We start from the raw sequence: 72,089 nt of genomic DNA on the forward strand, positions 1-72,089 counted from the left end.
CCTATCACTTTTAGTTTGGGAGGTACAACCAAGTTTCAGGGGCAGATACCACACGTTGTACATAATACATGGCAGTGTGGTGGGTGATGGATGTTCTGGCGGTGGGAAGATGATTTAAATGAGATGTTCAAATGTGTGTCCATGTTCCTGAATGCACAATGCAATGTGCCTTCTAAAGGATCTGCAGACGAGATATCGTCGGTGTCACGGAGCAACATGTGTCCATGACGTGCTGTTTTAGATCATCTGGGGATGTGGGCTCAGTGACATAAACGCGATCCTTTAGATATCCCCACAAAAAGAAGTGTAATGGTGTTAAATCGGGCGACCTTGTGGGGCATGTATGAGGACCATGGCGCCCCAACCACCTTCCTGCAAACCTATTGTCTAGTTCTTCCACAACAGCATGCACAGAATGGGCTGGGTGACCATCATGCTGCATCCACATATTGACTTTCATGAGTAGACACACATGTTCAAGGAGACCATCCAAACTGTTGACAATAAATGCGCGATATAACTCACCCATCAGTGTACCTGGGACGTACCGATGACTTCATCCCCAAGGATTCCACACCATACATTAATAGACCACCTACGTTGACAATCTAGAGGTCGTACCCACCAAGGATTGTCTGTGGCCCAGTAGTGCACATTATGGCTATTCACTGCACCATAATTTGTGGACATGGAATCATCAGAGAACATAACACCTTGTAAAGACTCCAGCATGAAATTACGCATGGCCCATTCACAGAATGTAACTCTCACACGGAAATCGTTCCCATGCAGCTCCTGGATCAGTGACAGGCGGTACTGGTGAAACCTGTGGCCGTGTACTATACACCACAGAGATGTGAAACTGACACCAGTGACTGCAGCAACAGCTCATAAGTTGACATGAGGATCGTGGTGTACTGCAGCTAAAACAAACACCTCCGTCTCCTCACTTTGTGCAGTTCTTCGTCTATTACTGTGTGGCATTACCATGCTGCCTGTTTCCTGAAGTCATTGCTCGGTACATAAGAACATAATGGCTGCTGGAGCTCTTTGCCTAGGATATCCCACGATGTACCCCATGGCTGCTTCAGTGGCATCGTGTCGGCACTCGCTGAGCATCAGCAACATGTCAACATACTCGTTGTTCATGTTTGCCATTTTCATCTGATGTCAGTAACTGTGGTATATTGAGTCCTGTTTGTTTGTGTGGCTCGAACTGTCGGGTATACCGCCGTGTGCAGCGACACTCAGCAGTCTAATAGCGCATTGAAGAAGCTTCTCGCTCCGTGACACCAGCAACGTTACAACTCGGTCGCATAAGGTTTAGAAGGCACAGTGCTCTATGCGCAGTGTGTGTGGTATCTGCCCCTGAAACTTTGAATGGTTGTAGCTCCAAAACTAAAAGTGATAGGAATGTAATTTAAATGGATATATACACAGCTGATCTTACTGATTCCAGTGCATGATATAAACAATCATTGTTCCATCTAAAAAATTGTATCTTTTTGCTGTAACTCTTTGGATAATAACACAATAAACTATGTTCACAGCTCCACAGATAGTGTAACGTTTCTTATGGAGACCTACCACAATAAATGTTTCCGTCGCCTATTACTTCGTAACTTACAGAGGAAAACACATTTAGTGAAACACCCTGTATATTTTACCAACATTGTGTGAAATCTCGGTCTTCTGTAGAATGCCTAGGTAATGTATTGACTGCCTGATGGTCTTAGGCAAGCTATGAAATATAAGTTTTTTGTGACAATGTTATATACTCTTCTTAGGCATTCTATACAATTCCTAGGTATTATACAGAATGATCAGTACCACTTATGCAAGGTGTTAAAAGGACACAAGAAGAGAAGCTTTTATTAATTAACATACGTTTGAAACTGAAACAAAACTACGAAAAAATAACAGTAGGTTATTACCGAAAAACAATGAAAACAGAACTGAGATTGAAGTAGTTTTTGCAGTAAGTACTCACTTTTCTTCTTCACAAAAAACACTTCACATTTTGGCAATTTGATCTTGTACATACATTTCCCGACTTAAAGAAGAATGTGAATAGAATATTGTTACTGGTGAAACATAATGCACAACTGGCATGACGCACTTGTTGCAACAGGGAAGGGCAAAGTGACATTTTGAATTGCGCTTAATTTTCTTTTTTACACAAAGGCACCACATTCTTTGGCATTTTGTATTGCACATACACCTGATGAATCTTTTGCTGCTTCCTGTGGACTGAGAAGTATCTGCAGGTCAGGGAGATATTTCGTGGTCAGAAACATCTTCAATTCTCGTTAAATTCTTTGGACATACAGTGATCTTCCATAGAGCTGCTTCGACACTCCTTCTGCAGTTCCAAGTCTATAAAAGCCATCTTCCGTAAAATTCATAAAAGCTGCCAACAGGTTGCGTGAGTCACCCCACCCTTTGTCAAGGTCAGGAACTGGAACTCGCACAGTGGCACCCAAAGGCAGAGGAGGATATTTTTTCCCCTGAATCTCAAGATTAAGTTTCGATTCCGTTTAACTTTGTATAACTTTCTCAATAATTAAGCTAACACTGCACAAAATGCTAACCCCATAAGCTTCTGCTTCATCACCAACATCGTCTTCAGGAAAATGTCCACAGATGGCATGAACGTTTCTGCGACACTTTTGAAATATATGAGCACCGCTGGTTTCTTTTAAGCAGACACAACAGATGTCAGAAAAAGAAGGATTTTTTGGTAACCACAGAAATGGAAGGCTCTTCAATAACCATGGCTGTGATGCAGTCATGGTTTCCTCCATCATGAACTGCATTCTCATCTATGCCTTCTGCAGGGAGCTCTGCCTCTTGCACTGATTCATCTTGTCTGTCTTTCTGCTGTTGTGTTGTTTGTACTCTATATATTTTTTTTTAGCTTTTCCTCAGCCTCTATGCCTTGTAAAAGGGCAGAGACAAAGCTGAGAGACTACTCTAACTTTGCAGCAGAGCAAAGTTTCGTATGGTGACCTGTTAATCAGAGAATGAAAAGCTCTGTTTTTCAGAAGTTGGGCGAACTACAGTCCATCACTCCAGTTGCTAGTTTTTTCATCTTGCATCCAAGCACACAGCATATTTTCAATGTCTTGATGTGCTCTTTCAACACTCCCCTGACTCTGTGAGAGGAGCAGGTTACCATGGATGGTCTTCGAGGTGGGCCAGTACTCCTCTAGGCTGCTTACCAAATTCCCTGCCATTATCGAACTGTTGGATCGTTGGAGAGTAGGATAACTCAGCAGGTTCTAGCTCACTTTTTTCCCATGTCAGCTCACTTGTTGGCTCACTTTGTGAGCCAAAAATTTCGATAGCGTGGAAAAAGTTACCTAGAATCTCCTGAATTATCCTACTATACTCCAACTTTGATGTGTAACTCACTTATTTCCATTTTAAGGACACCTATTTCATTATAAATAACTTATAAAAGTTAAGAAAAATGACAACTTTTGCTTGTCACACTCAATTATTATAAAAATATATTTTTTCGCACAAAATGTGCACATAAGAAAAATCATTTAATATTTTCTGATAAAAGGTACACATAAGAAAATAAATTCATTATTTTATGAATATAAAGTGACCATAAGAAAGTAAATAAAAACAGTTTTTATTTTTTTATATGTTCTACTGCACACCTAAAATTTCTTACAATTTAATGGCTCATTAGTCCAGTGACTGTAAGAAAAAAAACTGGTTTTTGTTTGTTCTATTCTTTGCCCAAAATTTTCCTAATTCTTTCTTCTTGAGCAACCATAAGATTTTTATAAACTTTTGGCTTTTCATGTTTTTTGAGACGGCTCTTGACTACACTTCTACCACATTCATATGTAACTTTAATTTTCTGGTATCCTTTACTACATACTTTACATATATGATGATTTCCATCTTTTTCATACTTCAATATTTTTTTATACATACAATTACTACACTGCTTTAGTCGTTTGGTATTGTCCATTTAAAGACTACAAAATTTAACAGGAAAAAATAAAGTCGACTTTTAAACAATATTTCACATCATGAACTCTGTCATGAAATTCATTATTTTTATTTTGTAAGTTCCTTCTTACCATTACATTTCAGTTTCATTTGTCCTTCTTCAACACTTTCAAAATCCCATTAGTAATTAATTTAGATTATCTATCCGGTAAAATAACCTTAAACTAGTTATTATTTATTTTATTTATTTATTTATTTGTCCATATAAATCACTTTTTCAGTACTTATATTGTACACAGGATACTGGGCGGAAAACCTTTTTTAGCTATTGGTTTTTCAAACGTCAAACACACATGATTTCTATTTTTATGACAAATTGGATCTATACAGTTAATAATTACAAATTTCTGAAATACTGTATATTTATAGCTTATTTCTACAATTAAAGATACAAATTACATTCTTTTCCTTGCTAAAGATACTGTGAGATTGAATAGTAGCAGAAGGTAGGCTGTCACAGACTTTTAAAAGCTTTGTAGTTCAGGCACAGATTTTATACATCTTGGTAATCTGTTGTAAAGTTTTATTCCAGCATGATATACACCTTTTTGTCATAATGTTGTGTTACAATGATTAACATGTATGTCACTGTCTGACCTGATACTGTAATCATGGACACTTTTGTTTTGAGGAAAAAGGTTTTCTTTTCTCAGTATGCTTTTTTTGACATGCATGCTGCTTCCAATATATAAATGCAGGGAAGGGGTAGAATCTTTAAAGAAAGGTTTGCATGGTTTTCTGCTGCTCACTCGTTTCATTATTCATATAATAGCCTTTTGTTTCCTGGAAACTGTTATGGCCTGGTGTACATTTCCCAATAAAATGACACTGTACTTCAGTACTGAATGTACACGAGCAAAGTATACAGCCGTAACTGTTACTACACTAGTATTGTTGCAGAGAATTCTTACTACATATATCATTTTTTCTAGTTTTTAATTTAGGGATGTGATATGAGAACTCCATTTAAGATTCTCCTGGATATGAATCCCAAGAAATTTTGTTTCATTGACAGCACTAATTTTTTGGTTATCTATACATATTACAGGTTGTGCCGGATTTTTATTTTGATCAATCTGGAAATTCATGAGTACCGTTTTTTGGGGATTAACTATTAGCCTGTTTCTGGTAAACCATTCAGACACTCTTTTTGTAATATCTTTTGCAGATGCAGTAAGATTTTCTTCTTTATTCCCTTCAATCAATAGACTGGTGTCATCTGCAAACAGTACTGGTACAGAATCCCTAACGTGTGATGGGAAATCATTAATGTAGACCAAAAAAAGAAAGGGACCTAAAATGGAGCCCTGTGGAACACCTTGGCTTAGTACACATGGTTCTGAAAGGTGTACCTGAAGTTCATTTCCTGCCGTGTACTTAATTTCAGTTACCTGAGAGCGATATGCCAAACATGATTCAATCCACTGATTTGGCACACCTCTTACACCATACCATTCAAGCTTCCTCAGGAGTATAGAATGATCAATCACATCAAGAGCTTTTGTTAGATCCAAGGATAAACCTGAGATATTACTGTGGTTGTCCACTGCATTTAAGACATGGTTTATCAGACAAAGTGGTTGTTTCAATTGATCGCTGCGGTCTGAAGCCATGTTGACAACCAGAAATAATATTATTCTTGTTGAAGAATGTAATTAGTTTTGAAAGGAACACATTTTCAATAATTTTCGAAAACCCTGACAATAGAGACACACGCCTATGGTTACCCATACATTGATGATCACCTTTTTCATATGGGAGTATTACTTTTGCCATTTTCAGTTGCTGAGGGAAGACACCACATGATAAGGATGAATTGCATATGTCCAATAAAGGCAAAAGTATTTGTCTTGCTGTTATTTTTATAATATAATCTGGAATATCATCAATACCAGTTGAATACTTACTCTTCAGTGAATTAATGGTATTTAGGAGCTCTGTTTGGCTTACTGGACTGAGGACTATCTCATCACCAACTTTATAAGCATACATTTTTGTTCTTAAACCACAAAACTTTTCCATTATTTTTCCATGACATTTTTCTTTCATTTTTCCTAAAACTTTCTTGTTTCCTTGTGGAATACCATAAATATTATTTTTCAGGATAATCACTAGTATTTTTATATCAGTCATGGTTTTCATGTCTTCATTGAAAACTTCAGTTCTTATATTGTAGATATAACTATCCGTATCTCGATTACAACTCAATATTTTTCCGATATTTTCCCCATATTTTGGTTTCATTATTCTATAGTGAAAATTATACATTAGTTCTTTTGATAAACCAACTATACTCATATCATTATAAGTGGGTTTATTAGATGTGATTTTTGTCTTATTCAGATTGATGGCAATAAGATCTTCATTCAATATAGTTATTGCTTTCAAAATTGTCTTATCTATTAATTTATCACATTTTGTACCACCTGAGACTAATTTTTTATCCACTCTGTTTCTTACCAAAACAATTATTCATCAATTTGTGAAAATCTTTTCAAAATCATTCTTTGATTGCTTCCTCATCAGAGTATTCAAATTTATATAATTCTTCAACCGATCAGATTCTATGAATTTTAAGAATTTATGTATTTTTGTTAATTTCAGTCCTAGAGACGGATAATGTTTAAGATTTTTATAGTGAACTACAGAATTATATTTGTCATTCAAAGTAGTCAGTAACTTATTTTCTTTAGTTCCAGGTATTATTTTATTTTCAGGAGCAAGCGGTAAATCTTTATCTAAATCATGTAATTCTTTTAGATATTCTATACCTACTTCACAAATACATCCAATTATAGCAGTATCTGAAATTTCAAATATTTTTCTACAATCAAAATTATTTGTTTGATTCCCTTCAAATTCACCATATGGTGCATATTGACTGACAGCATAACCATATAAATTATTTTTATCTAAAAATGCTAGTTAATTTGATAGCATATTTCCACCAATATTTTTCATATATTTATTAATTGCTTTGACTTATCTTTTACAACATTGGGTTTACTCCACCCCTTATTACTTTTTCAACGATTAAAATCATATCTTAATCTTGTAATAATTCTAGTTGTTGTTTAGTCACTTTCGACATTGGATCATATGATAATGCATGTGCAGTGAAGTACCAAGAAGGATCTGAATCATGTACTTTTATACAAGTTTTTCTAACATTTTGAAACCTGCTGCAAGGTTTAAGGTACAGATCATGATATTCACCAAGATTTTTAATATCAAATTTTTCCCAAACTTATTTTGTGTATTTATAATCTTCATCACTTATTTTACTGTCATTCAGGTTACTGTAAAATTCTTCCTTTGCTGGTAATTGCGTCTCTTTAAATTTCTTCTGAGAATCCATGTAATCATGTAGAAAACAACTTTTCTGATGACCACATTGAATAATTCTTCTGGGAGAACTTTACTAATATTTTTCATTTGATCTCTCCTTAAATTTGATGAAAGTTTGTCAAGTACCCTCTTGTTTGCATTGACGGCACTCTGAACAGTGGACGTTACATTTCAGATGTGTTACGACCCGTGGCTCTACCCTTCATTCGATCCCTGCGAAACCCTACATTTCAGCAGGATAATACGTGACCGCATGTCCCAGGTCCTGTACAGGCCTTTCTGGATACAGAAAATGTTCAACTGCTGCCCTGGCCAGCATGTTCTCCAGATCTCTCACCAATTGAAAATGTATGGTCAATGGTGGCCAAGCAACTGGCTCGTCACAATACACCAGTCACTACTGTTGATGAACTGCAGTATCGTGTTGAAGTTGCATGGACAGCTGTACCTGTACACACCATCCAAGCTCTGTTTGACTCAATGCCCAGGCATACCAAGGCCGTTTTTACGGCCAGATGTGGCTGTTCTGGGTACTGATTTCTCCGGATCTATGCACCCAAATTGCGTGAAAATGTAATCACATGTCAGTTCTAGTATAATATATTTGTCCAATTAATGCCCGTTTATCATCTGCATTTCTTCTTTGTGTAGCAATATTAATGGCAAGTAGTGTAATTACTCATAAAATTATAGAATGGTAATTTCAAATGTGATGTTATGTTATCAGAATTACAATAAATACAAAGTTACAATTTTGATGCTGGTGAATCATGTCTCAAATTTAAATCTAGTATTGTATTCTACAATAAGTGACAAAAATAACAATGATCAGTTCCTTCATCATATGAGTACAAATATTTTTACTGTACATGCCTCTATTTAACATATTTGTGTTTATTTTCAAAACGTGTAGAATTATTTGTTCTTATCAGACATAGTATCAAGCATTGACACACGCCTCATATATGTATGATACATCATAAAGCATTTGTCCACATGAAGGGTACAATAACATCACCTACAGTCAAAACATGATTATTCATATTGCCCATGATCATAAAAGATCTTCTGTCTTCAACAGGAAGCTGTTCTCTGTTAGAATTATTTCCACTGAAAAAGTCCCCAAACTTCTCTTGGAGTATTGATGGATTTTCTGCTTTGCTTGGTTATCCCTTACTAATGTATTCATGGAGGATCACACTCCTCCAGAAATGCTCTGCCACACTGAGCCATAATTTAATGGACTTACTCTGACTGCATACTGGGTTCAGTTATAGTAGATGGTGCATCCATTCACACTGTTGTGTCCAGGAGGTAGAAATATATTGTCTCAGATGTAGTGATCTCTCATCTCACAAAAGACATGTATACTCCCATTTCCTGACTGTAACCATTAGACATCACAAAGAAAAGAGAGATAGGAAATACACTGAGAGTGCAAAACTACAAAGAAAAGAGAAATGAAATGCACTGAAGAAAGAAAGATGATTCACAAAGAAAAAAAATGAGAACTGCATAGAAACAAAAAAATTTCATTATGACTTAACATCCATAACAATAGGCAAATGAAGAAAATCATGTAAATAGTCAGTATGTACTGAGGAAGTATTATATTTCTAAAGCTGACTTGTTTTACAATAAAGTGAAAAATCTCAAATATGATCTGTGGAACATTCAAATAACTGACTAAAGAAGTTGTAGCAAGAACCTAAGATGGAAATAGACTTCCAATGAGCCCACACCTTGAAAATATTCCAAGAACATCTTTAGAGAGAGAGTTTTCAGCTATCTTTACATCCTCACATGTGGTGGCATAGGCTGGAATCACTTATACAACACAAATAAATGAAAATTGTAATTTTGACACTTCCTATAAATTCGAACCACAAAGTAATTATTACTGCAGATATCCACAGACATACCTGTAGCTATCCACACAGATTTAAGCTGTTGACCACAAATTAATTATTATTGTGGATATCTGCACACTGTCATGTCGTGAGTGTGAGTTTTGACGCTGGTAGACATGGGATTGTGCTAAAGAGGAAATTGTTCCAATTGATTGAAGTGGGAGGGAGCCTTCCTTGTTTGGATTAAATTCTCTGAAGTGGATATGTAGGATCAGAAGACGACAAGCAGAATCATCAGCTCAGAAGATAAAATTAAGTTCCAAGTTTTTTTTAGATTCATCGGAAAGTGGTCTCTGTCACAAAGATCATCGTGTAGTAGCAAATGCAATAAAGCCATGAGGCTGGGGAAGAGACTGTTAGCTCAGTAGCTGAAAGTGCTATGGGTGCAGCAATGAAGTGGGTAGGAATACCATCATTGAGGAAAGACAGAGCATCATTCGTAAGAAACTGGTCAAATAGAAAGCCGCTACAAGGCGAAGTGGTACTCCACCCACAGGTGGTGCTGCAAACTGAGAACCCCCAAGTATGAGAAAAATGGCTTGGGGGATGAGCTGCTGGACTGAGGTGGTTGACTCAAAGGAAATAAGTGGCCTGCCTGTAGGTATGTGAACATTGCAAATGATGATTGCTGAGGTCACTTGCACTCACATTGCTACTACTTCCAACATGGTACAAAGAGGAATTCATTCACTGACCATATCTGCATGAACCAATATACAGACCTCTCTAGATGCCCTCTCAGGGCCAGCAGGTTTCCCACGGAATGCATGATGATCACAGTGTGTTTCAGAATGGTCTTCAGTGAAGTGCATCTCTATTAGAGCAACACAAAATGCAGAAGAGGAGGAAATAAGGTGTTCTAATTCTAGCTGGCGATAATAATATCCACTACAGTTCCACTGAATGACTGCTTTATGGGTGTCCAAAATAGGCATAAAGGTGGAAAAAGGACTAGTCATGCACCAAGGTCACTGCTTGCCACTGATGGCGGGGGAACCACATCAACAAGAGATGGTTCAGAGTCCAATGGCGTGGGGGACCTAAAGTGGCTGTCACAAAATTAGTCACTTCCGAGTCACACCCACCCACTCCCTGCAGTCAGCCATTGCTAAGCCCTGATTTGCCCATAGCTTTGTTGCTGCCTGTACACTTAACAGTGCAGAATGTCGGTGCCACATGAATGCTGTGTGTCCATGTGATTTTGTGTATTCACGTGTGGCTTCAGTCTTCCGTGGAATGGTACACTGCTTTGCGTTTGGTAATGAGGAAAATACAGGACTGCAAGGGCCTACATGTAGTACTACTCCAGTCGTTGTGCATGAAAGGTGAAAAGACCATATAAAAATACTCTAGAATTGTCATATTGAACATAGTGAAGATTTTTATTGATCTGGCCTACAGTGACAAAGACACAAATGATATAAACTTCACAAAGTTCGTTCTCTAGATGTGAGCATGTGTTTTGATTCTCCAAGAAAGGTATATAAATGAAAACCTAAATTAATGGAGTTTGATGATTTTGATGAAAAATTAGTGCATAGAACTGTATTTCGATACTATAACAGAGAAGAGCACCTGTTGGCTAGAAAAATACAGAGTGATCTCTGTTAAAAAACTAATTATTCTGGCTTAAAGACTTCAATTCTTCATCTTCTCCATTCACTTGGGCTTTGATTCAGAAAGCTTTAATGGAATGTAGAGACACTGCAGTAGCAAGAATGAAGTTTTGCATAAAATGCACTTACTGCATGCTCTTGCAGTATACTTAATAAAACTTGGGGTTTCACAAAACCATACACAAAAATATATTTTGCTTGACTTCAACAAAAATTTTGGCCTGAAAGAACCTACAGTTACTTCTGTTTAGCATGTATGAGCAATTTGGGTGGCGGGTGCATTGGCAATGGGTTTGTAAGAGCTACAAATAATTTTTCTGGAGGTATGGAATATTCTTGGTTGTTTACAGCAGGAACTACAATACTGGCATCAGCATACAAGTACTCATGTGTAGAGTCTCTCGTAACACAAGGCATGATACAATAATGACATCTTAGATGTTATCAAAATTAATTTCAAAGTTTTCTTAACAACTTTCAGTTGAAAGTTTCTACAAGGTCCAACAGAATGCAAATTCATTAGTGACAACATTTTTCTTACCCTGGCAGAAGAGTTTCACATCTCTTATTGTATTTTATTTTTATCTCAGAATACTTTTAATTTTATGTTGTTGTTGTCGTCGTCGTCGTCGTCGTCGTCGTCGTCGTCGTCTTCTTCAGTCCTGAGACTGGTTTGATGCAGCTCTCCATGCTACTCTATCCTGTGCAAGCTTCTTCATCTCCCAGTACATACTGCAGCCTACATCCTTCTGAATCTGCTTAGTATATTCATCTCTTGGTCTCCCTCTATTATTTCTACCCTCCACACTGCCCTCCGATACTAAACTGGTGATCCCTTGATGCCTCAGAACATGTCCTACCAACCAATCCCTTCTTCTAGCCAAGTTGTGCCGCAAACTCCTCTTCTCCCCAATGCTATTCAGTACCTCATTAGTTATGTGATCTACCCATCTAATCTTCAGCATTCTTCTGTAGCACCACATTTTGAAAGCTTCTATTCTCTTCTTGTCTAAACTATTTACCGTCCATGTCTCACTTCCATACATGGCTACACTCCATACAAATACTTTCGGAAACGGCTTCCTGACACTTAAATCTACACTCGATGTTAACAATTTTCCAGAAACGCTTTCCTTGCCATTGCCAGTCTACATTTTATATCCTCTCTACTTCGAACATCATCAGTTACTTTGCTCCGCAAATAGCAAAACTCCTTTACCACTGTAAGTGTCTCATTTCCTAATCTAATTCCCTCAGCAAGACCAGACTTAATTCGACTACATTCCATTATCCTCGTTTTGCTTTTGTTGATGTTCACCTTATATCCTCCTTTCAAGACACTGTCCATTCCGTTCAACTGCTCTTCCAAGTCCTTTGCTGTCTCTGACAGAATTACAATGTCATCGGCGAACCTCAAAGTTTTTATTTCTTCTCCATGGATTTTAATACCTACTCCAAATTTTTCTTATGTTTCCTTTACTGCTTGCTCAATATACAGATTGAACATCGGGGAGAGGCTACAACCCTGTCTCACTCCCTTCCCACCACTGCTTCCCTTTCATGTCCCTCGACTATTATAACTGCCATCTGGTTTCTGTAAAAATTGTAAATAGCCTTTTGCTCCCTGTATTTTACCCCTGCCACCTTCAGAATTTGAAAGAGTATTCCAATGATAAAATATGCATCCATAAATTTTGAGAATGTTCATATATTATTTTCAGCCCTAACATATCAGTGGTTCTGTTTCTTTTCTCTTGTTTAAATAAAGAATAACAGTATGTTTCTCTTCAAAATTTCTTATTGCATTAGGGTTTTTTTAAGCAGCTAGCAAGAATTTACTTCTGGAAAGTATTACATCATATTCTTGACTATAAAGAGAGATCAGGAGAATTTTTTCAGAATTTTTACCAATATCTGAAATTATCACTAAATGGCAGTGTTGTAGGATGGTAAAATGACCTGGATATGCCTATTTTCATGACAGCCATTATAGCACCTCTGGGGTCACCAGAGTAGCCTCCTCCTCCTCCTCCTCCTCCTCCTCCTCCTCCCCCCCCCCCTCCCCCACCCTCCTCAGCCTTTGGTGTCTGGGATTCTTGAGACAGTCTGTCTGCAACAAGGGTGGAACAGCTGAAGAGCAGGCAGCTCTGGGATTCTCAGATCGCAGTTCCTTCAGACACTGGCTGGCGTCTGACCTCTAATCTGTTGGCTTGTGAGGAGTGGGTGCCCAGAGGGATCCCTTTCACCAGTAGATGAAGGAAAAAGCTGCTTCTCCAGCTGGGTGTGATAAATGGTTCCTGAACGTGGTGTCACAGGAATACCAAGATAGGAGGGCAGTGGGAAAACTTGTTTTAAAAACATTAAGGTAGAGGGAATGATGGCTGTGACTTTCACACAATTGGACTTCATATCAACAGGCTGTAGGTGTCCATAGTTTTTGCAAGCCTCAGTATATGAGCGTATGACACACAGTTATCAAATTTATATTTTGTATTTTCTTTTCTTTATTGATGACTGGAGAAACCAGTGAACATGACGGATGATGTTCCATGTAATTAACACACACAAGTGGTTGTTCACAAGCACTATCTTCACAAAGTGATGGTCCACAGGTACCACATTTAGTCTGTCATACAGTGGAATGACATATGGCCAAAGCACAACCATCAAAAGCAGCTCATGGGTGGTGGGATGTAAGGTTCCACTTCACACCTGTATAGTATTACCAGTTTTTTCTGGGAAGACATTCCCTTCAAATGCTAAGATAAATGTGCCCATATCTGTTATCCTTGGGACCTCTTCCAACATGTCTGACAAAATGTACACCTCATCACTCAAGATTAACACTTAGATCCTCATCTGTTTAGAGTTTAAGGTCTCTGTGGAATATGATTCCTTTGACCGTATTCAAAGTCTTGTATGGGTCAGTGGTCACTGGTATCACACTCAAATGTTCACATGCCTGAAGAGCTGTAGACTGTGCAGCAGAGGAGATGTTGATCAACAGCAATCCTTTGCATATTTTTCCTATCACTCAACTTCTCCAAATTTATCTTCAATATGCTCCAAAAAAGTTAATGGATTTGTTGCAGTAAAAGATTCACCATCAGTTGGAGTATATAAAAGTACTGAACAAACCATTTCACTCCTAGACACCCAGCTTGTCCCTCTTTGGGTGCAGTATCTCAGGTGGGGAAAGCGGTAGGGTTGCAACTCTTCACATTAAAGTTCTGTTTCCTGTCAGAAGAGACATCCAAATCAGGATGGCCATTGTTCTGGTGTAATTTAATGTGTTTCATGTGTGAAACAGCCACACTGATGCACCTACTCCAATCAAGGGCTCTCACCACAGGCACCAGCACCATCCAACCGCACCAAAGGCTATGTGGCAAAATGGCCATTGCCAGGAGTCCTGATATACCATAAATACAGGCATCTATTACTTGGCATGAATAGTGGTTTTTTTTTTTTTTTGTGGTTTTAGGGTGCACAACTACAGTGGTCATTAGCGCCCAGACTAAGTTATGAATGCACTGCGAGGCACAAGGTTAGAACAGCAACTAAAAAGGACAACACTATAAAAGGCACATTAACAGGCAAGGGATTAAAAGGAAACAGCATAATCAAATGTCCTTAGACAGGTTTGTCAAGTGGATAAAACAAAGAATGCAAGCAGCTGCTCCTGGGTCATCCGCTAAAATGGCATCCAAGAGTACATGGCAGGCCAAGATCAATGCGTAGTGTATTAAAATTCGGACAGGATGTTAAAATGTGACGTACCATCAGCAATTGCCCACATGGGCAAAACGGCGCCGACGCAGCCATCAGCAGATGGCGATGGCTGAACCAGCCGTGTCCAATTTGTAACCGGGCCAAAACGACCTCCTCCCGCCGAGAAGGGCGTGAAGAGGTCACCCAAGCCGTGGGGAGAGGTTTCAAGGCCCGAAGCTTGTTTTCAGTAAGTGTAGCCCAATCGGCATGCCACAGCGATAAAATGCACTGACAAATTACCCTGCTAAAATCAGATGAAGGCACACAACAAGAAGCTGTCCGAGGCTGGAGGACCGCAGCCTTGGCTGCGGCATCTGCAGTTTCATTCCCAGGGATACCGACATGGCCAGGAACCCACATAAAGGTAACCGGAGAACCGTCATCCGCCAGCTGCTGAAGAGAGCGTTGGATCTGGTGCACGATAGGGTGAACCGGATGCGGATTGCTGAGGCTCTGGATGCCACTCAGGGAATCAGAGCAGATGACATAAGCAGAATCTCGGTGGCGGCAGATGTAAAGAACAGCCTGGTAGAGGGCAAATAGCTCAGCTGTGAAGACCGAACAATGGCCATGGAGCCAGTATTTGAAACTGTGTGCCCTAACAATAAAAGAACACCCGACACCGTCATTGGTCTTAGAGCCACCTGTATAAATGTAGATCATATTAATGAACTTCAAACAAAGTTTGACAAACCGGGAGCGGTATACCGAAGCTGGGGTAACCTCCTTTGGGAGCGAGCTGAGGTCAAGGTGAACACTAACCTGAACCTGGAGCCAAGGTGGCGTTTGGCTCTTGCCCACTTGTGAAAGGTTGCAGGGAGTGAAAAATCAAGGTGCTGAAGGAGGCGATGAAAGCGAACTCCAGGGGGTAGCAGGGCAGATACATACAACCTGTATTGACGGTCGATACAGTCGTCAGAAAAGGAACAATAAGACGGGTGGTCGGGCATTGACAATAGCCGACAGGCATACCGACAAAGCAGTACATTGCGCCGGTAGGTTAGTGGCAATTCACCGGCTTCAGCATGAAGACTCTCAACGGGACTAGTATAAAATGCTTTGATCGCAAGACGTAACCCCGGCGTTGTATAGAGTTGAGGCGGCGTAAGATGGACGGCCGTGCAGAAGAGTATACAAAGCTCCCATAATCCAGCTTTGAACGGACGATCAACCGATATAGGCGAAGTAGGACGGTTCGATCCACTCCCCACGATGTACCGCTGAGAACACGGAGGACATTTAGAGAATGAGTACAACAGGCAGCCAAATATGACATGTGGAGACCAGCTAAGTTTCCTGTCAAATGTAAGACCTAAAAATTTTGCTGTCTCCACAAATGGGAGAGCAATGGGACCGAGATGTAAGGTCGGTGGGAGAAACTCTTTGTAGTGCCAGAAGTTAATACAGACCGTCTTCTCGGCAGAGAAACGGAAGCCACTGGCAACACTCCAGAAGTAAAGACGGTCAAGACAACGCCGAAGACAGCGCTCCAGGAAACATGTACGCTGCACACTGCAATAGATGGTAAAATCGTCCACGAAAAGGGAGCCTGATACATCAGCTGGGAGGCAATCCATTATTGGATTGATAGCTATGGTGAAGAGAGCGACGCTCAAAACTGAGCCCTGAGGCACCCCATTCTCCTGGCAAAAGGCATCGGAGAGGACAGAACCCACACGTATCCTGAACTGTTGATCCATTAAAAAGGCACGAATAAAAAGAGGGAGGCGACCGCAAAGGCCCCACATATGCATGGTGCGGAGAATGCCCGCCCTCCACACAGGTGTCATAAGCCTTCTCCAAATCAAAGAACACAGCTACGATCTGGCACTTCCGCAAGAAGTTATTCATAATGAAGGTCGACAAGGTAACTAGATGGTCAACAGCAGAGCGGCGCCTACGAAATCCACAGGGTACGAGATTCGAGCCGCCAAACCAAACGAGAGTTAACCATTCGTTCCATCACCTTACAGACACAGCTGGTAAAGGAAATGGGTCGATAACTGGAAGGCAAGTGCTTGTCCTTCCCCGGCTTAGGAATTGGGACAACAATAGATTCGTGCCAGCATGTGGGAACATGACCCTCAACCAGATGCGATTATAAGTACGAAGAAGAAAACTTTTACCTGCAGGAGAAAGGTTCTACAGCATCTGAATATGAATAGAATCAGGCCCTGGAGTGGATGACCGTGACCGCGCAAGTGCATTTTCGAGTTCCTGCATGGTGAATGGGGCATTATAACTTTCATGATTCGAGGAGCGGAAGTTAGGTGGCCTTGCCTCCTCTGCCTGTTTTCGGGAGAGGAGGGCAGGGTGGTAATGAGCGGAGCTCGAAACCTCTGTGAAAAATCAGCCAAAGGCATTGGAGACATCCTCAGCGGCCACAAGGACATCATTCGCGACCGTCAAGCCAGAAACTGGTGAGTGGACCTTAGTGCCAGATAGCCAGTGCAGGCTACCCCAGACAACAGAAGGAGGAGTAAAACTGTTGAAGATGCTTGTGAAAGCAGCCCAGCTGGCTTTCTTGCTTTCTTTAATAACAAGAAGACACTGCGCAAATAATCATTTATAATTGATGCAATTCGCCATCGTAGGGTGGCGTTTAAAGGTGCGTAAAGCACGTCGACGAGCACGTAAAGCGTCTCTACATGCTGCGGTCCACCAGGGGACCAGTACGTGACGTGGAGAAGAAGTAGTATGAGGGATGGAATATTCAGCAGCAGTGAGAGTGACTTCTGTGAAGTGTGCGACCTGACTATCGCAGCTTGCGAAGGTGTGATCCTGAAACGTTGCTCTGGAAGATAAGATCCCCCAGTCTGTTTTGGATATGTTCCAACTAGTTGAGCATGGACAGGGGGTATGATGCAGGAGATGGATAACACAAGGGAAGTGGTCGCTCTAATACGTATCAGAAAGTGCGTACCACTCAAACCGGTGTGCAAGCTGGGTAGTACATGTAGAGAGGTCTAAATGGGAATAGGTGTGAGCTGTGTACGAAAGAAAAGTAGGGGCGCCAGTATTGAGGCAGACAAGATTGAGGTGGTTGAAAAGGTCAGCTAACAGGGAGCCTCTCAAGCAGGATGCTAGAGAGCCCCAAAGGGGATGGTGGGCATTGAATTTTCCAGTCAACAAAAATGGTGCAGGTAGCTGAGCAATAATTTGCATCATGTCTGCCCTTGTAACGGCAGATGACGATTGAGTGTAAACGCTACAAATGGAAAATGTAAAAGTGGGGAGAGTAATTTGGACGGCAACTGCCTGAAGGTCGGTGTGCAATGTGATGGGATCGTAGTAAATATCATCCCGGACCAGCAACATAACCCCTCCATGAGCCGGAATACCTGCCACAGGGGGTAGATCAAAACGCACAGAGGCATAGTGTGCCAAGTCAACTTGATCGCATGGGTGTAGCTTCATTTCCTGGAGAGCTACGACGAGTGGACAGTCCAAGCATAGCAGCAACTTTAAGTCCTCTCGGTTGGAGTGAATGCCGCGAATATTCCAATGAAGAATTGCCATCGTGAGAAGAAAAAGAAAAAGGAGAAGCAAGAAGGGGTCACCTCGAAGGCCGCTGAGGGCCTGGTTTCGAGCTAGCACTGCCACCGCTATCAGTAGGCAGAGAGTCATCATCCATTTGTTCAATAGGTTCGTTGGCCATCTTGTTAAGATGGCCAGGAGGGGGAGCTTCCTCCACCGGTGAATGGCCAGATGTTCGGCTACCAGCAGTGCGGCCAGGCAAAACGGATGACGGCCCAGGGTGGCAACCGCTGGGTGGCGCAGAAGACGAAACGCGCCGTGGCGGAGAACTTTGCTTCCTATGAGCCTTCTTGGAAGGTCGTTTAATCGAAGTACTGGTCGATGGCTGGGAGTTCGAGGTACGTAGGAAGTCTTCACGGGACGGTTCCTTCTTGAAGGACCGTGCATCTGACTTCTGGGTCTTAGTCTTCGCAGAAGGTGATGAAGGTGCTTGTGTCTTATGGGTGATGGGAGGAAGAGGAGATATTGACTGGATGATCTTAGCACTGGCCGAACGGACGACCGTAGTGCTAAAGGTCAGATCACATGTCTGTGTCGACACCTCCCTGGTAGTCCAAGGAGAGGCGAGGACAGTACTATATTTCCCCGCTGGGAGCAGTGTGGGCTTCCTACTAGCAAATAGCTTGCGAGCAGCCAAGGTGGACACTTTCTCTTTGACCCGAATTTCCTGTATACAGCGTTCATCTTTGTAGATGGGACAGTCGGGGGAGGACGCTACATGGTCACCCTGACAGTTCACGCAATGAGGAGACGGAGGTGGACCGTCACCCTCATGGGCGTCCCTGCCACAAGTGACACATTTAACCGCATTAGAACAAGACTGCCGGGTGTTATTAAAACACTGACACTGGTAGCAGCGCATCGGTGTCGGGACATAGAGGTGAACAGAAATAACCTCATAGCCTGCTTTGATGCGCAACAGCAGCTGAACACTATCAAAGGTCAAGAAAAGTGTCCGGGTCGGTACACGGTCATTGTTGACCTTTTTTATGACCCTATGGGCAGCCGCCATGCCCTGCTCAGCGAGGAAAGACTGAATCTCCTCGTCAGTCAATCCGTCAAGTGATCTAGTATACACCACACCACGCGACGAATTCAAAGTGCGGTGAGCCTCCACCCGGACAGGGAACATGTACAGGAGTGTGGCCTGAAGCAGTTTTTGTGCCTGAAATGCGCTCTCTGTTTCTAACAACAAGGTACTGTTACGCATCCTGGTACAAGACTTGACAGGTCCGGCTATGGCATCTATGCCCTTCTGAACAATTAAAGGGTTGACAGATGAAAAATCCTTTCCGTCCTCAGATCTAGAAACTACGAGGAACTTTGGGGCAGGCAGTAGTACTTTTGTCACTGGTGGCTGGTCAAGTTTCCGTTTTTGGGCAGAAGTTGAGAGAGAAGAAGAAGAGAAATCCATTGCAGAGGAATCCCCCATGATTGCCAGCATCTCCGATGGCGCGCTCCTTCCTTGTGGGGCCCCTCTCAGAGGGCGCTCCCACCTTAGGCGAATGTTTACACCTCAGGTCACACCTCCCGAGAAACAGACGGATGGACCAATCGGCATGGTCGGAAAGTGTCAGCTCAGGCAATCACCCCTCCCTGGGCCTGGGCCTGGCCTTTACCAGGGGGTACGTGCGTACCTTACTTGTCTACCCAGAGCGGGGAATTATGCGTTACCCCGTCACCAGCTACGCATGTGAACGTGAGGGTTGGCCTTCAGGCACGCAAAGGGAGGAAAGAAGAAGAGGGAGGAAAGAAGAAGAGGAAAAAAAAGGGAGAGAGGGAGAGAAAGGACAGACTATCTCAAACACCGAGGCGGAGACCATAGGGTGGACAAGAATGCAAGGAGAAGAAGGCAAGGTAAAAAGTAAGGAAGACAGTGAGAGAGGGAGAAAGACAAAGAAAGGAACCAAACAAAGGAAGGAAGAAACCAGAATATGCGAAAAACCAAAATGGCCACAAATGTAAGTTGTGGAACCGTCCATCTCCGGGCGCAGGTGCAAACTACCCCCTTGAGAGGTAGGGACTCCTTTTAGTCGCCTCTTATGACAGGCAGGAATACCCTGGGCCTATTCTAACCCCCGGACCCGCAGGGGGGAGGGGCATGAATGGGGAGCTAGCAGCCTGGGCATCCTCTGTGTTGTCAGAGGACTTAACTGAAAGGGTACACACTGATCCCATCACATTGGCTTTTAGCACAAATAAGATCCTGCGTAGATATTGTGCACAACCAGTCTTCAACTCAGCATGCTGTAGGCATTATTTAAGATGTTCTTCCTTAATTTGTCCACACAACAGAAAAATTTGCAAAATGACGATCAATCTCGGAAGGGGACCACAAATGACTTCAGTCAAAAGGTAGGTAATGAAAGAACGTTCTCAAAAAGCAAGGCAGAACCTAGGAAACAGCCACGTTAACATGAAAAGCTGTCACCATGGGAAACAGAGCAAGAGAAGGAAAGATAGTTTGATATGAGCAATTGCTGCACAGAAGAGAAACGAGGTGTTGCACTAACTGGTGGCCCTGTTCTCACCACCCAAGTTCTTGCCAAAGAGTCGTGAGCCCCCTGAACGGAGGAGGAGGAGGAGGAGGAGGAGGAGGAGGAGATCTAGGCTTCCGGAAAAAAACCCAGAAGGCGCGAGGAACATACACGTCAATCCAAAGAGTCCCTCTAGCCAGGGTAAGCCTTCTATAACTGAAGTGCAGTATGTTCTCCAGAGGTTGGCCACTAAAGGCTGTTCTCCCTCAACAACTATCCATGCCATCAGCACACAGCATACCTTGAGACTGATGTTATCATCCTTCCAACCCAGGTGGCTAAGCCAAAATCCCCATCCCTGTGACACACAACATTCCATTGCAAAGCCGTATGGTGGTCACAGAAGCATGCCCAAAGTTTACAGCTATGGAGGACTGGTGACCCTCACCAGTACGCAGCGCAGCAAACCCGTTGTTGCCAAGCCGTCCCAGAAAACTAATGGCCATTCAGAACAGCCTAGGTGGTATGTCTGGTTTAATGAAATATATCATAGATATGGTGAGCATTATCCCACTTACTTCCCCCTAATTCTACAGTAGCCAACAGTCTACTCTCATCACCTCAGGTTCTCAAAATAGTTTGTACTTAACAGTTACTCAGCTCTTGTAAGGAACACACGCTACTTAGGGAGTCAACAAACTCAATCGCCCCTTTTAAATTTTCCCTACTTGTCACCTTACTGACAGGTTTTCTGAAATATCTCTGCATATCACTGATCATTTTTGCCCACATTCTAATCGGTTCCCCTTGCCCTTTCTTGGCTTTGAACTTTTTACATGCATAATAATCAATTTTTCTCTAACTGGAACAATTTTATTCAAGAACCTGCTAAACTTCATCCCAAGTACCCGTCCTTTCTCATACTTGCAATCTTGCCTTTGCCTATACAAATTTAAATAAAAGTTCATGTTCCTCTGGATTCACTAGGTCCAATGCAGAATCAGTGTGTTTAGTACAGTCCCTGAGGTCCTTCTCATTATTACCAAAAAAACTTTTCTGTTATACAGGGTGATCAGAAAGCCCCAAAAGCTTGTAACTGTGCTGCAGGGTAGTTTGTTCAAAAATGGTTCAAATGGCTCTGAGCACTATGGGACTCAACTGCTGAGGTCATTAGTCCCCTAGAACTTAGAACTAGTTAAACCTAACTAACCTAAGGACACCACAAACATCCATGCCCGAGGCAGGATTCGAACCTGCGACCGTAGCGGTCTTGCGGTTCCAGACTGCAGCGCCTTTAACCGCACGGCCACTTCGGCCGGCCGGGTAGTTTGTGTTGTGAAGTAATTGTAAAGAAAAAACTTGATATGTTACATCATTTCCAAGTTGATTATTAGCAGTGAAATTAGCCTGAGGCCATTGTGTGCAAATTCATTTAGCCTGCCACACAATTAGTGTTAGTTCTTACAGCGCAGATGACAGCGCATGAGACTGCTCGGCCTTTGGCTCAGATTTGATCCTTATTACCACTCCATGTCCAATTTTTGTATCGCACTCTTGTTCAGTTTTAGGAAACCGAATGAAGAACAGATTTGGCGACACCATCTCTAGCGAACAGTTTAAATTTTCTGTGTACAGTGGCCTGATTGACTAACTTCAATGCCAATAACTTGGAAATGGCACAACATACTGAATTTTTCTCTTAACAATTATTTCTCAGCACAACTTACCCTACAACACTCTTACAGGCTTTACAGATTGTTTCTAAACATTCTGTCTACAGTGCTTCCTTAGCACTATAGTACTTCTACCACTTGCAGATGAGCTTACTTCATTAAATAAGCCTTTCAACCAGACAAGATACTATTCTAAAAAGTTGCAATGTCTTAATTTACCTCCTTGCTGTGTTGCACTGTGACAAATCATGCTGAGCTGGAATGAGGTGTGTCACTGTGCACTGCAATGAGTAGGCTGCTATAACCTTTGGACAGTGTTGGTTCCTCACTTGCTGCAGCTGCTCGGGGCCCCAGTCTTTGACCCTAGGACATCCTGCTGCCACCAGTAATGCTCATCACCTGCTGATTATTTTTATCAGCACACCACTCTGCTCAGCCACGAGACATTTCGGCAGCATACTCTTAACAGTGCTTTTTTGAGGTCACTTCTGTAGCTGTTACTGGCCTCTATTGTTCTAATCTCCTTCAGCAAGAGAGATGAGCCACCACAACTTTCATGCAGGTGCTACAGTCACTGTAGCAAAACCTATCAATTTCTATGCACAAGTACCCCGCATTCCTGGCATTTATTTATGTCATATAAATTTATGTGAATTTTGCAGGGGATTGATAAACAGGGGTTTTTGCTAACGGCAATTCAGCCATTTCCCAAAATGTGAGGAATACTTACTTGTCTGGATTAAATTTCCTGAGGTGGGAGATGTCCAATTTTGCAAGTGCAGTAGATGTAATCAACTCGAAAGATATAATTAACTTCTAACCCTTTTGCTGCTACAGATGTGCCCTCTCCATTCCACGCTGAGGTGGCGCTTCTTATGGCTGTATTGCTCATGAAACACTGGTGGCTATGCTGAGAGGCAACATTCCAGTTGAAATGAAATACTAAACCCATTTTTCGAAAACTATAAATAAAAAAAATGATTTTTGTACATATTACAGGGTCATCTTCACTCAACAAAGGACTGAATTTCTTTCCATTATACATTGTACTTACTGTGCTGCATCAAATTAAGTAAAACATTACACAAAATTTTAAAGTATGTGCAGAGGTAAAAACGCATTTCATAACCTTTAAGTATTCTTGATTTTAGCTCAGACATTGCAGTGAATAAAATTTAGATAAGATATGGAAATTTTGTTTAAAACTGAGAGCAGGGTGATATCTCAATGGGTTCAGGAGTTACTCGATTTTATATGTGAAGGTCTGTAGGGCACAATGCACTCAGTTCTGTCTACGCAGACTTGCCAACCGCTATGAAATACTTATCCATTTTTAAGAAAATTATCATGTGACAAAGTCTGATTTTTTCACATCTTCCAGTCTGTTATCTTCACTTCATAACACAGTGAATTTCTTTTCATTATATGCCACAGTTACGAGGTTGCATCAAATTAAGAAAAACACTATGAAGAATTTTAAAAGAGTTTGCAGAAGTAAAAATGCACTGTTTGAACATTGCTTATGGTTTGATTCCAGTAGATAATATACCAAACTTTTATTCAAGATTGAGAGCAGTAGAATACCCCATTTCATTTCCGACTTGTTGTGCTTTAAATCTGAAGGACGGTTGTGCGCATGGGTACAAAAATTGTCACATCTTATAAACAATTCGATATATCGAAACGAGGTTTTTTGCAAATGAAAGCACACAATAAGGTATATATGTTGTATAATAAATACTCAAAACTTTTATATACACTGAGATGGAATAACTCATTCGCAGGAGGGAGAAGCCAATGGCACAGTATGCATTCAAACATCTCTATCACTATAGGAAAATCCAAGCAGCGCACATAGAAGTGTTGTCAATTTGGAGGAAAAGATGGTAAATATGGGGTATTTGACAAGCACAGCAGTGACTAAAATTCATGTTTGGTATTGGTGCCCTTTTTCGGGGGGTCTGCTTCGATATATTAAGGAAAATTTCAAAATTTTTCACTATCACAACTCACAAATTATACTCTATAGTGGTACTTCTATAATACTTTTACAATAATATAGAGGCATCTGGAGAAAATATGTATAAATACCTCTCTTGTGATTGTGGATTCTTTAGTGCATGAGGGGAAAGAAAGAACCTTTCTTTCCATTGTAAGAGTTGAGTAAGCCTTATTTCATTGTATTTCTGATGTTAGCACTCACCTTACATACCAACAATAATCAGTAAGAATGAAATTACAATGAAATCCAGGCCATTAGCTGCTTACAGGTGTTGATAAATATCAACAGGGACAGTTGAAAATGTGTGCCCTGAGTGGAACTCGAACCCGGGATCTCCTGCTTACATGGCAGACTCTCTATCCCACTGAGCCACCGAGGACACAGAGGATATTGTGACTGCAGGGACTTACCTCTGGTATGCTCCCCAGGAGACGCACACTTTAATCTTACTGTCCACAAACTACATTAGTAGTGCCCCAGCCCACTATACTCATTACTCGCGGTAGTCAATCTACCGATTACCGTAAGAGTTTGAGCAGTGTGAGTGCATGCGCATTGAAGAAGATCATTGGCCGGTAAGCCTGATCTATATGAAGATGGCATCTGTTCTTTCGGACACATTCAGCACTACAGACGTAGTGTGTGGACAGTAAGATTGAAGTGCGAGTCTCACAGGGAGCATGCCAGAGGTAAGTCCCTGTAGTCGCAATATCCTCTATGTTCTCGGTGACTCAGTTGGCTAGAGCGTCTGCCATGTAAGTAGGAGATCCCAGGTTTGTGTTCCAGTTGGGGCACACATTTTCAACTGTCCCCGTTGATATTTATCAAAGCCTGTAAGCAGCTACCGGTCTGGATTTCATTCTTCGAGTGCTGCAAGATCACTAATGGTATCTGTTCTTTCGGACATACCATCTTCATATAATCAGTAAGAGCTTTGCTGAGTAGATGAACATGATTCCCTCTTGTATTCCACCACCTATGAAGCACTCTGAACTCCCTCATTCTAGTCTAAAAACGAAACAAGTAAGAAAGTTACAACAACTGTATTTACTGCAAGTGCAAAATTAACAGACATTACAGAGCATGTTAAAATGCAGCAAATTTTGCGAACCTTACGGAAGTTCTCATCAATGGAACTTCTGATTAAAACAAATGCCAATAAATCATCAGAAGCAGGAATCTGCACGTTCATTGCTGAACTCAGTTCATTTCTTTTATATAATCACTCATCAGAATTATGTAAAAAAAAAAAAAAACAGTTTTCAGTTAGCAAATATGTGAGAACTCCACTTGCACAGAACTAATTGCAGAGAAATTTTCGTAAATATGTTAGGTCCACACTTTTTGGAAATGTTGAGTAAAGATTTTGGTGAAAATGGGTTCAGCTTAATTATCAATTAATCAAAAGATATATCCATTACATAATTAACTGGCATTTGTATACGCTATTTCAGCGTGTCAATGCAAAAACTAAGTGAGCATTTTCTTGGGTTTGGTGGAATTAGAATGTGGCAGAGCTGAAGCCATTGTTCATTCAATAAAAGCTTTCTTGGAGTGTCAAGCTTAACCCAGAAAATATGATTGGGGTCATGGTTGACAATGTTTCCGTAAACACAGAGATAAACAATAGTGTATATGAGAGGCTGAAACGATATTTAAACTTACCATGCCTGATTATGATGCGTTGTGTCTGTAATTAACTGTAGTTAGCAATCTCATGCAACGGAAGAGATATTGCTAAGAAATATTGACTTTTTGGTTTTACAAACCTACAACTTATTTTATTCACCAAATAGCAGAGATGCTGAGTCGCAGATAGGCACAACAAAAAGATTTTCACACTAAAAGCTTTTGGCCAATGGCCGCACGCGCACACGCACACACGAGGGAGGGGCCGCGCAATCTGTGACATGGTGCCCTAGACCGTGTGGCCACTCTGTGCAACAGGAAATAGGCTTCCTAACAGATGCACATCCTGGGAGGGGGGGGGGGAGACATATTATCTGTAAACAAGGTTCTCAAGTCTCTTAAAGAACCGATTACTGAATTACCTGAAACATATGGTTATATTAAGGCTGATGTAACTGCATCCATCATCAGACAGTGACAGAACATCAGTTTTATAAAATGGCACAACACAAGTAATACAGTGGATTTTTGGGCTGAAGTAGGTGTTTACAAAGATTCCATAGGCATGAATTCCTTTCACAACTTTTGGTGTCTTACAATTGAAGTGGAAAGGGTTTTCAATTAAATGAGCTTTGTGAAATCAAAATTGCATGTTGTTGTGGTCTTCAGTCCTGAGCCTGAGACTGGTTTGATGCAGCTCTCCATGCTACTCTATCCTGCGCAAGCTTCTTCATCTCCCAGTACCTACTGCAGCCTACATCCTTCTGAATCTGCTTAGTGTATTCATCTCTTGGTCTCCCTCTACGATTTCTACCTTCCACACTGCCCTCCAATACTAAATTGGTGATCCCTTGCCTCAGAGCATGTCCCACCAACCAATCATTTCTACTAGTCAAGTTGTGCCACAAACTCCTCTTCTCCCCAATGCTATTCAGTACCTCATTAGTTATGTGATCTACCCATCTAATCTTCAGCATTCTTCTGTAGCACCACATTTCGAAAGCTTCTATTCTCTTGTCTAAACTATTTACCATCCATGTTTCACTTCCATACATGGCTACACTCCATACAAATACTCTCAGAAACAACTTTCTGACACTTAAATCTACACTCGATGTTAACAATTTTCTCTTCTTCAGAAACGCTTCCTTGCCATTGCCAGTCTACATTTTATATCCTCTCTACTTCGACCCTCATCAGTTATTTTGCTCCCCAAATACCAAAACTCCTTTACTACTTTAAGTGTCTCATTTCCTAATCTAATTCCCTCAGCAGCACCCGACTTAATTTGACTACATTCCATTATCCTCATTTTGCTTTTGTTGATGTTCATCTTATACCCTCCTTTCAAGACACTGTCCATTCCGTTCAACTGCTCTTCCAAGTCCTTTGCTGTCTCTGACAGAATTACAATGTCATCGGCAAACCTCAAAGTTTTTATTTCTTCTCCATGTATTTTAATACCTACTCCGAACTTTTCTTTTGTTTCCTTTACTGCTTGCTCAATATACAGATTGAATAACATCAGGGAGAGACTACACCCCTGTCTCACTCCCTTCCCAACCACTGCTTCCCTTTCATGTCCCTCGATTCTTATAACTGCCATCTGGTTTCTGCACAAATTGTAAATGGCCACCTTCAGAATTTGAAAGAGAATATTCCAATCAACATTGTCAAAAGCTTTCTCTAAGTCTACAAATGCTAAAAACGTAGGTTTGCCTTTCCTTAATCGATTTTCTAAGATAAGTCGTAGGGTCAGTATTGCCTCACGTGTTCCAACAATTCTACAGAATCCATAATTGCATAACAGGATTAATATCAATACTCTGAACTCAATTCTTACATTAAGAAGTGGGCTGAAGTGCACAGGAAAGTGTTGTCATTATTATGAACTACCAGACTCCATGTTGGATTCGATAGGTACATCAGACAGTCTGCTCCTGACAATGAAGCAGCAGGATCTCATCAGTCATCTACAAGAATGGAGGAATATGAAAGTGAGGATGGGGACTTGATGTAAGTAAGTTTTAGAAAACACTTCATTTTAGGTAGTATATGATTATCATTATCAATTTCATTTAAATATAACATGAAATTTGTTATTTTATTTGTTTCTATATTTGTTTTACATTGGGGTATTTTGATTAAATATGGTGACTTTTTAAACAGCTTTTGGGAGCTTTAAGTATCACCAAACTGGCAACACTGCATGTGTACATCCACAACACTGAAAGGTGTAGCCGGACGTGGACACAGGGTTAAAGGAACCCTCAAAATCCACGACCAGCAAAGCCGCGCAGTTCCGTAACTACTTCCCAGTAGTTAGTTACTTATTAAAACATCTGACTCACTTTATCTGTAACTGGTTCCTTCTTGACTATCTGTGGATGCTTGGCCCTGGCATTTCATTTTGTTTTCCCCATTGACCAATCCTGTCCCTGGAAACACATAATATCAAACACCTCTTTGCCTCAGTAGCTACCCTTGCGCATTGTTCTTCATGTATTCAGCGGTAGAGTGTAGGAAATAGGGAGCCTTTCCTTATGTGGTCGATGCCCTAAGCCCTTCACTGGTCTCTTGTGATGTAGTGTAGTTTCTACAACCCATGCCCCCTCCCCCCCCCCCACCCCTTTTTCTTTCTCTCAAGCTCGTGCTCTCCCTGTTCTCAGCCATTTACTGTCTTAAGGACCTTGCTTCACTAACTCCATCACATTACTAATTTCACAGGCCCTTGATTCGTCACCTTAACTCTCTGGTCCAATCATGTGGCACCTGTGGCTGCTTTTATCACACCCAAGTTCTTTTGTTACTGTATTCCTTTCAATATTGTTTCCAAGAAATGGATTTTCATTGTGGACAAGACAATATATTCAAATCTGCAGAGACTTCTAACTATATTCCAAAACAAAAATCTTACACAAAGCTACAAAACATTTGACATGGATTCAACTAAATTGGGTCAGAAACTGTTATTGATTCACTATGAATGCTGAAACACTATAGAATGATAACATATACAGCCACTTTATTTCCTTTCATGTAAATCCAAACCAACATAATGCTTCTGACTTAAAAGAAAAAAAGTAAGCCACAGCAGCTCTTGTGAACAGTGAAATCACAATCTGAACCACATCAAATGAATACCTGTGAGGTGAATAACGGGTTCAGTCAGCTCTTGAGTAATAATGTCAATACATTTGGGCAGCTAGAAAGGAACACTGAACTACTGAAATGAACTATGCACCACATTGTTTACATAATGGACTATAAAATTTGTGTGTGTGTGTGTGTGTGTGTGTGTTGATCTGCAAAGAAATGTTTAAGTCTGAAGCTTTAACTATTGTATTTATTTTGTCTGGACAGTTACAAAACTGAACAACAGCAGGAGAAGTCACTGTCACCATTCTGAAAATATTCAACTAACGTGAGGGTACATTGCACAGGTAGCTCAAGCACAGGGTAAGAATCAAAATACAAGACATTAATAAGAGGTTCCTAAACTAGATTATTACAAACCAGCACTCAATATGGCATGCAGCATGATTATCTGCACAGCCTAAGGCTTAGCTGTTCACTTTTTACAGGTGACCACAATGAATAGTTGGTAGAAAGATTAAGGATTTTATATTTTTATTAGAAACCATTAATATTCAAGAACAACACTACCAAAGTTGTAAATGAACTTGGCATGTCAGTAATAAATAATCTGCTCAATAAAGGGGAATCAATGTATCTCACATTATTGCACAACTGCACTCAACACATGGTAGTCTGCGCTGTAAACAAGTTATAAAATACTTTGTATTGTTCTAAACTCTCCACAAAAATTGGGGAAAGCAAATACTCAGTGGAATGTGTAAACTGCAAATATGTCCTTTTTGGCAAAGTTGCCTCACAATCCAAGAGACATTCTCAAGATGATTCAGTGCTGATGGACACTGGAGGCAAGTAATGGGCTCTAATCTGTGCATGCAGATGAGCAACTTCTGGATCCTCTTTCTCCAATGTTCGTATTAACTGCACAAACTGCACAATGCCTAAGAAGAAAGAAAGAAATTAATATCGCATATGCATAGACAGAATTATCAGTGAAGTTAACGAATTTTCATCCTCAAATGGGAGAACAGAATAAAATTTTAAAATGGTGAAGTATAAAAACATGGAATGCTAAATGTGTTAAGTATGTTGTCAGTATCCTTTTTTAACCAGTTAAGATACTGGCTGATAGCAGTGCATATCATCCACTCACTATAACTTTTCATTTCTATTTGTTTCTACCCAGACATGCTATTTTCTAATGAAAGTCAGGAAAGTGCTGCATGTGAATGTACAAAACAAGTAACAATGTCCTAACATCAACTGTCATACATCTCACTGTTTGTGTGCAGTTTGCAACATTACTGTGTTGAAACACCGTGGCTTATACTAATACAATGTGACTTTTCCTCTCTGTGTTACAATGATTCAGTCTTAAGTGATTATTTTTTTCAAAAATGGTATATGGGAAGACAGTTCATATTTTTAGAGATGAACACATTGCAAAGTGCTAGGAAGCTACAAAACAATATAGTTTTGTTACTTTAACAAAGCCAACCACCAGGTTTGCAAACTATTTTAACACTTCTCACAAAACAGTCCAAGAAACAAAAAGTAAATTAGGCTAAGTTGCTATAATGAAGGAAACAGCTTCTTGTCAACTCTTGCAAAAATTGGAAACATTCAAAATATCACAATAAACATACCAATTTCAATAACCATATAATCAAATACATTAGTGAGGATTTTTATGAGAGACAATGTCATTCCTGCATATGTCAAACTCCTGACTTGTCTCATAGAATGAATTATCTTCCAATGGAAAGACAGCTTTAAAGAAATATGGTATACGTCATGAAAGTTACTATTAGAAGAAAAAACAAATACTGTAAACTGGAAGCAGCACTATTTGCAGAAAGCAAGGAAATTAATTACTGATGGTGGATCACTATGTTATTTCAATGAGACTTCAGTTGATTTTAACCTGACTTACAGAAAATGTTGGAAACATAGTGATGGTATAGGAATCACAAGCAGACATGGTGATTGTTGTACATTTTGGCCGACTATCAGGCTTTGTTGAAAGGTTTGAATTAATTCACCACGGGCAGATAAACTGTGCTAATTTTGATAAGTGGGAAGAAAGTTATTCCCAGAATAGCTACACTGAAAACATGTTTTCTTGTCATGTACAATGCTCCATATCATGAGAAACATATCTACAATCAAAAATCAAAAAGTTTGCTTAAAAGATGAATGCTTGATTATTTGAGGAACTTGGCATGACATGCAGATACACCCCAAGAAGACAGACGTGTTATTTTAACAAGCTATTGGCTAGCACTGGGCATTCAGCTGCCACACTACCACCATGCACATGTGATAGTAATGTGGTTAAGCTAGCTTGGCATCAAGTGAAAGAATATTGTGAGAGACAAAAATACAATGATGGTAACATGCCACTGAAAAGAGTACAGGAAGGTGACTTAGAAAAGCATCCAATGTGTGACAGCGAACAATAATTGATCTTATTTTGTTCATGAAATACTAAAGACAGAAGATCACTATTGGCACAGAGACAAAATCATGGAAGACATCTTTAACAATTTTGTAATCAAATTTGAACAAGATGATATCAGAGAAAATGACACAAGCAACTTAGAAATAGCAGTAAGGCTAAAGATATGGGAGAGTTCCTCGCCACATTCGCCTCCTAAAGCATGTTAAGTTTACCAACATTTGTAGTTTAGGTTGTAGCATCGGAGACAGCTAGCATGTTCAGAAGATGCAAGGACTTAAATGGCTTTGTTGTTCATAGATAGTTTAATAAATGCATTAACAATGGTGAGAAATTTACTGGATGGAATGCTGATCACTCTGGGCGAGACTTATGAGCGACACAACAAAGAATCGCTGCCAGAGGTGTAGTGGTAGTTCTTCAGCCTTGGCGCACGGGTTGGCAAGTGAGATGGTTCTGTATGCAGATGTTGCCAGTTCGATCTCTTTATGTTGGATAGCATCGATCATATTTAGATTCAGAGGTCTTGCTGATCAATACATTTGACACACATGATCTAGCAGGGATAACACAATGCTTTTGTAAAACTGAGCATGTATATTATCTGTACCCCGAGATCAGTGAATAGGACAGTTTAAGATTGAGTGCCTATTTTTAGATCTATTAGATGTGGTGACCAAGACAGCTTTTAATCACATATAAGTCCAGGAAACTCATCACATAATTTACCTCCAAAAAGGGAGACTAATTGTATATGTAGTTTGAGCAGGAGCAATTTGGACCACAATGCATAATGAATTTGGGAACTGCTCTGCATCCCACATTATGTTCAACAGGGTATGGATGATGTTCTCAGCTTCTGCTGCGAGGTGCCACATATTGTAATGGATTTCGATGGTATCAGATGCAGACAATGTCTAATCCTGCTCTCACTTGGAGAAGGTGCAGCTGGTAGAGTTGGTCACTATTGGAAGCAGTTGTTACTACATAGGCAGGAAACTGGTGCCCGCCAGGCAGTTGCAGTTATCTATATACAGTGTTATGCCACAGTATGGGTTGCATCCCTCAGGTTCAATTCCAGGCTACTGCCTCCAAGGGGTTCCTCCAACCTCACCCAAAAATCCTTCTGATGGTCTTGCATACTATGCCTAATTTTGTGGAAAGATTTATGAACTACAGCAACACAAACTGTAATATCTTTAGGCTCTCCTTTGTAAATCAATGTCAGTTGATGAAGACTGCTCAATAACCTGCCACTGAGTACGTAACAGCACTCATTGCTCAATCAGAAGTCCTCGCAGGTGGCCTGAAGACATTGGAGTGGATGGAACAGCAGAAAGACCTATGTTTATAATTTGAAATTGACACTGGAAGTCTGACAACCACCTTTTGGGCAGTATTTGATCTGCTAGTCATATCCACATTAGGAAAGGGTCACTTGAGGTGAAGCCATTGATAGTTATTCACTGAGCAATGTCCTCATGATGTGGATAGCATATTAGGGATCAACAACAGAATGGCCACCAGCACTGAAATGTGAGATCTGTCCAATATCTGTAATATTTGGTTTTTGTCTCTGCATAAAGCTCTAATCTGGAAGCATATAGTGATGGGGCTCTACATCACATTGTCAGCATGAAAATCTTTTTAGATGAGTCTCTGACACAAAAACAAAGTAACACCTCTTGTGTTGAGAGTCTTAGTTCCTCCGACAAAATCCTGTATCCGTTAAAATAATAATAATAATAGAAGTAATCTTAAAGATACTCCCCCCCCCCTTGTTTCATTTTCCTACTGACGCTATGAGATGGCTCTGATGTTTAAGGCATTCATTAAGGTGCTAGTTAGTTCTCTCTGGCAAACTTCAGTATTCACGTGATCTGTTAACTGCAGTTACTCGGATTCCTCTGAAAGGGCTAGAGAAATATGAGCTAATACCTGTGAGCTGATATTTTTGAATATGTGTCTCCTTGAAAGATAATGATGTAGCCTTTCTTTCAATAAGGAGACACACTTATTGGTCATCTTTTCTCTCTTTTTTTTTTTTTCTGGAGGGGGGGCGGGGGTGTAACTGGCTTGGTAGTTACTGGAGAGAGACACTTGAGTATTTGCATGAGCAAGTGTAGAAATTCAATTGCTGTTACCTGCATAAAAGCATTGACTTTTAAAACTGGTTTCCAATGGTGCAACAAATGATTAGTGAACTCTGGATGCTGTGTGTGTGTGTGTGTGTGTGTGTGTGTGGTTTGAGGTTTTCGGGTGCTAAACCTCAAACCACACACACACACACACACACACACACACACACTCAGCATCCAGACTTCACTAATCATTTGTTGCAGCTGAGTAGCATTTAATAGCTTTTCAGCATCATCATATGATGCACATTTAATTCTGGATTTTTTTTACACTGCAACTTAAACATGAAAGAGCTTGCTCAACACTGAGTGTTCCCTGCCAAGGCATGACATTCCGTGCCTCATTTCCTGCAAGTAGTACTGGTTTTGCACGCGATTTTAGTATGAATGTACTTCCACCACATAAAGCATTGCACATACAGGTTAATTCTTATTAATGTTTAAAAAATCCCAAACTGACATACGTGATGCTGAAACAATTAATTTAATATAAAGCTAAAAATGTCGGGAAATACCCCAAAACTGGATGACAAACCTTGAACGTATGACTTCACCAGATGACTTATCTCACCACTTGTGCTGTGTTGGGGACTATTGATTTATCACACCTGACCATCCAACCCAAGTCAAGTAGTCACACTGGTGTGGCTCCTGGCCTACCTACACTACTTTAGCACTAGGGCTCATGGTTCGAGTCTTGCATCAGGCAGACAGTTTTTTTTTTTTTTCCCTGCTCATTGTTTTAGACATTTGTGTGTTTGTACTGAGATAAGATTTATTATTTTATTTACCAGTCTCGCAGTCTCCAGTGGTTAGTTGCAAAGTATATCACAACAAAAACCTGTTGTATAGCATCACAAGTAAATAAGCATAAGCTTCCAAACTGTACTGCTACCAATAAATGACCTACATGTTCTTTACTAAAAAAGTCCGTAAACAAAAAAAGTGACAAAAGGAAGGAAACACAAAACAAAAGCCTTTGTTTGGTTTAAGTGAAGACAAAAATTTTCTAATTTCTACATTTACAACAGATCACATTTACAAAAGGTGATAGAAAACACAGTATGCTACTGGTGAGGGCAGGATCAACAAGCCCAATCACTGCACATGGAGTGAAGTAGGTTCTATGGTGATGTCACACGTTCAACACTTGCTATCCACTTTTGGTGTGTTTCCCGGACATTAGCAGTCTCTTGTGTCTTATATTAAATTACTTGTCTCAGCAACATCTACATCACTTTGGGGGTTTTTAAACATTAAGACGACTCCCCCCCATACATGAGCATAAATTCAAGTGAATAATAACTGGCTTTAAAAGTTAAGGTAAAGCAAAAAATTAAAAATAATGGCTCCAGTTTTCTCCAAACTGATATTCATTCTGTCTATCGCCCATTTACCTGCACACCGTTACCAGCCTATTCTGACAGTAAATTGACTGGATATAAGTGCACTATATCTCTGTAGGATACTACTACACAGCTACTATTTAATATTTTATGTAGCTCAACAACCACAGGGTATTCACCAAGCTTCTTGGCTTTAAGACGTTTAGCCACATTTATAGAAGTTGCAGAATGAACTAGTATAGTGCCACTTTAAAATATCTGCAAAGATTTGCATACATGGGCTGCATTTTCTAAGGGTTTCTGAATACTAAGAGGAGAACAACTAAATTCCCATCTCTACCCCTCCATACTGAATACATACTATCCCCCACTGAATCCCATTACTTACATCCACTACGACAAAAGATTGTTCGCAACATCTCTTTGCTTTGCTGAGTATTAATCCCTACCACTTGCATGGACATTCCACTAGTAGATCTAAGTTTTTAAATGAACATCCCATATCTGATTCAGCAAACTGCTAGAGAAATTGGTTTTGAGCCTAACAAATTCCCGTGCATGTGACTAAGTTTACTATAACGGACATGCAGCAGGTATCACAGATGTGACCCACTAATTGCTGTTTTGCCTCAACACCTACCCTGCTCATCCCATTTCATCAATACACAGCATAACTTGAGGATCATGCTTCAGAGACGTTTGGACATCATCATGATCAGGACAGTTTAGCCAAGGACCCAACTCTTCATGTCACAGCACTCTACTGTCATATTCAGCAAATGTGACTCAAGCAGGTCCAGAATTTACTATAAATAGATTGCTGAAGGACAGCATGCAACTGAGACCTGGAGCACAAATAATAGTTGAAAAAGGCAAAAATGTCATCAGAAAATATAGGCTACTATTTGTTACAGGCAGTCACAATTAATTGAACACTGAATGACAAATTGAAACCTCCAATCCAGATGAATATGTGCCAAACAAAGTAACAAAAGATAGTGAAATCTCATTTTGGTTTACTTGTACCATATGGCAAATGTTACAAAAACATACTACTACACTCATGGGACAAAAGAGATTGGAGGGAAACAGAGAGAAAGTCAATAGCAACTCTATCCAGAAGAAATACTATTTATGAAGCCTTCAGTTATTCTCAAAGTAAGGTCCTGGCAAAAGGTCTACCATAAAAATCATACCGGCCATATGTAAAGTTGATGAATGGATCCAAACCTCCCATCAACTCTCTTGTGGTTAAGACGGCAGACAGAGAGCAAAAATATTAAATTAATGAATCAGGGTTTACCATACCAATGTCACACTGCAGCACAGACTCACGAGAGAGAGACCACAATTTCAGTATCCTCCGTTTTGAAAAACAATTATGACTGCTTAAAGCAAACAAGACACCAGACCCTAACATAGTTAGTTTTTACACTACACACTGCAGAATTAGCTACTTTTCTAGCCCATAGTTGCTAAGAACCTCTCATGCAGCAGTCCTGCACTACTGGGGAAGTATGGAGGCCATTCCTGTTTACGAGGGAGGTTTGAAATTCTTGGAAAGGAATAAAAAAAAAGAAGTACTTACATGACTGAAACTTTTTTTGGTTTTCAATGTAGGCTCCTTATAGATTAATGCTCTTGGTCCAAGATGTTCCAGTGCCTTCATCCCATCTCAAAAACGAGTTTCCTCTAGGCCAAAATAGTTGTCAACTCCAGCTATCAATTCTTCATTTGAAGTGAATCTTTGTCCAACAAAAAAAATTTTCAGTTTTGGGAAGAGATTGTAGTCTGTCGGAGCCATATCAGGTGAATAAGGTGGGTGTGGTAACAATTCATACCTTAGTTCCTGTAATTTTGCCATGGCGACGGCATGTGTGCAGGCACGCATTGTCAAGAGTCGCGGCACCCATCTTGAAGATAATTTTTTCATTTCTAATTCTTCAGTTAAAATGTGATATATCCTTTCAGATGACATCTGGCAAGCATGAGCTACTTCACCCGCTTTCAATCGGTGATCCTCCATGACCATTTTGTGCACTTTTGCAATGATTTCTGGAATACTGACACATCTTGGCCAACCACTGTGCAGCCGACCAAATTTAAATTCAAGTTATCCACTTGGCAACAGTTGAATATGAAGGAGCAGAGTCCCCCAGTGTATTCTGGAAATCAGCATGAACATTCTTTGCTTTCATACCTTTTTTTTATGAAGTACTTAATCACTGCTCGAATATCGATTTTTTCCATCTTCACAAATCAGTATGTGGGAACAACAAAAAAGCCACATCACCACCACAGCTCTCTTCCAAGAGCACAGACGTGGCACATATCTACATGCAACAGTCCGATGAATACCACTTGAACAACTCATTGCGATAGTGTTGACCTCTCATGGTCATTCTGAGAACTTTTCAAACCACACTCAGAAGAAGAGTAAAAGATCAGGGACTCAGAATTACAGACCAGTACTGTTAACCTCCATCTGTTACAAGATACAAGAGCATATTCTACTCTCAAACACTGTGACAATCCCCATATCTCAAAAAGCCTGCATTGATTCAGGAAATACCTTGTTTGCTTTGGCCATACATATCATTTCGCAAACAACAGATGAAGGAGAATAGATATACTCTGTCTTACCAATTTTTCGAAAGGTTTCAAAAATTTTGCCACATCATTGCTTACTAACCAAGGTAACTTTGTAAAAAGTATATTTGAGTAGCCCAGATGCTAAAGTTGCTAAACGCATTTTTGGCCGATTTTGAGATGAGCACACTGACATACAGATTTTTTCACCGCCTACACGATGGAATAGATTTCAGGGAGCAAAACCGGCTGAAAATGGCTGTCAAAAATCGTGTTTAGATGCAAAATCCCATTTGATGTCCAACATTTGCAAAACCCGCCAAGTTCAACAGGGATGGGGGTCGCCATCCTATGTCCGGATTCAAATCATGCCAACTGACATCAGACTTACCTATCTATATTATATTTTAGTTTGTTGAGATTGGGTGGGATATTTTTCTTATCCAGAGATACATTGGCTGAGCTGTAGCGAACACTTACACAACACTGAAGCTCTCACTGCTGACGAGTTGTCGAAATATACTGCGGTAAAGGCAGTTCAGCTGGTCACCAGGATGATTGTTGACATATTTACGTGAGTGTTTCTAAGAAAATGAGTGGTTTTGTGGACAGTTTAAATGCAGAAGATGGTACAAAGGAAGTGAGAGTAATTGAAATAACATGAAATCTTTGAGAAATCAAACACGTAACAACAGTTTAAATGTCCAGTATGGGTCCAAGGGCGATGGTCCCTCCCAGAAAAGGAAGTGGTGTTCTGCTCAGTGGAAACGAACAGAAAGATAACAACATGAAAATTATTATTAAAGCAATGTTATGGTGACATTTCCACTGTCGAGAAGCCAAATATCATTTTCTCTCAAAGTGAAAGCAAAAAGATTTGTCTAGTTCATGGTCAGCCCTTCTACAATTCTGAAGTTGGAGAGGGGAAGAGCATCAAGAAGAGGGGAAAAAATTTCCAGCAAAGGTAAAAGGCCCAAGATCAATCATAGCAAGCAAAGAAGTTACAAAAGCCAAACTTGAAGAGATCATAAAGCTTTTGGAGCTACATTTCGGTGAAAACTGCGTGACCAATGATAAACTCAAATTCTACACTGAAGTGTCAGACTAGCATGAAGGCACTCCTGGAGTCGCTCCAGCCACTGCCAACACTCAGAACAAGGAAGAAGCCAGAAGCGATTTTGAGTTGATCGGCAGTGTTGGGGCCGGTGTCATTCAAAAGCAATTATCAGCCTATTTCATTTTCTAGAACTTTTTGTCATTGTTTCAACTAAGATGCAATTTTCCACCAATTTTATCATTTTCTAAAATTTTATCAATGTTTTATTAAGATACAATTTTAGAGCTTATTATATTTTCTACAATGTCTTGTGATATCAAAAGAACAATGGTGAAGAAGAAAAAAAAAAAAAAAAAAAAAAAAAAAAAACACCAACTTTATGGTAAACATTCATTTCTGTTCTCTTTTCGATGTTAAATAAATCAGTTTTTTCCAGTAAAATAATATCACCTTTGTATTTTTATATGCCGATTTTGAAGAACCTTTAGATTTCTCTTTGAAATGAAATGTATTTTGTTTACATCCGCAATAATTACATTCCATCCTTCTGTCATTCCTAACATATCACCAAATAGCTGGTTTTGCAACCAAATGTTGTTTCGTAATTGGACTGAAACATTTGCAAAACCTGCTTATTACATAAATATGGTGCAAAAACCATTAGGTCAATATTTCACTTAATGTATAAGACATAATCATTTAGCGGAGATGCAGAGTCACGATAGGCACAATAAAAAGATTCACATCTTCAACCTATTATGCAGAACCTATCCTCCTATATAAAAGATACCAACCATTTCCTTGACCGACTCTCCACAGTTCCTTTCCCTTTACCACATGGTGCCCTGCTCTTCACTGTTGATGCCACCTCCAGGTACACCAACATTCCTAATGCCCATGGCCTTACTGCTATCGAACACTACCTTTCCAGACGCCCTATGGATTCCAAACCAACAACCTCCTTCCTAGCCTCCATGACAAACTATATCCTCACCCACAATTACTTCTCCTTCAAAGGCATTACCTACAAACAAATCCGCAATACGGCTATGGACACCAGCATGGCACTATCCTATGCTAACCTGTTCATGGGCCATCTAGAGGAATCCTTCCTAAAAACCCAGAATCCTAAACCCCTCACCTGGTTCATGTTCATTGATCACATCTTTGCTATCTGGATAGAAGGTGAGGTCACCTTATTCACATTCCTCCAGAACCTCAACAACTTCTCCCCCATTTGCTTCACCTGGTCCTACTCCACCCAACAAGCCACCTTCCTAGATGTTGACCTCCACCTCAGAAATGGCTACATCAGTACCTCTGTCCATATCAAACCTACAAACCACCAGCAATACCTTCACTTCGACAGCTGCCACACATTCCATACCAAGAAGTCGCTTCCATACAGTCTAGCTACCCATGGCCGTCGCATCTGCAGTGACGAGCAGTCCCTCTCTAAATACACCGAGGGTCTCACTGAAGCCTTCACTGACTGTAATTATCCTCCCATCCTTGTACAAAAATAAATCTCCCGTGCCTTATCATTCCAGTGTCCCATCACCTCCCAAAGTCCCACAATCTGGCCACAGAGGAGCATTCCTCTCTTAACTCAGTACCATCTGGGACTGGAGCAACTGAATTACATTCTCTGCCAGGGTTACAATTGCCTCTCATAGTGCCCTGAAATGAGAAATGTCCCACCCACTATCCTTCCCACCCCTCCTACCGTGGTATTCCGCCGTCCAGCAAACCTACACAATATACTCGTCCATCCTTACACAACCCCTGTTCCCAATCCCTTACCTCATGGCTCATACCCCTGTAATAGACCTAGATGCAAGACCTGTCCCATACAGCCTCCTACCACCACCTACTCCGGTCACTAACATTACCTATCACATCAAAGGCAGGGCTACTTGTGAAACCAGTTAAGTGATCTACAAGCTAAGCTGCAACCACTGTGCTGCATTCTATGTAGGCATGACAACCACAAAGCTGTGTGTCCACATGAACAGCCACCAACAAACTGTGGCCAAAAAACAAGAGGGCCACCCTGTAAGTGAACAAGCTGCCAAACATGATACCCCTCATCTCAATGAATGCTTCACAGCCTGTGCCATATGGATCCTTCCCACCAACACCAGCTTTTCTGAATTGCGCAGTTGGGAACTTTCCCTGCAATACATCCTACGTTCCCGTAACCCTCCTGACCTCAACCTTTGTTAGACACTGTCCTCACCCATCCAGACCCCCTCCCTGTTCCCATTCCAGCACTGCACAGCCGTCATTTCACCGCCACACCCTGTCTTTTAATTTATTTTTATTTTTATTTCTCTCCTTTCCGCTACTTACCCCCTCCGCACCTTCTCTCCGTCTAAACTGCAACACTTCACTGTCTGCCACTCCCACCGTACTATCCCTCCCCCTCCCCACCCCTGCTTCCTCCTTAAACACACAGTTGCCACTCCCAGCATGCACTGGTGCTGCTGCTCGCAGTGTAGTTTCAGCTCTCTGAAACTGTAGATGTGTGTGCAAGTTGCGCTTGTGTGTGTGTGTGTGTGTGTGTGTGTGTGTGTGTGTGTGTGTGTGTGTACTGCTGATGAAGGCCTTAATGGCCGAAAGCTATGACTGTGTGAATCTTTTTACTGTGCCTATCACGGCTCAGCATCTCCACTATATGGTGAGTAGCAACTTTCCTTCTCTCGTATTGTTACATTCCATCCTGGATTTTCCATTGTTTGATTTTTGAAACATAATCATTTTCGATTTGAGCCTTTAATATTGAGTAATTAATCATTTTGTTACTTACTTTTAAAAAAGAAATGAAGTCTTTAACTTTAATAGCTTGGCTGGGATGAGTTTTTCGCAATTATCTCAGTTTCACTTATCAAGCAGTTAGCGGCTTTTGCATCTGGGTTACTCATTTGTAAATACCTATTGATTTTATATATATTTCACAATCAAGTATGTAAATTGGACATAAAATTTCAATTAGTAATAAAGGAAGATTGATTGTCTTTAGATGTATTACTGACAAGTGATATCAAATAAGATGGTCACTTAAAATCAGTATTAAGGAAGTCAAATGAAAGGTTTATTGCAGGGATACTATAAAGGAAATTACATGCAAAACCAACAGTTCTAGACTATTATTCCTGTGTTAGGAGTTCTTATCAAGTAGAACTGGCGATAGATATTGAATGAATTCAGAGATGTTTTGCTAGGATCAGAACATGTCTCTCTTGGTCTGAAGGTCCCAGGTGACCATCACTGATTTTGCTGAAACTTTGTGTGAACATTCGCACACGCTTCCACTGAACATAGGCAAAGATTTACTTTACCCAATATAATACTTCTAGAGATACAGTCATTTTTTGGATCCCTAAGCGCAACTATCTAAATTCACTACTGAGCCTTTCACAATTGTCAAACACAATATTTCTAGCAATGTTTTCTTGAATGAAACAAAATTATGCCACCTTGTACAAGTTTTTGCACTCTCTTAAATGATATAATAAAGACAGTTTTCTTGAGCAGTTTTCATATGGATAATGTGAAGCAAATTTGGCCAAAAAAATAGATGCTTTTGGGAAGGAGGGGGATGTGTAATGTTAGGTTTATGTCTTTTTACGTTTCCACAACTAATTTCAGGATAAACCTGAAACATAATAAATTATCAAGACAAGGCTGTAGAAGATAAAATTTCATTCTCCTACCGCTTTCCAATAGTTTGCAAACTGAAGGCAAAGTTGACAATTTTTGTAGAAAGACCAAAAAAGGCTGCTTTTAGACCACTTTTATTAAAAGGAATCTTTGGAATTTCTTTTTGAAGGTTTTCATTAGAAAGATCATGTTCCAAACCACCTAAAAAACTTGATTTGCTTTTGTAATGTGTGCAGTGAAGGCCCTAAAAAAGACGAGGTGGAGATACATTTAAAATACACCCCTATTCTGCTGGTACTCAAATCTGACGTATTTTATTATGTCCTACAATTGTTTAGTACCCTCTGTGGAAAGTAACATCAAAAGCCTTGATGACTAGGAAGTGAGATCAAGTCCAAACTTAGGGGCAGGGGGGGGCATGTCTTTTGGTACAAATGCTGACAACAAATTTCAGCCTGTTTCTCTGCTATGATAACTACAGAAACAAACAAGTTATAAACTCCAGAATTTAACTGTGCATTACCAAGGCAGTGGACATAGTAGTAAAACTGTTGCACAACAGCTACACCATACAATATATAAACTGCCTTCAAGTTTTACACCATCGTTACATTTTGTTAGTTCTGGGGAAGTTCATAAAATTCTGCCTGATGTTTCTTTGGAAAGAATTTATGTTGTACAGAATTTTGAGTATGTCTTTTTATCCTGGAACGGTACTGACATTCCAGTTTAAAGTACAGTATAATTTGAGTTCGTATAGTTCGTGGCTTATGTGAACTGACAAAAAATTGTGCAAATGTGTTACCATGGTCCATAGTGGCTTAAGCACTGCTGATTTCTTTTGAAGTGAGAAAACCAGCATTTCCATTGCCATAGGCACCACACAAAGTAGCTGAGCCACAGGAGCCACCAGTGGGTTTCTTTACCACAGGTTCCCAAGCCTGATATGGTTTTCTTTAGACAGGATCCCATGCCTGTTTTTACATTTCTTGAAGTGTCAGAGGGCAATGCTTGAAGAGTCTTCAAGCAGCTAGAATTTTTTTACAGGTTTCATTAATTTGATATAGAATGCCATGAGGAAAACTATAATGCCAGCCAGACAATGTCACTCAGGGTGCTGGAGTAACTGTAATAATATGCTGTTCTGGAATCCACCACTCGTCACTCCTTGATGGCCCATAAAATTAATTTCCTGGGCGATCTGGGTGCATGAAGCTTATAAAAACATCCTTTTCCTCAGGAGTCTCAGATAAGATATTTCCACTATGTGTCTGCCTGTGTCTGTATATGTGGGGATGGATGTGTGCGTGAGTGTATGCCTGTCCTTTTTTCCCCCCTAAGGTAAGTCTTTCCGCTCCCGGGATTGGAATGACTCCTTACCCTCTCCCTTAAAACCCACATCCTTTCATCTTTCCCCCTCCTTTCCTCTTTCCTGATGAAGCAACCTTGGGTTGCTAAAGCTTTAAATTTGTGTGTTTTTTTTGTGTCTATCAACCAGCACTTTCTCAAATGAGATTTTCACTCTGCAGCGGAGTTTGCGCTGATATGAAACTTCCTGGCAGATTAAAACTGTGTGCCGGACCGAGACTCGAACTCAGGACCTTTGCCTTTCGCGGGCAAGGGCTCTACCAACTGAGCTACCCAAGCACAACTCACGCCCCGTCCTCACAGCTTTACTTCTGCCAGTACCTCGTCTCCTACCTTCCAAACTTTACAGAAGCTCTCCTGCGAACCTTGCAGAACTAGCACTCCTGAAACAAAGAGCACTTGCCCGCAAAAGGCAAAGGTCCCGAGTTCGAGTCTCGGTCCGGCACACAGTTTTAAACTGCCAGGAAGTTTCAGCACTTTCTCGTTTGGTAAGTTACAGCATCTTATATACATATATATATATAATAGAGGGAAACATTCCACGTGGGAAAAATATATCTAAAAACACAGATGATATGACTTACCGAACGAAAGTGCTGGCAGGTTGATAGACACACAAACATACACATGAAATTCAAGCTTTCGCAACAGACTGTTGCCTCATCAGGAAAGAAGTAAGAAGAGGGAAAGACGAAAGGATGTGGGTTTTAAGGGAGATGGTAAGGAGTCATTCCAATCCCGGGAGCGGAAAGACTTACCTTAGGGGAGAAAAAAGGACAGGTATACACTCGCGCACACACACACACATATCCATCCGCACATACACAGACACTGTGTATGTGCGGATGGATATGTGTGTGTGTGTGTGTGCGCGCGTGAGTGTATACCTGTCCTCCCGGGATTGGAATGACTCCTTACCCTCTCCCTTAAAACCCACATCCTTTCATCTTTCCCTCTCCTTCCCTCTTTCCTGATGAAGCAACCGTTTGTTGCGAAAGCTTGAATTTTGTGTGTATGTTTGTGTTTGTTTGTCTATCGACCTGCCAGTGCTTTTGTTTGGTAAGTCTCATCATCTTTGTTTTTAGATATATTTTTCCCATGTGGAATGTTTCCCTCTATTATGCAGCATATTGTCCAGACCGGAAGTTTGATCCAATTTGCTTTGTCACTGAGAGCATCAATTCCAATAAATTAACTTTCATCAGTAAAGGAGAAACTGGATGAAAGAAAAATGTGTTACAAGAAGAGTGGTTTTTACATGGGCATACTAAAGCAGGAACTACAGGCAATTAATTGAGGGGGCAACAATTCACTTCCATTTGAAGCACCATTTCTGGCTAAAATTATTGACAACAGTGAAGGAAATACACTCACATTCAGAAAAAACAGAGCACCTTGAATGACTTGAGATAGGGCATTCATATTCACTAGAGATTCATGTTAGTATGTTCTGCAGAAATGATTAGCATTTGAACCAGATCAGCCTGCAGGTTCAAGGTCAACCTCGATATCATGGTGCAACACCACCTACCGGAAAAATATTCCTGCGCCTGTCATTGTAAGCACGAACCAAAGGTAACGGATCAGTGTGACTTGGTGAGACGTGCAGGACGCTTCACAGATGTATGCAAAAACTGTGCCATTAAATCAGTGGGTTTGAAAGAGGGCACATTATTGGCATGAAAGAACGAGATGCATGCATCCATCCAGGATACTGCCACTTGTGTGGTTCTAAATGTTTCAGCGATGCAACAGGTGTGTGCAGAACAGTTCTCAGAAGGATGTACAACATGACGAGTTGGAGTCAGGCTGCACCACCCAGACCACCCCCGAGAAGATCAACGTCTCATCCGAATGTCATTGTGGGACAAATCTGTGTCCTCCCCAGCTCTGGCACACACTGGAACAATGAACACTTTGTACACTATCAGGGGATGAGAGCCCGTAGTCCTTTAAGATGGCATGGATTACATATGCGTCATCCACTTCTCCACCAAGGTTGCTTTCTTGAAAATGATGGCCACATTTTGGTTTGCCACAGACAGGGGAGCAGCATCACAGTTACTGAATTCACACAAGACATACAGTGCCAACTCTAGGCCTTATGGTGTGAGGTGATACTGGGTACAACCACAAATCACCGTTGGTGAGTGTTCAGGGCACTGTAACAAGTGTGACCTACATGAATGACATCCTGTGACCCTTAGCCATACCCTTCCTACACAACACCCCAGACAGTATTTTTCAGTAAAACAATGCACAACCACATATTGCAGCATGAACATGCATCTTCTTGATGTCAGCCTTTTACCCTGGCCTGCCAGACCACCAACCTTGTTAATTGAAAATGTGTGGGATATGTTGAAAAGACAGATGTCAACAACCACAAGTGAACTTTGGAACCAGGTGAATGCAGCATGGAACAAGTTAGTAAGGCCCATGGGGGACCCTGTGCCTACTAGGCAACAGGACATATGCTAACTGAGATGACTGAAATGCTAATCATTTCTTCAGAAGATACTAATGTACATGTCCTGTGAACGTGTACACCAAATCTCGAGTCACTCAAGGTGTTCCGTTTTTCCTGAACATGAGTGTGTATTAACATCTTACTCCAGCCACAATAATATGTTGCAACATTTATGAAAACAGAGTGGGGTGATTGAAAATGTGTGTGGGACTTCCTCTGAGGAGAAGGAAACTTTAATATGCTTTATGCACCCACATGGCCCAGGAAATTCATTTTGTTGGCAATCAAGGAGTGACAAGTGCAGAGCTCCAGAACAGCACATTCCTGCAGTTGCTCCAGCATCCTCAGTGACTTCGCCTGGCTGGCAGTATAGATTTCCTCGTGTCTTAATTTTGCTGCCACCACTGTGTAGCTCCCATTATAGGATTAGGTGAATAACATAAGAGGTTGGGGAATATACAGAGGCATGCAGACTGTCATTTTTTCTTGCTGAATACTCAAACTGACTAGAACCAAAAGTCAATAATATACCCTCCTCTATGCATACTACAATGGCTTGCAGAGTAGAGATAGTCACTAACTGGAAACCTACTCAACAAGACAGACAAATGAATACCAGCTCTGAGAAAGGCAGATCATACGCGATGTGGGAAACTGACTGCAATATAACCAACCTGAGTATAATATTCCGTCATTGCCTAGGATTTAGGATGGAGTTTTACACTGGTCAAAATTGTTTTGTCACCACACTTGTATACTGAGTACAGGTAATGAGGCATTAACATCAACTGTTGCATAAAATGGAGAGCTTTTCTGCAGCAGTGTACTCAGACCAGGATGTGTCTAGAAATGATTTCCCAGTACACTCTTGTATTACTGGACAAGATAGTATAGCCAACAGTAAGAAAGTACACATTATTGAAGCTAGTGAATGTATTAGGATGTTCTTGTCAGTGTTTACACTGTTTTCTTGCTTGTGCATTAAAACTTCAACAAGGATCACAATGTCAACTTCTTATCAATAGACAGTAGCAACTGTTAGTAACTGCTGTCTAAGCAGTGCAGCTCACAGGAACAGATATGCTGAAGGAACACAGAGATATGACAAACTCCCATGGGGAAATTGTATCATTACAAGTAACGGAATCAATGAAGCAGCCAATGTGAATTCCATACGTACATGGTGAAGACTACATTTTATTTCATCTCACTGTGATGCTAAGTATATATGAACATTATAGCATTTTAGGAGACTGCAGGGTAATAGTGCATCAATCTCTTTACTGAGAGGCAGATTTCTTTGGTGCTCACCATGTTTGAGAACATGAAGAAATTCTGGCAATCAAGTGTCTCCCAAGCATGTAATCCCAACTGTTTAGCCAGGACCTACATATAGTATGTTTCTGGGCCAGAATCATTTGGGAGACACAAACACCATTTCCTTTATGGTTGGAAAACTATATGCTGAGCAATGCCAAGATAAACTATCCAACTTTTTCACTGTATGAAAGATCACAATGCTGCCATTCTGCTTTGTGCTTTGATCAGCAATATCAGCAAGGCTTTTTTTTCCCTAATAATGGAGGTTGAGGTAACAGACTGACACCTAGCATAGCTTAAGGAAGAGGTTAGGATGCAAGATCATGATTTAACTGATAGTTGGTGACCACATTATGACACTTTTTTTAAAAAAAAAATAGGCTACATGTTTTGTCATTCCAATGAATCCCTGTTTTCAAATGTGGTCCCATATTTCCAAGTTTCTAATGTATCTGAAGATACTGATACCAAGGACACACAACACCCACAAACTTCCGTATTTCTGAAGGGTTCCCAAAACTTCGACAGATAAAATACATGGGACTGAATACCACAGTTGTCAGAGGAGTTGACAGCACTGATGGTGCTAAATAACAAGTTGTATAGTATTCTACAATGTTTCCACGGCAATTTGTATGTTAATCAGTACCTAGACAGAATAATTCAACTTCCACTCTTCTGAGCCCATGCTTCATGGGTAAAAGAACACAGCACTTCATCTTTAAGCAACCTTGATATAACCAAATGATGGTTCAAGTGGAATAACAAGCATATGCCGTCCACTCTGGCTAACCCTACACAAGGCAGCTGTGTACAAGTAAGAAAGACTGATATCATCCACATTTCAACCTTGAGGACAGTATCTCACAAAGAATACAAGCAGTTTTGCAATAGACAAGACTGGCTTTTTGTATCAACATATGTTGTAAATGGACCGAAGGCAAATGCATTTTCTAAATTAAAGAGCCTGCGTCATACCGTTACAAAATTTGTACTGCAAACAATATACATTTTCAGTATATTTTTGTATACAAAAACTAGATGCAGACAAGGTGTGCGACTTTCATAATGTATTAAATTAGAACCAAGTATTACTATTTACTCTAATATATGATCTAGATTCATGGGTCTCATATCCTCGTCGGCAGTATTATGGTAAATAACTGTCTCTGAAGCAGGCTGAAAGTTTTCAATTTGTTGATAACATAGACCATTGCTATAACAGAGTGTGGAAGTTCATAAACATGTAGAGAGAGTAGAAATAGACTACAGCTGCCAAACCTAATGTCATATCAATTTCTTACCCTTCAGTATCAGTGTGGTCAATACCGTTTCTCAATACAGGTGACATACCAGCTACATTCATGACAAATTTCATGACAATGTTTTAAAGCATGAACAGCAGAACATAGTTAGAGATAGTTATATTAGTATGAACACTAAATAACTGCACAATATCAAACGTTCCTGTTCGTGATGGGATGTACAAAATATTACGTATCAATGAATGACAAACTTACCTTCTCTACCTTCCTGAAATCCATAATTTTTTATTACATCCATCTGTATTTGCAATACAATGGGGAAGACATACTGCATCATTTTTAACATATCGTTTCCGGCATTATCTTTCGCTTCTCCAAGTTTAACGGAATTTTCAGGAGAATCTAGTGCTTCCAAGACATTCGACAGTGCAACTGTGGTAAGAAAAGCATGATCGATATATGCATGTACCTTTAGTAATTAATAAATGTTTTAGGGCAAGGAAAGTGCCAATATTTAGCTGCATGTGGAAAATTACACAATTTAACCAACTTACCTCTGGCTTTCTCCGCTGTGAACTGAAAGGAGTTAGTTATCTGAGCACTGGCCATTATTATTTCCATACACTCCGCAAAATACTTGTTGAGGATTTCCTCGTGTTATTGACGTGGAAACACAATATTCTATTTAGTCCATCCAGCAGACTTCGTGAGCGACGCAATTACAAATCTGTCGAATGTCGCGGATTAAAAAAACACATACGTCACAGTGTCACATTACAAACAAACACACCTTATGACTTCACAGGTCTGCCCGAATACACATACAAAACTATCAAACCTATATACTGACAACCATAACACTCTCGTTGACATTTCTAAATTTGACGCACATCATATGTCTTTTATTTTCATAGAGCACTAAATGACAAGCAACACCCTTTTTGGGAATGTCAGAGATTTTATACACAATGTTTGTTGCAGTCCCTAGCGATGGCAGTGCTTTCAAATACGAAAAGCAGTTGCACTTTTAACATAAACCGAGGAATTACATTCATAAAATTTTCCATCGATGACTACTTCTTTGGGTACAATCAAAAGAAAGTTTAAAACTCCTCAAAGGCTTAGAGACTCAGAGCAATCACATCAGATTTGTAAATCTGATCAATGAAAATGGATAAAGCGCCAGAATTCTATCGACTAGCAAACCAGTTGTTATTATTATAGCCCAGTGGTTTCCAATTAAACTTAAAGAACACTGTGTAAGGACATCAAACAGAAAATGAAGAAAAAAAACTCAAATTTGTAACATTGGAATTCGAAAAGGGCTGCTTCACTCAGACAGCTATTTATACACTCAATGATTGGATAAATTTTTTAATGATAAAATATCAGCAGTTGGAATCTTCAGCGGCTTTTCGAATAGTTGATCACAAAAGTATACAGAATACACAAAACTACTGTACTGGTACCTTCATAAATTTGTGAACTGTTTCAGTATGTTATTGTTTTCCTTCTAAGTCTTTGATCTTACATCACTACCACAGTCTAACATTTTACTACAGTTAATTTTCATTCTTACTTTCATATTTGTGCTACTGAGTTTTTCTTACACTATATGAAGGTCGTTTGCAGTCAAAGAAAAGATAATTTGGTTTTCTGAATGTAAGAGCTTCAAATATTTGTGTAAATATTCTTTTGATCCCATAGTGACTGAATGATAGTGACTTAAAACTCTTTTCTCTGCAACTAGCTATTTTCCATAGACTATACTGTCTGCATATTTTAATTCTCCAATAGTTTTATCATCTCTGCAACAATATGTTTATATATGTCCCTATATGTAGGACATTGTTTTGTTCGCATTTATTTATATGTTTACTTATTCATTCATTCAACGACAAATTTCTTTGTATACACATCGTCTTACACATATGTACATGCATTATTTATAATAGAGGTACATAAGAAAATGGAAAAAACAGGGTATAAATAAGAAATCCATAACAGAAATATACATATACACATTTTATCACTGCATTACATAAAGCAGAAGAGCCTGCTTCAAACAAGAGGAATGAATTATAACACTCCTCCAATAATACAACTGTGTCAAATGCTTAACTGAGATCTATGAAACTGTCTGTTACTTATTCTCCTCTAGGGCTTCTAAAACCGCTTTTGTAAATTTCGCTATAGCAGCTTATGTTCCTTTTCCAGATCTGAAACCAAATAGTTCTTTGTACAGAAGTTGTTATTTATTTAAATAACCCATTAGTCGGTTTTTATAACAATTTCTATTATTTTTGGAAGGAAGACAGTAATGAAACTGCTCTGTAATTCTCTGCACTTTCTGCATCACCGTTTTTTATGTATAGGAAGAACTTTTTCCTGCTTTAAATAATCAGGCCAGCCAACCTGATGAGAATGACTCATTTAAAATGTCTGTCAGGGATGCTTTTACGCTGCTATGCATTCTTTTTGTAGACACATTGGAACTTTATCTAGTCCTGCGGACATTTTACTCTTAAACATATGTACAATCCTACTGATTTCCTTGCCAGTGGTGGGTAGCGGCATCATTGTGTCAGGCACATGCTTATTTGTAGCTTTATGTAGTATTTTTGGAATATTTTCTTTCAGCTTGGTTGCTGTATTACTAAAGTGGTTGTTCACAAAGTTGCCCAGGTCCTGAGGGTTATCTATTAAACTATCTTTATTTTTAATTTTTGTGCCTATCTGCTTTGACTTCGTGTTACAAATTCCTTGTTTTACTATATTCCAAATATCTTTGCTTTTATATTTAGAGTTCTGGATAGTCTTATCATTTTGGATTCTTTTTGCTTCATACAACTGTTTACTGTACACTATTTTGTATCTGAGAAAGAACATTAAGATTTCTGGGTCACTCTCATTTTCTTTAATAGAACTGAGACATTTTAGAGTTTCAGGTTTCCTGATACCTTTCGTTACCCATTTCTTTCTACTACATTCCCCAACAGAATGTACTACCATAGGAAATGTCTCGTTAAATTTTAATTTTCAATATGTTCATGAACTTGTTAAATTTTTCATTCACATGTGTTCCTGCATATTCCTCTGACCATGCCTGACTGGTCATCTGCATTGCTAATTCACACATTTTTTATTTTGAAAACGTTCTTCTGTAGCTAAGCACTTTTGGTTTTTTTGTAGGTGTTTTGAATTCTGCAATTTGACCAAAATGGTCTGAAAACCAAAGAATTTTGACAGCTACCTCGCAACATTTATGTTTGATGATGAATGGCTGGTTATTCCTGTGGCATTTGTTACCCGTTTTGAGGTGCCATAGCTGTACAGGATAACCAGGAATCTGAAGCTGACATAATCTGCTTTCATCATATTGGCATATAAATCTCCACAAATAACAATATATCCTGTAGAATTACATATCTTGTAAAGCACTTGTATTAATTTAGTGAAAAAAGTTTTCACATCACCATCAGGAGACCTACATAAACACAATATAAACCGTTTTTAAGCGTATTTTGGTCTTTTAACTCTACTACTGAGAGTTCGAAATGTTTTTCTACAGTCAAAGAAAGCTTATCACGTCTATCTATGAATTGGAGTCCTTCTTTTACATACATACATAAACCACCACCTGTCTTTAATGTTCTGCTATAGAAACAAGCTAATTCATAAGTGGGTAAAACTGTGTATTCAGTTTCAGTTCCTTTACAACAGTGTTCAGTAATGCAGACAACCAAGCTGTCTGTGGCTTCCAGTTCAGTTTCTAATTGTTACACTATGTTTCTTATTGATAGTATATTCTACTAAAATACTGTTAAATATTTCAAGTTACTTATCTTGGGCCCTTCTTCTTCCTTCCTTCCTTATACTAAAAAATCATTTAGATGGGAAGGAGGCATTGTCCTCCTTTTACTCACACTGATACACACTAGTTCTTCTACAGTTCTGCTACTGCTGCTGTTGATTCCTGCCCTGCTTGTGGTAATGATGCTCCTACCATCACCATCGTTGTTCTCCATTTGTCCATTATTCTGTATCGTGGATCTTCTGTTGCTGCTGACTTTACAGTCCTTGATGTTACTGCTGTTATAGTTGCTGATGCTGACAATGGTTCATCTTTTGCCAATGTCATCAAATCTGCTTCATTTGCAACTGTTGCTTCTGTAGCATCTGCATGTATGAGGGCAGGCTTATCTTCAATAGGCGGATGCTATTTACATTCTTGAGTGCAACCTCTTCTGTCTGAGTGTTCTCTTGTCTTCAGTGGAATTGGATAGTATCTTCCACTGTCTATGTAAATAGTGTTCATTAAATCACCACCTATTTTACGTAAACAGGATTTGCCTTTCTTGTTTAAGCTGATTCCATTTTTTGTGAACCACATTCTTTTCAAAACAATTGTATCAAGAAAGAAAACATTATCCACCGATCTGCAGATTTTTTGGTAAATCACGTTCGCTTCCTGGATTTCCTTGTTTACACAAGACCATTCCGTTAGATCATGCCTGTGAGCAAAGTCTGTTACAGTAACTTTCTGATATTTCATTCTGGTTATGATAATCCTTGGTGTTTGGGTAGCTTCAGGAAGCTCGTTTTTGTGTATGTCATTTGCACCACATAATATAATTATGCCTTCATTTTGCAATGGCTGATTACTATATTTTCAGTCATTTAAAATTTCTTTCATACAGGCTCCTGGTTTGATGAAACCTGTAGCTATGAATCTTTCCCTATATTGTAGTGTTTTGGCTAAGCCTCTTCCGTTACTATCGGAATAGAAGACAACATCTATAGTTTTATTGTTCTAATTTACTTCCGTTAGTATGTGTTTTACATCCAATTGGTCGCTTGAGATGATTTCTTTCATTCTGAGCATACTTTTCGTGCCTTTTCGCACAAATGAAGTTTCTGTTTACATTAAGCGTCCTTTTGTACGATAATGACTGAGAAAATTAGGTTTTCTATCATTCACTGTATTGCGATTTATTATACCAGAGATATCACTGTCTTTGGCTCAACAAATAACTTTGTTTCTGTATGTTGAAACACTGTGATTTCACGAACTTTTTTGGTTTGAATAGTTTTTTGTGTTAGCAGTACTGCATTGATTATATACTTCAGACTCTGTTTCTCCACAAGTTTCAGATATCTGTTCCACCATATAACCCAACATTTCAGCATATGTTGTAATGCCAGCAAGCTGATGTTCCAGCATATCTATCATGTTGCCTCCTAACCCTTCCCACATTTTCGCACTCATGTGTAGTATTTTTCACAATCACATGAATAGCACTGTAGTTCCAACACTATTTAGAGCTGATTGATCACTTTTCATCGTTATCTTTAAGTTGATTCACAGAGCTAATACAGCCTAAACTCTCGCTTGGTTATTCATCACACTATGCCTCTGTGCATATATTTAATTATTTTTAACTTGCAAACATTCATTTTATCTAATTATCTTCTTAAAAATTACAAATTTTGATAAAGTACTTTGATTTAGACGTTCTCAAACACGTAAATTTTTATAATTCTTTTTAATTTCATGTCTGAAACTTCATAATCCTCTTGATCCAGATCCTCCAACAGTCACATGGCTTGCTGATGGGAAGCCTCGTATAATTTGACATTCCCATAGTTCTTTGTAAATCTTCTTTCTCCAGCTTTCACTTATAACATATAACCTTTCTCCATGTCTTTCAGCTTTTTAACAATGGATTGAGAGATCCCTTATCTCAAATGGCCTTTCTATTTAGACAACACTTTGCAAATTTGTTGTTTGATATGACAGAGTCCATGCAAAAAATATTAACCTAGAATGTGTTCTAAGGCTATTCTTGAGAAGTTTTTCACAAAATTTCATTAGTAATTCATGCTACAGGTCTACAGATTCCAAGATAAAGGAGAATATTATAGGATTTTAAATGAATAAGTATATTCATTGTCAGAGATACCCAGTATTACTTCTGAAGATTAATATTAATTATAATTATAATATGCAGACACTTGTATCAACATGGCAGGTACTCGGTTTGCTTCTATCAGCCACTCATAGCAGAGAACCCATTACATCACAAAGCATTACTATTTCATCAGGTGAATTCATAAATGCCTGGGATTTAACCTTACGGCTGTACGTGACATAGACTGTGCGTGATGTCAGTATACTGAAACCAACATCTCAATCAGCTGATTAGTTGTGGCATCCATTGCTGACAGCCTCTGGAATGCTGTTCAGTTCATCTTAACTGTAGTATATCCAGTAAAGGTTTCTTTATCACAATAGCGAAAATGCTTGTAATGCATTTGGTTTCAGTGACACACATGTGGAAGGAAGCAACATTTCGTTTCATATTCTATTCTTCTTATCATGATATCGTTTCGATATCTGTACTGGATTAAGCAAATGTCAAAGACCAAATGCTTAAAGTCCAATTCACACTGGCCGTCACTTCACATCATGAAACTTCCTGGCAGATTAAAACTGTGTGCCAGAACTGAGACTTGAACTCGGGACCTGTGCCTTGCCAGGAAAGCTTCTGTGAAGTCCGGAAGGTAGGAGACGAGGTACTGGCAGAACTAAAGCTGTAAGGATGGATTGTGAGTCATGCTTGGCTAACAGAGTTGGTAGAGCACTTGCCCACAAAAGGCAAAAGCCCCGAGTTCGAGTCTCGGTCTGGCATGACAGCTTTAATCTGCCAGGTAATTTCGTGTCAGCACATACTCCGCTGCAGAGTCAAAATTTCATTCCAGAAACATCATGTCATGTCATATCACATCACTGTGCCGTTGTGTCATGGTGCATTCACACTGTCGGCTACATCATGTCACGCCAATTTGCTTAGCCCAGCAGCAAATGGTAAAACTGAGGTTATGACTTACCAGCTATGATACAAACAGAGTATAGTATCAGAATTGGGGAACTAACTACATCAAGGTTTATTAAAGGGCAAAGCAAACTTTACGACATATGATCCAGATTAGTTTTGCATGGTAAATAGCCGAGAATTAGTAGAATATTTTAAAACATTGATATTTGTCTGCGAAAGTATGTATTTACAAAAACATGAAGCAATATTTATAAAGTAATAATTAGAGCTTCTTTACCTTATCAGTTATTTATTTTTTTAAGCAACTAATAACGTCATCGACAACTACATTTTCCTCTTTCATTACAGCTGACTTTTTCACGTGAAATGTTACTTGAAGAAAATTGCTTCAACCAGTTTCTCTTCTTCATATGCAATGGGAGTCATCTGTGTTCTGGTAATGTAAATCTGAAATAACTTTTCATCTTCAGTGACTTAGTTTATGGAGGAACACTCACTAGAAAAAACATCCATGTCATCATGGTATAGTTGGAATTTCCTATAAAATAAAGCATGATAATAAAATAAAGATTAAGAAGTTGCAAAAGCAGTAAATCCATTAATATAAAGTTAGTGAGCGTTGCGAACATAGATTAACTTCCGATGTTAGCAGAGCACGGAACCATTCAAACTTTCTTCCCGAGAAACCTTGATGCGACGTGACGGGATGTAATGGTGCGCTGAAGACCTGTGTGAATGCTGACTTTTGAAATGAACTGTGGAAAATTTTAACATCATGTGACACAATGGCCAGGGTAAACTGGCTTTGTCAATAATACTCCTATGGGAGCAGTGAACTCAATGACTTGTAGGGCAATAAGTACAAGTATTCACTGAAAAACTGTATTTCTATCACTCGGAAAAAGACCATTGGTGCATCTAGTCAAATGTAAATTTGGTAACCATCGAATTAATATCAAAAATTTCGAAGCAATTAGGTTAACTGCGTTATGGCACGTGTAATACTAATGCAAGAAGGCTTTCAACTGTTAGTTAATTAGTTAGTGCGTGAGTTTCATGTTCATTTACATGATAAATTGTACTGATGTGGAACGAAATCAATGCTTTATTTCAGCTATAAATGAGAATGTAAGCTCCACTTCATGACGGAAACTCGGTTTTTTGTCGTCTGTCACTTGACTTATATGTTAGTATTAAGCATAAACAAAGTAAAGACGGGAGCAAGAAAGGTCTATATGCATCTATGGTCTAGAGTTCGAACACACATGAAAAGCATTAACCCTGCAGCAGGCGCGTGGCGGCACACAGTGCCGCCAATTTTGTTTTCGTTTAATATTTACGTCAGCGCACCGAGCACACAACAGTGGTGCTAGATATGCTTCGACTGTTTAGTCACGCGCCAAACTGCATTACTGCGCCGTCATTATACAGGTAGCATTCATCTCACGCTAGGTGAGGAGAGCCCTACGCCATAGTGACGTAGGCACGCATCATAATGAGTTTCACGAGTTCTCCTATCGACTGTTGTGTGCATTCTGTATATATCGACTATTGTGTGCGTCTTGAACCTGCATTGTTATTTGTTTATGTGCTTTCATTGTCCTATTGTCCGGTGTTGCTAGCGTGTACGTCGTTCTGAACATGGGCTCTAACGGAGATGAGAGAACTTTCGAACAGATCCATGAAGAAAGTCTGAAAGGTTTCACTATCTTTCTTAGTTGATTTACAACACGAAGGCAAAATTAAATGGAACTAGATGGTTTAATGTTTCTAGCAACTTTCGGAATTATCTTCAGAACCACTTCAGTTTCTCAGTTTAACGTTTTGCCCACACGAATTATGTATAATTCATTGGATTTTAAAAAAATACGAAACACTTTAATTTCTTCCTATTTCACGTTTTTATCCACATGATTTATTCAATATTAATCGGGGGTCTAGTGTAGCAGGGGATACAACGCGTCGGCTTTGAACAATGACGTCACAAGTCGCCAGAGAGCATGTATTACAAAGATGAAAGAGCTGAGGAGAATGTTGAGAAACAAAGGAATGCGAGAGAGATAAACTTTATTTCACATATGTAATGGCCAGTAGTATTTTCACGTTGACGATATCGCGTGTTTGTATCTTAGTATTTCTCCGCAAAATACAATGGAAAGAAATGAATGAAATTACTAGCAAAGAATACATCATATTACATGTATGTCAGTTGTATCTCGAAAGTCTTTCGAACTGTATTGCTTAAGTGCAGTACGGGATACAAGTTCAGCGTAGTCGATTTCTTAGTTTCAACTAGCATTGCTGTCCTGTTGTTCACTTGAACTATGTATCCCCTGCTTCACTAAACCGCAAATGAAACCCGATACAAATTAAAAGCTCATTCGAAGAGTGTTGCTTAAGTACAGTCCGGAATACGAGTTTGTCGTAAGGCGATTTCTTCGTTTTCACTAGCATTACTGTCCTGTTCTTCACCTGAACGATGTATCCTCCGCTTCAGTAAACCCTAAGTGGAACACGGGATACAAATTGTAGATGTGCTGTTTATTTCGTCTCCGCTATTACTAACATAAAGTAGTATCAGTTTATTCTATCTCGTGAGATTTTTTTTTTAAAGCCAAAAAACACTTATCAGCTACTGAAGCATCTGTATTTAATATCAAGCGATCGCTTTTAGATTCACATTCAATTATTTTAATGGTAGCGCTTATTAGAACACAGAACTGCTTTATTATCTACGCCTCGAAGTGAAGACATTACTATCTATGACTAAGGAATGACGTCATTGTTCAAAGCCGCCGGGTTGTATCCCCTGCTACACTAGACCCTTAATCGGATTGAAAACATGACTAGACACTTTTTTAACTTTCGTTATGGTTATGTTTCCTTCATTCAGACATTCGTTACGTTCACGAAACACACAATAACATCCCACATTCTTTGGATTGCAGCTTAATAATTAATTACTTCACTTTTCTGTCCACACGATGTATGCATGATCCATCGGATTTAAAGAGAATGACAAGCTTTTTTTTTTATTTAGTTATGGCTCCTTCGCTCAGACATTAATTATGTTCATGAAATACACAATAACATCGCAAATTGTTGGGATTACATTTAACAATTCATTATGCTGGGATGAGCAAATCGCACAACTCCTGCCACTTCGTTTGTACAAATGTATTTGCATTTAGCTTTGACGTTATCGGTACAACTGCAAAGATCGATATATGTATTTAGTCGATTTAGGGTATTTACGTCATGATGACGTAGCGTTACGTCATTATGACGTAGGGTTCTCCACTCCTAGCGTGAGATGAATGCAGAAGCGTCTCGCGGGCCCCGAGGAATCATGACGTCACATCATGACATGACGTCATCTCTCACGCTAGCCAATATCGCTGGTAGTTTTCGAAACGCGGATATTCTTTGAACATGACATGCTAATGCATTGTGGGTGTGTGTGTATAATGGCGGGTTTTGTGATTTGTGTGCGTTAAAGCTCTTCAATCACGGGAAAAAATTGATAATACTTGCTGCAAAAGCAGATGTTTGCAGAGGAGAAAGGATAGTTTATATTCCAGATAATGGACGGTAAGTAACTTACGTTAGTAATCTTGTAATGCTCAAGAAAAGTAAAGTGTATGGTAAATCTACAGAAATTTCATTATCTGTGCCTCTAGTATTCTGATGCATTGTTACCCAGTGAAGTTTCTTTCAATGCATCTATGTGGATTATTTGTGGTAATGGCGTATTCTCATAACAAATGGCTTCGGTATTTAAGTTGCAATCATCGTAACTTTTTCCAGATCAAAAGTTGTGTAGTAACTGTATTCTAACGTCAGTAACCTGCAGATTTTGAATGTTCAAAATTACATCATTCATCATAGTCAGTATTTTTTACAGTAAAATAGGTATGAATTGCAATGACTGAATCCAGATTTGTGAGTGATGTAATCTGTTTTTGTAATGGATGTTTCAGTTTCTGAAGTGAAAATCCAAAGAAGAGAAGACAGCGAGAAGTAGCTTTTTGTCTGTTTCATGGTTTATAGGCCTACTGGGGAAACTCGCCATGTAAAAAAACGAGTAACGCATCAAGCTTGGTACCTCTATGGTGATGTGGAAATCCGAGCGTTGTTAATAAAGAAATTAATTCAGTGAGTGTGTGTTTCTTTTGATTCCTTTATCATGTTGCTTATAATAGACCAAATTTAATTAAAGTACCCAGGTGATAATTTCAACACAAATTGGACTATGTGCATAGCTGTTTCTAATGGCTTTGCTGCTTCTCAGAGGCAAAGTATGAATATTTACCATCCTCTGGCATGTGCGTTCACTAGTCATTTATGGCAAAAGAAATCACTGAAAGCATAATTTGCTTGGTAGACATAATTGGAAATGACCTTTTTAGTTATAATTTTACGTTTTTAGGTTATAGTACTCCCTGAGAGATTATCATCTGCATTTCTCGACCCTGTCATGACTAGTAATAGATGTTTCACCACCAGGTTAGGCAACAGCATTAAGTGTCCTGCTCTGCTGTGAACAGCATGGTAGCCAATGTGTTGAGCAGGCGTTTAGGAACTTTGAATGTGAAGTATATGCATCTGTACAGTCATGGCTAAAAAGAACAGCTAGAATGCTAATTACTGTTTCAGGAATTATCCTTTACCCAGTTAAATATGTATCTAAAAATGAATTCATGAATAACTTTGTAGTCATTTAATCGTTTGGTTTTGTAAGACATTTAAATAAAAATACTGCAGACCCAAAAATAGTCTGGAAATAGCAAGCAATATCAAATATATGTAAATATTTTTCCTCAGTAAGATAAAAGTGTAAAATTGCTGATATCTGGTTGTTACTATATCACTGCTGGCCCCAGCAGAGCAGTCTGCTGTGACCACCGGCACATTCATGCCAGCCAACAGCTTAACACACAAAACAGGGCAGTGCAAGACTTGGTCCGTAATTCTTATTGGTTGAAGCAACTAAAATCAAATTTCTGAGGTGTGCTGGAACTGTGTTATTGGTATATTCCCCAGCATGATTTAAAATTTTTGGATTGAAATGGCACTGACAGTGGGTAACATATTTTGCAACTGAGAATAGATACTAAAAAATTTATGTGGGAATGTATTTCATGAAACCCTTTCATACCAAACCTGACAATTATATTGACACACAAGTAAACCCACCTGAATGGCACACTGGGTTATACAAGCATTAGCTGTAGGTGTAGAACAGGTAATTTACACAGAAAACTTTTCATACAAATTTTATTGTAAAGCACACTAAAGTTAAGGGAATGGTGCAATGCCTAGATGAGATAAACGTGGACACGCAAGAACTGGTTTTGCTCAGATATATGGAGAATTAACTGTAGTATTATATGACATACAACACATCTGAGGTGCCCCCCCAGGGGCTCAGCATTCATTTGCTGAGTACGGGCTTGGCGACCCCGGGGTCCTGAGCTGGGGACTGGTCAGTGCCGCCAGTCTCCTGTCACCGTAAACCCCGGTGTAGTGGGACGAAATTAAGCGTCACCCATCCACCAAAGTCAGCCCAGTTTGCAGGTGACTATAAGTTTAATTTAGTTTTGTTTATGTGTTTTCTTATTATTTATAATAGATGTGAATTATCTAAAAGTTTTGTATTTTTTTTATGTGTTTCATGTACGGAGAGATCGGCGCAACGAACGGGGACAGCATCTTCGTTGCCGCGACCAGAGAGGAAATTGCTGGCCGCTATACGTCGCGGGTCGACAGCCAAGGAGCAACAGAAGATCCTGGAACCGAGTTGTTGCGTCGTGTTTCTAAAAAATTAAAAATGAAATTTTATACTCTTTTTGTACAACAATGACAGCAAATAGAGCTGAGTCTTATTGAAATGTTAGTCACTGTCTGTCAACGCTCAAGTTCACATCTGTATGTGTAGGAAGCTAATAAAAATAGTGTATGCTACTAAAGTTGAAACACGTGTCGTGAAGATTTATTTATGAAGAGTTATGTGAACGGATTAATAATATATTTGACAAGATTATTGATTCAGACAGCGTTGGCCGAAACTTTGAATCTAAAAAGTTTATTTCATGTGTGATTCTGATATCGATTAGATCAAGATAACGTGTGTCGATATAATTTTCTGAGGAGAAACAAACGAATTTTAAATTCGAAAAAGTTACGAAAACCAATTGGCCCAAGTGATGTAATTCTCTGCACACGACTCAACTGATGTTTTACAGTTTCGTTCAAGAACCATTCTATGACAATTTAAAAAGAATATGAATCATTTTTGAAGTGGGTTGTAACTGACGTAGGTGACGAAGTCTGCACATGGTCATACGTCAAACGAAAACTATAAAACGTAACGTTACACCACACCGGACATGCTTCAGCGTCCACTGCATGGCGCAGCGGTGGAATGTTGTGTGCTGCGGGGAATGGTAATCTTGGCTTGACCACATGGATTGCGAGGAAGGTAAACCTCTATAAAAACCCCTCAATCTTACGGTGTGCTGCGCGCCTATAAGATGCATGGCTGTTGGGGTGGAACAGTCGCAAGCGGGCAACCTCTGGGCCACCTGCCACACCCCAGTTGTATAAGGCTTACTCAGGCACGCGGGGCTCTGACTGAGCGGACCTTTAGTTCCCTAGCTGCTCATGGGACCAGAATGGACCCTTCGACCTCTACGTTTCCCCCTACTAGTGGATTGGGTGGGCCACTGGTAGGAAAACACACCCAATCGAAAAAGCGACTTCGTACTGGGAGTCCTCCCGCGCCTGTTGTTACTAGAGATTTATCAGACTGTCGTAACAGAGCACATGCTGATATCCAGAATGTGTTTTTGATTGTCAAACGGAAGGAAGGTAGCTTTGAGAGAGTTTCTCCCTTTTACATCCACAAGGGTCTTGAGGGAATTGCAGGAACACTGAAATCTGTGAAGCGTCTGCGCAATGGGACTCTGTTAGTTGAAACTTCTAGTTCCTGTCAAGTCACTTCTCTTAGGAAAGCAACCTGTCTCGGAGAGTACGCTATCGAGACCGAGCTCCACTCCACTTTGAACTATAGTAAGGGTGTTGTGACATGTAGGGACTTGGTGGATATCCCCAAGGACGAGTTGAAATCTGAGTGGGCTGACGAAGGTATTGCCGACGTGCAGCATATTATGAAACGAGTCGATGGGGACCTAGTCAAATCCGACTCGTTTATTCTCACGTTCAATTGCCCGAGACTCCCAGAGCATGTTAAAGTGGGTTTCTTACGTTTGCCAGTACGGCCATATTTCCCCAACCCAATGCGCTGTTTTAAATGTCAGCGCTTTGGGCATACTACGTTGGGGTGCAATGGGATAGCCACTTGTAAATGTGGTCAGCCTGCCCATGAAGGAGCCAATTGTTCATCGCCTGTGAAGTGCGTGAATTGCTCTGGGAGTCACCCTGTCTGGAGCCGGGTCTGCCCCATCTATCTCGAGGAACGGAAGATACAGGAGATCAAAACATCTAAGCACATCCCCTATGGTGAGGCCAAGAAGCTCTTTAAGGCCATGCAGCCCCCTGTGTTTACAACATCTTTCGCTTCCACTCTGCAGAAACCGGTACAGTTTGCCACTGTTCCTACACAAACGGAGGTTGCTAGTGTCAGCACTAATACCTGCATTTGCCAGTGCACTTGTGCTGCTGCGGTTGTTTTGCAACCTACAGCTCTCCCCACAACGTCGGACAAGGCCGTGGTTGCTGACATTGGGGTACTTCCTGCACCTCCCCATATGGCACCTTCTGCCCAGGCGAGTAAATCTCCAACTGTTGACAAGGTTCTGCATTCTAAGCCCCCCAAGACGAAGACGCCGCAGGTGAAGATTTTGCCACCTGAGGAGACTAGTCAGGGTCAGTCCGATGACGATGCCATCGTACTATCTGACATCTCCCTTGGGTCACCATCGGAGCTGATGGACATTGATGTCGACCGGGGGCGATCTTCTCGCCCCAGGAATAAATCTCCGGCCAGTATGGGCTCTCCTCCAAAGCACAGGGGCAGGGTGAAAATTCAGCCACCCTGATCACTGGCTCCCGTATTACAGTGGAACCTGAATGGGTTCAGGAAGCATGTGGCCGAATTACAACTCCTTGTACGAGAGCACCCCTAGTGCTTATGTCTCCAAGAGACACATTTCCGGGCCACTGATGCTCCTTCTTTACGGGGCTATACCGTGTATCGAAAAGATGATCTGATGGGGGAAAGGGCAAAGGGTGGTGTTGCGGTTTTTGTCCATGACATGCACCACTCATCTGAGCTCCCTCTCGTTACGGACTTGCAAGCAATTGCAGTTGACCTTCTTGTGGGGCAGAGGCTCACAATTTGTTCCGTTTACTTACCGCCTCAGGATGCAATAGACTCTGAGGTTCTCACAGATCTTATTACCCAACTCCCCCGCCCATTTCTCATTCTGGGGGACTTCAATGCTCATAATGTCTTATGGGGCTCTACGACTACTTGCCCCAGGGGTCGCATTCTGGAAAGCCTCATGGCATCTGAAGAACTGTGTATCCTCAACTCTGGGGCTCCCACTCATTTCTGTACTGCTTCTGGGTCGTCGTCAGCTATTGACCTTTCCTTTTGCTCTGCAGCACTCACGGATCCTGCTCTGTGGGAGGTGGCCGCTGACCTCCATTCTAGTGACCACTTCCCCCTTTGGATTCGCCTCCTGGATGAGACTGTGGCATTACCAGTGCCGCCCAGGTGGCACCTCTGCAGAGCTGACTGAACACTTTTCAGCGATTTAGCTGCTTTGGAACACCGTGCCAGCGTCCACGAATGGGTCGACCATGTTACAGCCGTGATCTCCCATGCTGCTGCATTGTCGATCCCACGGTCCTCAAGTCATCCCAAGAGGCGCCCTGTCCCTTGGCAGACCACTGAGTGCCGCTCAGCCATCCGAGCCCGCCGTGCAGCTCTGCGCCGCTTCAAGTGCCATCTCTCAGCTGACAATCTTGTGGCCTTTCGGGTGGCAAGGGCCAAGGCGCGGCGAGTGATTAAAGAGAGCAAGCGACGGTCATGGCAATCGTTCCTGAACTCCATCTCCCGCTCCACTAGTTCTACAAAAGTATGGGAAGCCATCAGGAGGATTTCCGGGAAATTGCTGCATCAGGGTTGTCTACTCAGGGCGCCGAGAGACATTGCCCAGACACTGGCCATGTATTTTGCCGAATCTACTACCACTATTAACTGTGATCCAAATTTCTGCCGCTACCGCACTGCCATCGAGAGGGATCACTTGGACTTCCGGTCTCCAAATTCTGAACCCTACAACTGCCCCTTCACAATGTGGGAACTGGATTCGGCGCTGTCTGTGGCTCATGATACTGCGCCAGGTGATGATCAAATCCTGTACAGCATGCTGCAGCACTTGTTGCTGCCATCCAAGGAAGTACTCCTGAATTGTTTTAATACGATATGGTCATCCGGCACGTTCCCTGACTCGTGGAGGGAGGCGATTTTGGTTCCCCTCCTCAAACCGGGAAAGGACCGAATGCAACCTAGTAGTTATCGGAGTATTGCTTTGACGAGCTGTGTCGGGAAGACATTGGAACGCATGGTCAACCGTCGCCTGGTTTGGCTGCTCGAGACCAGGCAGCTCCTTAGCCACTCTCAGTGTGGCTTTCGGAGATCTCGTTCAACTATAGACAACTTGACCCTGCTTGAGGCGGCCATCCAGCAGGCCTTCCTGCGTAACCAGCATTGTCTAGGTGTATTCTTTGACATTAATAAGGCGTATGACACTACTTGGCGCGGCCTTATCCTCAATCAACTCCATCAGTAGGGCTTTCGTGGCCATCTCCCCATCTTCATTCAGTCCTTTCTTTCCCGCCGCCTCTTTCGATATCGGGTTGGAAATGTGCTATCTGATTTGTATGTGCAGGAGAATGGTGTTCCTCAGGGAAGCGTTTTAAGTGTCACCCTCTTTGCCGTCGCCATTAACAGTATCACGTCCACTATCTGGAGTCCTGCCCAGTGCTCCTTGTTTGTGGACGATTTTGCTGTTTTCTGTTCTTCCTCCAGTCTTGTCACTGCTATTCGGCAGCTGCAGCTTACGATAAAGCGATTAGAGGCATGGACTGCAAAGACAGGTTTTACCTTTTCTGCAGACAAATGTGTGTGTGTTCATTTTAGTCGTTCTCGACGTGCTTTTACCTCCCCTGAATTGCGTCTGAGGGACACCATTCTTCCTTTTAGAGACCCAGTGAGGTTCCTGGGCCTCACTTTTGATTGCAAGTTGTCATGGTTGCCGCACCTTAAAGACCTCAAGGTGCGGGCCCTGAAGGCGCTGAATATTTTGAAGTGTCTGAGCCATCGGTCCTGGGGAGCAGATCGGGCACGTCTGCTGCAGTTTTATAGGGCTTTCGTCCGGTCGCGTCTTGACTATGGATGCACTGTGTATGGGTCAGCGAGGCCTTCGTATCTGAAGATTCTTGACGCAGTACACCATGAGGGTATCAGGCTGGCTACTGGTGCCTTCCGTACCAGTCCCGTCCCCAGCCTGTGTGCTGAGGCAGGGGAACCGCCGCTCGCCATCCGGCGGAAACTCCTCATGGTGCGACGGGTGTGTCAATTCCTTGCCTGTCCTACCTCCCCTGCATGCCCTACTGTTACCCGACCGCCTATGGAACGTCTCTTTTCCAGTCGTCCAAGGGCAACGAGACCATTTGGGATTCGTGCCAAGCATTTGCTTGAGTCCCTTGGTGTGGAGCGTGTGGCACCCCAACTCCAGGGTTTTACCCGCCTGCCTCCCTGGTTGCTCCAGAGGCCCAGCGTCCTTTTAGACTTGTCAGAGTACCGGAGGAGCTGCACTCCTGCGTTTGTTTTTACCTCCTTATTTTACGATATTTTAAACCAGCATGCCGACCATGTACCAGTATTTACGGATGGCTCTAAACAGGGGGACTCTGTTGGTTGTGCTGTTGTTTTCCCTGATCGAGTCGTCAAGTTACGGCTTCCTGCAGCGTTTACCATCTTTGATGCCGAATTGTTTGCGATCTTGCGGGCATTGGAGTAGATGAGATGTGTTCCCAGTCTTAAGTTTCTCATCTGTTCTGACTCCCTGAGTGCCCTTCAGACCATGCAACACATGTACCCAGCGGATACGGTCGTCCAGAACATCCATGATGCCCTACTCCACCTGCAACGGCAGGGGAAGGAGGTTTCTTTCTGCTGGGTGCCGGGGCACGTGGGTATTAGGGGAAACGAACTGGCGGATGTGGCTGCCAAAGATGCATGTTCCCTCCCTCACGTTGTTGAATGTGCCGTCCCCCTCCATGCTGTTACCTCCCTTTTGCGTTTTCGTGTTATGCGTCAATGGGAAGAGGAGTGGCTGGCAGTCGGTGAAAATAAGCTGCGTTTGATCAAGGCCACCACGCGGCCATGGCGTACGTCCTACCAGTCATGCAGGCGGGACGAGGTTCTCCTCACTCGCCTCCGCATCGGGCACAGTCCCTTAAAGCACAGTTTTTTACTCCGGCGGGAGGACCCCCCAATCTGCAGTGCTTGTGGCGTCCAGATTACTGTCCGCCACATTTTACTTGACTGTCCTTTATTCTCTGACCAGAGGGCGGTGGCTTCCTTGCCACCGGATTTGCCCTCTATTTTGCAAGACGACGCAACGACTGTGGTTAAGGTCTTACGGTTTTGTGTCCCGTCCAATTTGTTGCCTCGGATTATAGGGAGAGGATTTTAATGTGCTGCTGGGTGACTCGCTCACCCAGGCTTTAGGTAAGAGGTCCGCCAGTCACGATTACCTACTTGTTTCACTTCGATTGCTGTTCTCTTTTCCTTGTGTTTCCTTTCCTTTTTTAGTGCGTTTCTTCTCCTCTTGTTTTCCCTCTGCATGTGAGGATTTGTAACTGCGTCAGGTCTGTGTCTTTTAGCCGTTCTCCTTGTTCGCTGTCCGTCTTCGTCCCTTCACCGCATGTGTTCCTGTTTATATGCGTTTGGGCGCTGATGACCACGCTGTTTAGCGCCCGAAAACCTCAAACCACATACACACACATCTGAGGTGCAAATTTGTGGAGAGGAGAGATTTCATTGAACCTGTTGTGTATGGTGCACATTTTGTTATAGTGCTGGGATGATGTCATCCAGATTTCAAAATTAGTGGTCTAGTAATGAAACTCTCATCTGTTTTAATATTTAAAAATAAACATGCCTGAAAAAGGAAGCTGAATTAGGACTTTCAATTAAATTGCAAAAATGTTCTTGTTTTGCACATTCACTGCGGATGACACTTAAAAGCACGGTATTAGTAGCTCTTATTGACCTTTGTGTCAGCCACAGTGAACATGTTGAAGGTTTTAAAGTAACAAAGTAGTTGTTGACATTGAGGTATTAATGGATGACAGCAGGAAACAGCAATGAAATAATGTGAATTACTTAAACCAGAAATTAAACCAGTCTACATAGCTTTGAACACAGCCAAAAAATGGTTGGTTCAAATGGCTCTGAGCACTATTGGATTTAACTTCTGAGGTCATCAGTCCCCTAGAACTTAGAACCACGTAAACTTAACTAACCTAAGGACATCACACACATCCATGCCCAAGACGGGATTCGAACCTGCGACTGTAGTGGACGCGCGGTTCCAGATTGTAGCGCCTAGAACCGCTCGGCCACCCCGGACGGCGAACACAGACATTTCACACTTCTTATTCACTGCATATTTGTGTGCTACAACTAATATAGCAACCTTTTATTTTCTCATCTTTGATCTGGAACACGTGTCGCATCTTACTTGTTTTCCTAGAGCAACTCTAGGTTTACAAGATCCACATTTCAGAATTCTGGTAATTGCTAGTCCTACCTCATGCTGAAAGTGTGGGTTGATAGCTGTCTCTTCAGATATGATCTCATCAACTGCCATTTCAGAAACTTGAAGCAAAAATGTGATTATTCAATTTTCTGTCAGTGATGAATATATCACTAATGTATAGGTATGTTCACGATGGTATAGAACAGTGCAGGACCATCATCTGGAACACCTGCTGGGTAGACTAAACTGTGCACTTCACATCCAGTGCATCAATTTCTTCATAGGTAGTATCATAGTACACTACTATCACAGACTTGATTGTTGCGATGCTCAATGAAACAGCATTATGCCTTGAAGACACTAAACTAACAGCCTTCTTAAGTTTTTGAATGAAGGATATAAGAAGTAATATATCCAAAAACAATTAAGTTTTACATTTTGCTGTCAGGAACTCTTTTGGAATCTTTGCTTTTATTATTGTTTTGTACATGTGTGGCCTTTTTGTTTCCTCTTCCCAGTTTGACAAGCACATCTGATTTGCTTAATTGGGATATTTATGGTTACAAAAATAAATAAATAAATAAATATGTGGATACAATGCAACCTGCAAACCAAGATCATCCTCCAAAACTTTACGAGCCTAGGAAATAAGCGCAATGATTTGGACAAAGGGACAAAGTAGCATGTTTTAATAAACCAGATGTTTCAGTTATTACTGAGCATTGGTATACCAAAAAAGAATCTTATTATGCACCCATTAACAAAGAATTTCTGCTCATCTTTCAGTAGGGATATCAAACCTTATGGTGATGTTGCAAAAAGTGGCAATAATTGGTGCTCAAAGATGTAATTCCTACGTGTTGAAGCTGTTACTCAACTTTCTGCGATAAGCTATAGATGGGAAAGGAAACATAATTTTAGATATAGACAGACCTCCATCTGAAATTACAGATTTGTTTTAGCTAATCTCTATCAGTTGTTTGTAGAGAGAGATAGTAAATACTAAGGGAAAACGGCTGGTAATTATGCTGATAATTGTTCACAGTTTAATAAAACCTTATCTAACACAAATCAGTTTTCACTCATAAGGATGGCGAGTGACACACACAGATCTAACATTACTGATAGATAATACAGGGTACCCATGACTTTGTACTGGGATACTTTCTTTTGTTGATTTGTGTAAATGACAAAATACTGCTCCTCAAATTCAAGGATAGTTCTGTATGCTGATGCTACACCCATTGCATGCAAGTGTAAAGGTCGTGAGCAACTACAAAAACTATGAAACTGAATTACAAATGAAATAACTCAGTATTTCTATGAAAGTCATCTCATTGTCAGCACAAGATAGCAGCAGTAATGGATTTTCACCCCACAAGACAGATTTTTAAATTCAGTTGTGCACTGGAACTGATATTGTCATCAAAGAAAACTACTGCTTGGTTACAGTTAAACTTTCTATATTTAACATGTTATAACATGGAAATAAACGGTCCTTATCAGAGCCAACTTTGACTATCATATCTATAAATATTGAAGGCATATCATCAGCCAAAGAACATCTGTTATCCAACCTATGCCGTGACAAAAAATGCGACGTCCTGTGTATACAAGAGACGCATAGAGATGAGTGACAGAGACGACCAAAAATACCGGGCATGAAACTAGCTGCAGAAACACCGCACTCTCAGTATGGAAGTGCTATATTTGTAAGACCAGGACTTCAGATAATCAGTGCTCACTGCACCGTAGAAAATAACATCGAAGTCATCTCAGTGGAGCTGAGTAACTGCGGGGCTACCTGTGTGTATAAGCCCCCTTCGGCTGCATTTTCCTTCACACCACCCAGAAACTTCCATAACAGCAACACGTCTGTAATAATCGGTGACTTTAACAGCCATAGTCATTTGTGGGGATACTCTGAAGATGACGAAAATGGGGAGGCAGTCCTCTCCTGGGCTGAATCCTGCCAGTTGTCTCTTATACATGACAGCAAGCTACCCCCTTCCTTCAACAGTGGCAGTTGGCAACGTGGATTTAACCCTGACCTCCTCTTTGTGAGTGAGGACATCACACAGCTTTGCTCCAAATTAGTGTGCTCGCCCGTACCAAAGACGCAACACAGGCCACTACTGTGTCAAGTTCTTCCAGCAATAAGGCGACAGGAGGTGAATTTCAAACGGAGATACAATTTCAAGAAAGCTGATCGGAAAAAATTTGCTAAGATGCTGGACAAGGAGATTAAGTCTGTGCGACCTATTCCTGAAGAGTATGACAGCTTTGTTCAAACTGTCAAACATTGCTCCCGGGCATCAATTCCAAGAGGGTGTAGGACAATGTCTCTGCAGGGTGTGACACTTGAAACAGCTGCTCTGCTGGACGGATACTATCGACTATATGAAGAAAAACGTTATAGCGAGGAGACTTATCTGGCTGCGCAAAATACTCTCTCCTCAATCTCTGAGGCGAAGAGAGAACAGTGGATTAAAATGATGACAGATTGTGAGATGAGTAGAAGTAGTCAAAAGGCCTGGAAATTGTTACGACACCTTAACAATGATCCCTCCCAACCCAATACGCATACAAATGTGAAGGCAGACCAGATCGCACACCAGCTTTTGAAAAATGGTAAACCTGACCATACCAGTAAAATCGGGAGACGAACCCTGGAAAGGGAGCCCAAACAAGAGGGAAACACTCTGTCTCGACTATTCAGTTTGAATGAGCTCGACTCAGCTCTAAATAAGTGCAAAGTCGGAAAAGCAGCAGGGGTAGATGACATAAGAAGTGAACAGATCAAGAACTTTGGTCCAGGCGCAAAGTGCTGGCTACCCGAGCTAATGAATAATTGTGTCAAGAGCGGCAAGATACCAAAATCTTGGCGGAAAGCAAAAATTATAGCTATACATAAACCAGGGAAAGACCGGGATGACCCCAAAAGCTATAGGCCAATCTCCCTCCTATGCCACCTGTATAAGGTATTGGAAAGGTTGATCCTCCGAAGAATTACAGATATGATAGAACCATTACTGATCCCTCAACAGGCAGGATTCAGACAAGGGAAGAGCTGTACAGCACAGGTGTTGAATTTGACACACCATATAGAGGACGGCTTCCAAAGGCGGCAGATAACAGGAGCGGTGTTTATAGATCTTTCAGCCGCCTACGACACTGTCAACCACAGACTCTTGTTGCTGAAGCTATACAACCTCACCAAGGACTACAAACTAACCTGTCTAATTAGAAATCTTCTGCAGAACCGAAGATATTTTGTGGAATATCAAGGACAAATAAGCAGATGGAGGCAGCAGAAAAATGGGTTGCCACAGGGCAGTGTACTGGCACCCACCCTCTTCAATATATACACTAATGACCAGCCGTTACCAGAAGGAACACAAAGCTTCATATATGCAGATGACCGAGCAATCACAGCACAAGATCACAGCTTTGAGAGGGTGGAGTGGAAGCAAACTGATGCTCTGAAAGAATTAACTGCCTATTACAGGGACAATCAATTGAAACCAAATCCTTCTAAGACCCAGACCTGTGCTTTCCGCCTCCGAAACAGACAGGCTAGTAGAACCTTGCAGATAGATTGGGAAGGAACCTCTTTAAAACACTGCAAGACTCCAAAATACCTGGGAGTCACTCTGGACCGTGCTCTTACATGTAAGGAACACTG

At 40.7% G+C, this 72,089-nt stretch overlaps 1 protein-coding gene and 1 long non-coding RNA gene across 2 annotated transcripts; one reads left to right on the top strand and one right to left on the bottom strand.

The window, feature by feature from the left end:
* Positions 1 to 29,321: 29,321 nt before the first annotated feature.
* LOC126455469 (protein C10) lies at positions 29,322 to 49,673 on the bottom strand. The gene is made up of 3 exons (XM_050091222.1): positions 49,320 to 49,673; positions 49,021 to 49,197; positions 29,322 to 30,032 (listed from the first exon to the last, which is right to left on the bottom strand). Exons 1-3 carry the CDS (start codon positions 49,384 to 49,386, stop codon positions 29,908 to 29,910), a joined length of 369 nt encoding a protein of 122 aa, XP_049947179.1. The 5' UTR covers positions 49,387 to 49,673; the 3' UTR covers positions 29,322 to 29,907.
* Positions 49,674 to 59,065: 9,392 nt separating this feature from the next.
* Positions 59,066 to 59,763, top strand: LOC126457414 (uncharacterized). Its single transcript, XR_007585466.1, has 2 exons — positions 59,066 to 59,195; positions 59,585 to 59,763. It is a non-coding gene; the product is annotated as an uncharacterized LOC126457414 (long non-coding RNA).
* Positions 59,764 to 72,089: the final 12,326 nt, after the last annotated feature.

This window comes from Schistocerca serialis, chromosome 2 (genome assembly GCF_023864345.2).
Source record: "Schistocerca serialis cubense isolate TAMUIC-IGC-003099 chromosome 2, iqSchSeri2.2, whole genome shotgun sequence".
In the NCBI taxonomy this organism is placed as follows: domain Eukaryota; kingdom Metazoa; phylum Arthropoda; class Insecta; order Orthoptera; family Acrididae; genus Schistocerca; species Schistocerca serialis.

What these genes read in the sequence shown, in the direction of transcription:
- LOC126455469 (XM_050091222.1), bottom strand. Translation starts at nt 49,386, where the DNA reads ATGGAAATAATAATGGCCAGTGCTCAGATAACTAACTCCTTTCAGTTC. An exon ending in CACAGCGGAGAAAGCCAGAG is followed by an intron (nt 49,198 to 49,319) that starts GTAAGTTGGTTA and finishes TTCTTACCACAG; the next exon opens with TTGCACTGTCGAATGTCTTG. An exon ending in ATTTCAGGAAGGTAGAGAAG is followed by an intron (nt 30,033 to 49,020) that starts GTAAGTTTGTCA and finishes CTTTCTTCTTAG; the next exon opens with GCATTGTGCAGTTTGTGCAG.